The 72089-nt window shown below is 38.2% G+C and overlaps 1 long non-coding RNA gene and 2 other non-coding genes across 3 annotated transcripts in view; 2 read left to right on the top strand and 1 right to left on the bottom strand.

Moving 5' to 3' along the window:
- Window positions 1–17908: 17908 nt before the first annotated feature.
- On the top strand, window positions 17909–18015 carry LOC141635985 (small nucleolar RNA R71). Its single transcript, XR_012540633.1, has one exon. It is a non-coding gene; the product is annotated as a small nucleolar RNA R71 (small nucleolar RNA).
- An 11376-nt stretch (window positions 18016–29391) lies between these two features.
- On the bottom strand, window positions 29392–29497 carry LOC141636346 (small nucleolar RNA R71). The gene has a single exon (XR_012540965.1). It is a non-coding gene; the product is annotated as a small nucleolar RNA R71 (small nucleolar RNA).
- Window positions 29498–70763: 41266 nt separating this feature from the next.
- The window catches only part of LOC141627339 (uncharacterized), a 4237-nt gene continuing 2911 nt past the window's right edge, over window positions 70764–72089 (top strand). The window contains exons 1-2 of the long non-coding RNA XR_012536905.1: window positions 70764–70961; window positions 71535–71692. This is a non-coding gene — a long non-coding RNA (uncharacterized LOC141627339). The remainder of the gene's footprint in view (window positions 70962–71534; window positions 71693–72089) is intronic.

Genomic DNA, 72089 nt, shown 5'->3' on the forward strand with positions numbered 1-72089 from the left:
AAAATATATGTGAAAAAGAAAGTTGTATAATACTCCCATGCTTATCACTACCTTCTTATGGGGAGTCCTTTGTTGATGTGAGCGATGTTTTGCCACGATGGCACAGTTCCACATTTTATTTTGAGTAGTGAAGCGGGATGATTCTCCTATTTGGTTATGGTTGTACTTGCTTGACTTTATCTCCACTTATCCAAATTATTTTTGCCCCTTCATACCCAATAATCTCACCTCACATCATATGTAAGTCCTTAGCGTATGTCTCGGTCCTGATTGGTTGGAATGCATATTTACGGTCGGTAGAAATTGGTTTCAAGTCAGCTGCATGCATTTTCTTAAAGGTCGAGTTAGGTGAGTGTCTCTACTTCCTTCTATCTCTTACTAATATACTCACCCTGTGCTTAATTTGTGTGATGAGCGACTCGTGAGAGTCCGATATATTTGAGTCTTGCAAGCTTGATGGTTCGATAGTTTAAGGTATTGATTTAATTCGTTTGCACTTGCTTATCGCCACTTTGTTTGTTGTTGCATTAAATTGGTTTGGGTGGACAATTTGTAGCTGATGAATTGGTCCCGTTCCATTAGTTTTCTTTAGTTGCATTCATAGTTTGCTTGGGGACAAGCAAAGGTTTTGTTTGGGGAGATTTGATGCGTGTAATTTATATAAGGTTTTTACCTCATATTCACACGCATTTCTATGTTATTTACGCGGCATCTAGCTACAAATGCCTCCGAATAGTCTACTTTGATTTGTCTTGTATTAATTGCAGGTATGAACTGGAAAGGAGCGAAATTGTACCTGAACCTGTCCCAATCTCATGCATTTTGGAAAAGGAGGGATCGGAGCTTGGAATTTGTCACTTGGAGATGCGTGAATGGCTTCGGAAGGTGTTCAAGGAGTCCACCCGTGCTAATATAGCTCGATCGACCAAGTTGTTTCCTTAAACTAGTCGATCGAATGCTTTATCCTGCTGGAGTTCCTCGCTCGAGTTCTTTCTTTACTCGATCGAGATGGCCGTTTGTTGAAGTCCTCGATCGAGTATTTTTGGTACTAAACGACGGTATCATATTTTGCCAAAATTTGATACCGTCGTTTAGTACCAAAATTAAATACCTAAAACAACTAACAAAAGCTAGTGGAAGTGGGGTCGATCTCCACAGGGAGATGAGAAAATGTACGCTATACTAAGCCCGTCTGAGTAACTATTTCTTGGGGGTTTTAAAGGTTTGTACTAATCTACGGAGATTAAAAGAGAAATAAAGTAAAGAGAAATACAGTAGAAAGAAACAACTGGGACAATCGGTTCACCATGATTCTCAAGGAGTCATGTCTAGGGTCTTAGGTCAATGCAAATTCGGTCTGCAGGGTAGTGAAAAGGTCCTTCCGGTCCGCTATTCGCCCTAAAACATTACTAACTTAGCTTCCGCCCTCATTAGAATGCTCTAATGTTCACTGCAGGCCTTACCCCTTCCAATCTTCCAATCTAGGTCAAGATGTACCAAAATTAATCATCTAATTGCGTCGACTCAAGTAGATAAGAACAGTTAAATGCAGTGATTAACAACACAGATCTAATTGAAACTAAACCATAATCACCTATTCATGATCTCCTTAATATCATGGTTCCCCTAAGTCCTAGCAAGGGAATTTAGCTATGCATAATTATTGAATAAACAACAACAATACATAAAATGTAAGAATTAAATATAATTAATAAACTAAGAAGAGAATAAGAAAATCAAGGAATTTAAAGGAATGAGAACAATAAAAAAAAGTAATTAATTAAGAGTAGAGAATACCGATTACAAGGGAAGAGTAAATAGAGAATTAGGTTTTCAAGTGTAAAAATTCTAAGAGAAATAGTAAGGGAGAGATAAAGAGAAGAAGAGAAGAGAAAGTGAAGTCCTCTTATGACTGCCGTCATTCTTATTTATTCCTAATTGCAAAAGGAAATCTCGAAATTAACTCAGAATCCGCCTAAAAGACCGATCTTCTTGATCGAGTGAAGTGAAACCACTCGATCGAGGATAAAACCCAGCAAACCTCTCAATCGAGTAAAACGAGTACTCGATCAAGGACTTCAACAAACGGCCATCTCGATCGAGTAAAGAAAGAGCTCGATCGATGAACTCCAGCAGGATAAAGCATTCGTTCGACTAGTTTAAGTAACCAACTTGGTCGATCGAGCTATATTAGCACGGGTGGACTCCTTGAACACCTTCCGAAGCCATTCACGCATCTCGAAGTGATAAATTCCAAGCTCCGATCCCTCCTTTTCCAAAATGCATGAGATTGGGACAGGTTCAGGCTCGATTTTACTCCTTTCCAGTTCATACCTGCAATTAATACAAGACAAACGAAAGTAGACTATTCGGGGGTATTTGTAGCTAGATGCCACGTAAATAACATAGAAATGCGTGTGAATATGAGGTAAAAACCTTATATAAAATACAGGCATCAAGTTTGCTAGGGTCCCTTCTTCCGTAAAGGAGGTTGGTCATCAGGCGAAGGAAAATTTTCAAAACGGGGTGCTCCACATCGTTTATTTTCATGGCACTAACATCGGTCCGACACATACTACCAACCAAACTCAACCCGATTCAACCACTAATAACTATACCAAAACAACTTAAGAAAGATGCAAAAACTCTTCGCGATCATCTGCTACCCCCCTAAAAGAAACAAGGTTACGTCCCCATAACCATACATACCTGATCAAAAAGGGACAGGTAACGCTCTCTCATGGCCTCCTCTGCCTCCCATGTAGCTTCCTTAACCTCATGATTGGACCAAAGGATCTTAAGCAAGACTGTCTCACCATGTCTAGTCTTCCTAACTTTCCGATCTAGAATATGCTTAGGCACCTCAAGGTAAGACAAGGACTCATCTAGCTCTATGCTCTCTGCCTCTAACACATGTGACGAATCACTCACATACTTGCGCAGCTGAGATACATGAAACACGTTATGTACCCTATCCAAAGAAGAGGGTAAAGCCAAACGATAAGCAACCTCTCCAACCTGGTCTAGGATCTCATATGGTCCTATGAACTTCTGACTCAGCTTGCCTTTCTTCCCAAATCTCATAACCCCACGCATAGGAGACACTTTCAGAAGAACCTTGTCCCCAACCTGAAACTCTATATCCCGGCGATGCAGATCTGCATAACTCTTTTGGCTATCCTGAGCTGCTCTCATCCTCTCGCTGATCATCTTAATCTGTTCAACCATCTCATGTACCATCTCTGGTCCTAAAACCACTACCTCAGCACTGTCGTCCCAACAAATCGAACTCCTACATCTCCTCCCATATAAAGACTCAAATGGTGCCATGCTAATACTAGTGTGATAGTTGTTGTTGTAGGAAAACTCAATCAAATCCAACCTCTGTTCCCAGCTACCACCAAAATCCATCACACAAGCTCGTAATATATCCTCAAGAGTCTTGATCGTTCTCTCTGTCTGACCATCTGTTGCAGGATGAAATGCTGTACTCATCTTCAACGTCGTTCCCAAATATTCCTGCAACTCTTTCCAAAACCTTGAGATAAACCTCGCATCTCTGTCAGATATTATGTCTTTAGGCACCCCATGTAACCTTAGCATATTCTTCCGATAGGCCGTAGCTAATTGTGTTTTAGTCCATGTATCTTTCATTGGCACGAAATGAGTTGACTTGGTCAGTCGATCCACTATAACTCATATCATGTTGTTACCCTGCTGACTCTTTGGCAAACCCACGATAAAATCCATAGAAATGGATTCCCACTTCCACTCAGGTACCTCAAGAGACTGAATCTTACCTTGTGGTCGTCGTTGTTCCCCTTTAACTCTCTGGCATCTCAAACAACGGGCCATGAACTCAGCTGTTTCTTTCTTCATCCCAGGCCACCAGAACGTCTTCTTTAAATCCTTGTACAGCTTGTCAGCATCTGGATGTACCGAATATGGTTTACAATGTGCCTCTATCATGATGGTCTTTTTCAGCTCCACATCATTAGGGACACACCACCTCCCATCAAACCTCAAACTACCATCCGTATGAATAGAGAATCTAGACACTGTCCCTTTCTCTACTCCAGCTCTCCACTCCACCATCTTAGGATCCAATGCCTGTTTACCTCGAATGTCATCATAAAGATCAAGGCTGTACTGTCAAATCTCCCATGGCATCCCCTTTCTGGATCATATGTATCCCAAACTTCCCAACCTCATCTCTCAACCTCATCAAAGATATAGCAGTGCACAAGGAATGTACACTCTTCCTGCTCAAAGCATATGCCACTACATTGGCTTTCCCTTCATGGTAGATGATATCCATGTCATAATCGCCAATCAACTTCATCCACCTCCTCTGTCTCATGTTCAACTCCTTTTGAGTGAAGATGTACTTGAGGCTCTTGTGATCTGAAAATACCTTAAAGGTCGCCCAATAAAGGTAATGTCTCCAAATCTTGAGAGCAAACACAACTGCACCCAACTCCAGATCGTGTGTAGGATAGTTCTCCTCATAAGGCTTCAATTGCCTAGAAGCATAGGCAATCACTTTACCATTCTGCATTAACACACATCCCAACCCATTCTTTGAGGCATCTGTATAAACCTCAAAGTTCTCACTCCCTTCAGGTAATTCTATGATTGGAGCTGTGGTCAAACGCTCCTTTAATGTTTAGAACACCGTCTCACAACTCGCATCCCATCGAAACCTGTTCTCTTTCCTCATCAAAGCCATCATAGGTCTAGCAATCTTAGAGAAATCTTTCACAAACCGTCTGTAATATCCAGCTAGACCCAAAAAACTCCTTATCTTCGCTACGTTCTTTGTTGCTTCCCACTTGGTAACTGCCTCAATCTTTGCAGGATCCACAACTACCCCTTCCTTTGAAATCATATGCCCTAGAAAGGCAACTTTCTCTAACCAGAACTCACACTTAAACAACTTGGCATACAACTCATGCTCCCTCAAAGTCTGCAACACAATCCTGAGATGCTCCTCATGCTCCTCCTTAGTCTTAGAATAGACTAAGATGTCATCGATGAAAACCACCACAAACTTGTCCAAAAACTGACTGAAGACTCTGTTCATCAAATCCATAAACACAGCATGTGTATTAGATAGCCCAAACGGCATTACCACATACTCATAATGGCCATACCTCGACGTGGAAGCTGTCTTTGGTATGTCCTCCTCTCTAATCTTCACCTGATGGTACTCCGATCTCAGATCAATCTTGGAAAAGACTGTTGCACCACTCAACTGATCAAACAGGTCATCTATCCTTGGGAAAGGATACTTGTTCTTCACTGTCACTCGGTTCAGCTCCCTGTAATCTATGCACAACCTCAAACTCCCATCTTTCTTTTTCACGAAAAGAACTGGTGCTCCCCACGGTGATACACTAGGTCTAATGTATCCCTCTATTAGATCATCTAACTGCTTCCTGAGCTCCTCCAACTCCTTAGAACCCATCCGGTACGGTGCCTTAGAGATTGGCCTCGTCCCCGGTTTTAGCTCAACACTGAAATCTATCTCCCTCTTCGGTGGCAACCCCGGAATCTCCTCTGGAAAGACATCTGAAAACTCTCCCACCACTAGTATCTGATCAACTGTCGGACTTTCTATCCGGTCATCTCTCACATGGCATAAGATCATCGGGTACCCCTTCCTCAAATAGGACTTCAAGGTTACAGCTGCAATCAATTTAACTTTGGGTTTGACAACAAACCCACGATAAGACATACTAATGCCCTTAGGACCTCTCAGAGACACTTTCTTTTGATGACAGTCTATCTTAGCTTTGCACTTTCCTAACCAATCCATCCCGACTATCATCTCAAAACCGTCTAAAGAAAACTCTAGTAAATCTACAGGTAGATCAACTTGCCCAACTATCAGAGATATATCCCTAAACAACTTCCCACATGTTACAGACTCTCCCAAAAGTATAAAAACTTTCTCACTTACAGACTCATATTCTCTCAAACCCAACTGTTTAACATGACTCGAAGATACAAACGACTGAGATGCCCCCGAATTAAACAAAACAAAGGTGTAAACACCATTAACAAGAAAAGTACCAGTGATAACATGTGCGTCGTCCTCAGCTGCTTGTTTCTCCATCATAAACAGCTTTCCACTGGTCTTCTGTCCACCCCCTTGGACAGTACTGGCTGGGGTAGTTTGCTTAGCACCCGACCCCTGGTTGTTGTTGGTGTTCGTAGGAGGCTTCTGATAAGAACTACCGCCATTGCGGTTACCTCCCCCGTTGCTGCTCTAACCTCCCCGGTTGTTCCATGACCCAGCTGGTCTGTTGCTCGCAAAACTCTGTGCCAGCCCCTGAGAAAAACTCCCCTGTCCCGGCCTCTGGTAACCCCCGCTCACTGCACTGGTGTACTCATGTCTCTTGTGGCCTACACCACCACAGTTAAAACGGGTCATCCCCCAGCTGGTGCTACTGTTCCATTGGCCACGCCCATAGGAAGCCCTTGTACTAAACCCCGAACCAGATGAATATACTCTAGCCTGAGTGTGGTTGCCCTTCTTGTAGCTAGATTGGCCACCACCCTCGCTCTCAGCCTTTTTTTCTCAGCACCTCTCTCTCGGGTCATCTCTACCAGCCTCTCAGCTCTCCCAGCCCTCTCATAAGCTTCCTTAACATCTGTATAGATCCCCACGGGTAACTTCTCCATTATCTTGGGGGTCAACCCCTTCTCAAACCTCAGAGCTAGGTTCTCATCACTCAACCCCATATCCTCAGCAGACCTAGCCTTCTCATTAAACTGTTTGTAGTACTCAGCCACCGACATCTCAGAGGTCATCTTGAACCCATCAAATTCCTCCCTCAGCTTACTCCTCACATGCTCCGACACAAACTCCCTCTTCATAGCTTTCCTAAACTCTTCCCAAGGAATAGAGGCGACCCCTTCCGCATCATACAGATCTCTAGCATTCACCTTGACCTTATCCCACCACTCTCCTGCTGCCTCCCTCAAGTAGAACGCATCTTGTTCTACCCTCATTTCATCCGGGCAATGCACCAAATCAAGGATGTTTTCCAACTCTCTGTGCCAATTATTCAGAAGGATTGGCTCCCCGGTCCCCTTGTACTCTTTTGGGTTAAACCTCGCTATGTAGAGGCTAATCTTTGAATGATCAATATCCTTGTCCTTCCCCATTCTCTTTAAAGCTTCTGTAAGAGCATCTTGGTGCTCCAACATCTTAACTATGTCATCGGTGGTCATGTTCTCAACTCTAGCATAAAGGGCGTTTCTCTTTGGCGGCATCTTGCAACTATATAAGAAAAGGTAGACATAAACATACATATATACTATAACCCTGAACACGTATATAGCCTGCACAGACCCCACTCAGTCGAGTACCATAACCTACTCGATCGAGTTGAGGCTACTCGATCGAGTGCCCAACATACTCGATCAAGTGCCCCAACTCCAGACCTCAAACAGACCTTCTGATCTCAAACATACTCGACCGAGCTGACCAGCCACTCGATCGAGTGACCCCTACTCGATCGAGTGCCCCTATGTACTCGATCGAGTACCCAAAAATACGATTCTGACCAGAAAAACATCAAATTACCCACTCGATTGAGTCAGGCCCACTCGATCGAGCACCTCACCTACTCGATCGAGTGTCCCCCACTCGATCGAGTCATGGAGACTCGTATACACTACCCGCATGTTAGCTCACTTCCCCAAACTTACTATGCAACCTTTATAACCCCAACATTATAATTATAACTACGCATGCTGATACCGTCGTTTAGTACCAAAATTAAATTTATAATTCCAAACTAAAACTATACCTAGTGATAGTAAGGGTCGAACCACAGAGAGACAAGGTAGATTTTGTTTGCTATTTTTCAGCCTATAAAAGTAACAATTAAGAGGATCGGGAACTTCGGTTCACCATGGCAAATAACAGGTCAGTCAAGCAGCAGAGGTCTCATAATACTGTCTCAGGGAATATAAGCTAGTCTTTCGATCAAAGCTCAAATAACCTAACGGTCTAATAATTCCCTAGAATTTATCAAAGCTTTCACTCAAGAGAAATTCTAAATCTAACGATAAATCAAATTACCAATCTTTCAATCTAGCAAAGAAATCTATCAAAAGATGACAAGACCAATACGGAAGAACTCATGCTACACAACAATCCTAATTTAATACCATGGCTCACCTTATTCCCAATCAAAGGAATTACCTATGCATAATCATAACTACACTAATTGCGAAATTAATAATAAAGAACAAATTTGACATGATGGAATCTAACTAGAACAAAGGAGAGAAATTCAATTGCTGAAATTAATTGATGAAACAAGAATAAAAATAACAAGGAAAAAGAAGAAAGAGGAAGAATTGCATAAAAAGCTTACTAATTAAATTTCAAGGATAAAGTATTCGAATCCAAGGTTTCCGTCTCAAGCTAGATCTGAAAACTATGTTTTTTCCAGAATGAAAAGCATAACCTAAAAGTTGCTGCGTTCTCCTGATAAAAAGATACCGAAAGTTAATTACAAGTTGGGCTTTTAAAAGTCTAACACGGAGAAATAATTATCAGCTCGAAATCAGGTCGATCGACTGGTCAGCACGGTTGATCGACTGAAAACGCGGAACAGTAGCATCTGAAGAGCTCCAGTGGTCGATCGACCTCACAGTCTAGTCGATCGACCGAGAATGCTGTGCAGTGGCTCCTTGTTGCTTCCAATCAACTCTTCACCCCTTGCACGCATTCCAAGGTGAATGAATACGACTCTCCTTCTTCTTGGCTTCCTTGAACTTGCTTCCGGAGGACGAATTTGGCTTGATTTAGCCTACTTCCACGCATTCCTACAATAAATCATAGAAAAATGCAAAGTAAACCGTTTCGGGAGAAATAGCAGCCTTAAGCTAACAATTATGCATAGAAATACGTGCCAAAACCACAGATAAAGTGTATAGAATATGCACGTATCAAATCTCCCCAAACCAAACCTTGCTTGTCCCCAAGCAAGCACTATGACCCGTATAAAAACTAAATGGAAAGGAGTACATCTCAGAGCCAACTACAAGTCAATGCCAAACCGTTTAATGCACATAGTCAACTGCTGCAAAGCTTAAATCAAGTGAACAAATTTATGCATATCATAGAATTAAGTCGGGCGTTCAACCTTGCAAGACTCATACAATCGGACTCTCCCGGATCACTCTTCTCTCAGCAAAGCAAATGGTAAGATAATATGTAAAAGAGAGGGAAGAAAAGTATAGTCTCTCACCTAGACTGCGACCGACAAAACATGTATGCTTGACTAGCATGAATAATGATTCTATTTACCGTACATACGCATAACCACCGTCAAGGACTATCACATGCCGAACTATTGCAACATTTGGATATGTGAGGCTAAGTGGGAAAGAAGGGGCAAAGCAATTATGGAAGAGTGAAGGTAAGAGCCAAGCTAGTACCTAATAAACCATTAGAACCCGTATCCCGTTCTTCCAACTCAATAAAAAAACCATGCCTTTATTGACTAGGCAACACAAAAATCCAAACAAACGCCTCCAAATCATGAGGTAAGCACATGAGGCGTGTTCTTATTTCAACCAAGACCTTACTATTTTCAAGACTCTTTTTTTTTCTCTTCTTTTTTTTTGTCTGTTTCTTTTTTTTTTTTTTTTCATTTTCATTTTTTTTTTTCAAATTCTGAACTGGTGGTCGATCGACCAATGATGGCAGTCGATCGACCACCCTGCACACTCAGCATTCTGCCCAGGTAAACAACTTCCCTTTTTTTTCATTTTTCTGAATTTTTCTTTTCTTCCCCATTTTCAGTGAAATAATTCCTTCACTTCTCAAAAATACCCGCTCCAACATTACAAGAGCGAACCAAAACAAATTTAAATCAACAAATTCCTCTACTACTTCCTAGCTTGGCACAATGGTAGGCTAAGTATGGAATGTAGTTGAGGGCAACTGGCAATTTTGGCTTATAGTGGAGTTAAAGGGGTAAAATGAGAAAGGGGAGGATGCAATAGTTCTCTAAACATGCAATACCGACCACAAACCAATGCGTATAGGCAATAAGCAATCAAAACTCATACACGTGCAAAACATGAAATGAAGGGAGTAACTACTCTCAATCCTAAATTAACCGGTCATAAATGTCACCAGTTATAGGCTCTATATCTCAGAAGGTATAAGTAGTTTGCCAAAAGTAATGAGTCAAGTCTAATTGCCCGAAATGGAATTCCATAACAAAATTTGAGAAATCACTTTTAATTCTTGCTAAGCAACTGTGAAAAGGGCATGGAATGGCATATTCGACTAATAGTGCAAAATCATCATTAATAACTCCAATCCGACTCAACTGTATGCAAAAGTAAACGTGATATTTTTGGTTGTTATGAATTTTTTCAATTTTTTCTTTGTTTTTTTTTTATTTTTTTATTTTTTTGAATGGATGAAAATTAAAAACAAATGCAAACAGAAATGCACTAAACATGTGACTGAAATGCAATAAAGACAAATGCAGATGCAAAACAAAAGGCATATGCAAATACCCTCCCCAAACCAAAACGCACAATGTCCCCATTGTGCTCAGCAGCAAATCACCAGCAGAAAAATGGGAGAATAAAAGCATAAAAAAAATAAATAAAAGGAAGCGAAAAGAGAAAGGAAAATAACTCACAAAATACGACCCCCCCAAACCAGCCAAAAACGGGGAGGTCACCAGTATCTAATCTCCACCCTCGTAGTCAGAGTCACTGTCCTCTCCGGACCCCGAGTCACTCTCCTCCTCAGCAGCAGCAGCGGGAGTGGCCCTCCTAGAACCGGAGGCACCAGTAGTAGTAGTAGGAGGGGGTCTCCTGGCGGGCTGAGGGTAACCACCCGCAGGAGGGACAAAGTAAGAAGGGTGAGCCCAGTCACCCTGTGGAAGCATCCCCCCCGAGCTAGCTCCTCGTAGACCGGGTACAGGGCGATGGCCGTGTCCAACCTGTGCTGGTTGAAACTCCTGCACAAATCCCCCAAAACACGTGACATTGCCCTCTGGTCCATGACCGGAGGGACAACTAAAGGAGTGGGTGGTAGAAAAGTGGATGTACCAGCAGTGGGGGTGGTAGTGGAGGTAGGGGGTGCCTGTGAAGAGGAGGCACGAGCCCTCCTCGAAGAGCTAGCAGTAGCAGTAGCCGCCACCAGAGGAAGCCTGTAACTAGGCAAGGGCGGCCTCGCTGCCCCCTGAACAGTAGTGAGGGGCAGGACAGGAGGGTAGCCAGTGACAGGGATGCGATCACAGATGAAAGAATCAATCTTCCACCGCATCTGTCTATCGACCCAATAGACACCCCTCGCGTAAGAGAGGTCCATGAAACGCAGGTCGGGGTCAATGGGGTCCTCCTGTCGAGGGAAAGTAGAACAAGGCGGTTGGCGATACGTGTCACCAAACCGCCACAGGCAATGGTGGTCAAGGTGCCCTCACTTACAGTCTGAAAGTGAGCGGCAGTCAAGTAGGCAATGTTATAAATACGGGCTATCCGACGCTCAACGTTCAGATAGCCCGCCAAAATTGAAAGCTCAATATTATTCACATTATTAGACTCTTTACGGCCAAAAATGGTGTTACCCATCAGCCGTAGAAAATAACGAAGAGGGGGCAAATGGACGGAAGTGCCCGTCCTTTTTGCCCCGTGAAAGTCACTGATACAAGACCACATGACCCAATGAGTATCAGAGGGGTCCGAGGTTCTGCCCTCGAAGTAAAGACCCAGAAAACCCGCAAAATCAGCAAGTGTCAGAGAGTAATTGACATTAAAAAGTCGAAAGGAAATGCAAGGTTTGGTCGAATCAGCCTCGAAAGCTTTCGTGTCGAAAGCATAAGACGAAAAAAATTCAAGGGTCATTACATAATATGTGAACTCAGCCATGTCCACAAGACCCATCATTCCCGTCCCATTTAGCAGGGACACGACCGACTCGTAACAGCCTAGTTTCTCCAAAGTGTCTTTATGGAGAAACCGGGTGGCTGTGACCTTCCTACTCGAAACAAAGAAGGAAAATTTTGCGCGCTGAATAGGTTTAGCAAAGATAACCTGCGGATAGTCAGGTAGACTATCCATAGTGGCTTCTATCATCAGGGGCGGTCCGCGTGGCCGCTTAGCAGGCCTTTGGCTCGATTGTCCCTCTTGCATTGGCTCCTTTCCTTTTGTCATTTTTTGTACCTGTAATTAACACATTAGCAACAAGAAATCATCTAGCAATGTCCATTTAGGAAACCCGAATCAAAAACGCATCTGTAAGGCAAATTAGGGTTTCGAAAAAATTGGAGAAAACGGCGTAAAACTCATCCTAGCTGCTCATTTGCTTGAAAATTAAAGGGGAAAGGATAGATTAGGCAATTAAAGTATAAAGAAGGCAAGAAATCGTCCCAAAATTTGATTTCCCCAAATCGATTTTTCATCTCACAAGCACAAAACTCAGAAAATTTCGCATAACAATCCACAATAAAATCGAGAATAGAGCATGGGAATGAGATTAAAGACTTACCTTGAAGAAACCTTGAAGATTAAAGAAAGAAAGGGAGAGATTAAGGTGGAAAATGCAGAGAAATCGCGAAAATAGGGAGAGAAATAGGGTTTGCTTAAAAGTTTGTGTTTATGTGAATGAACAAGTGAATGAGCAAAACTCCCCTTTTTCAGTTGTAATCTGATCCCGCAGAGTGGTCGATCGGCCACTTTACTCGGTCGATCGACCAAAATACCTGCACAGTAGCTTCTGGACTCTCCTTGTCAGTCGATCGACTGAATGGACTGGTCGATCGACTGCAAACGCTGGCGTTTAGGCTTTAATTCGTCAAAAATTGTTTGCCATCATAATTTCCCGTCCTTTCTCACAACATCCAGTAAACCATTTACGCACTTTGCATAAAATAAATTCCTACAGAAATTATCAAAGGCGTACAATTTTCCCCAAACCAAGAAATTGCAAAATGCATGAAATTAAACAGAAACTCAAAAGAAAGGCGAATAAAATAAATAAGAACAAACAAAATAAAATTCCTAAATTACAAAATAATTACAATCTGGGTTGCCTCCCAGTTAGTGCTGGTTTAAGAGGTCCCGCACGACCTTTTTACCTCACTTTTCATCATCTGATAGCGGGTCGAAGTACAATACCTCGACTTTCCCAACATATGCATCTGATCCATGATAGTGCTTCACATATTGGCCATTAACCTTGAACCTTTCTCCAGCAGAGGTCTCCAATTCAACTGATCCGAACTTTGTGACAGCTGTGACCGTATAGGGGCTGGTCCACCTGGATTTCAGCTTACCAGGAAATAAGCGGATACGAGCGTTAAAAAGAAGTACCTTATCGCCAATATGGAACTCGCGCTTGATGATTCTCTTGTCGTGCCAGCGCTTTGATTTCTCCTTGTAGATCCTTGCATTGTCATAGCCTAGCAGCCTAAATTCCTCTAGCTCATTCAGCTGTGTCATGCGTTTCTCACGAGAGAGGTTAGGATCCAAATTCAAATCACAAATAGCCTACCAAGACTTACGCTCTAACTCAACAGGTAGATGACATGTCTTACCATAAATCAATCGGTATGGTGACATCCCGATTGGCGTTTTAAACGCAGTTCTATAAGCCCATAAGACATCAGCTAACTTAAGACTCCAATCTTTCCGTTATTTAGAAACAACTTTAGCTAAGACTTCCTTCAATTCTCTGTTAGAAACCTCAACCTGACCACTAGTTTGGGGATGATACCCCAAACCTTTACGATGTTGGACACCGAATTTAGTCAATAAAGCACTAAGTTGTTTCTCTTTAAAATGCATTCCCCCATCGCTAATGATAACCCGAGGGACACCAAAACGAGGGAAAATGATCTTTTTAAACAGTTTAATCACGGCCTTTGCATCGCAATGGGGAGTAGCAATAGCTTCTACCCATTTGGATACATAATCTACAAACGAGGATATATTTATTACCTTGATCGCTCGGAAAGGGTCCTTGATAATCAATGCCCCGGACATCGAAAATCTCAACCTCAAGAATGCCTACCGTGGCATCTCATGTCTCTTGAAATATTCCCGATCTTTGACAAGCATCGCATTCAAAGAACAAAATTGCGACAATCTGCATGTAAAGTAGGCCAATAGAAACCGATTGAGTACCTTAGCTACGGTCCTGGACGGACCGTGATGACCACCATAAGCAGAAGAGTGGCAAGCCTCTAGGATATCCTTCACCTCCCACTGAGGTACGCATCTCCGGATGAGACCGTCTGCGCATTCCTTGAAAACATAAGGATCATCCCAAAAATATTGTCTAGCATCATAGGCAAACCGCTTCTTCTGCTGCCATGAAAGCTCGGGTGGTATCCTACCATCACAAAGAAAGTTAGCAAAATCAGCAAACCACGGAGGTGGATAAGACCCTGAAGTAGTAATTGCTAACAAACTCTCATCGGAAAAGAATCATTAATAGGCAACAAATCCTCCCTTTACTCAGTCACCCTGAGACGAGATAGGTGGTCAGCTACCACATTCTCTGCTCCTTTCTTATCTCTGATCTCCAAATCAAACTCCTGCAAAAGGAGTATCCACCTCAAAAGCCTCGGCTTCGCATCTTTCTTAATAAAGAGAGTCTTCAACGCTGCATGATCAGTATAAACAATAACCTTAGAACCTAACAAATAAGACCGAAATTTGTCTAAGGCAAAAACAACAGCTAGAAACTCTTTCTCAGTGGTAAAATAGTTGACTTGAGCCTCATCCAGAGTTCGGCTCGCATAGTATATGGCATTCAAAGCTTTATTCTTTCGCTGTCCCAGAACTGCACCGATCGCATAATCGCTGGCATCACACATGATCTCAAATGGGAGGTCCCAATCAAGCGGCTGAATGATTGGCGCAGAAACTAGGGCCTCCTTTAACCCATTAAAAGCGACATGGCACTCATCAAGAATTCAAAGACAAAGATCCTTAAGGAACAATTGTGTGAGTGGTTTAGTAATTTTTGAAAAATCCTTAATGAAACGCCGGTAGAAACCAGAGTGACCAAGGAAACTCCTCACTCCTTTAACATTCACGGGAGGAGGTAATTGCTCAATCACCTGCACCTTTGCCTTGTCAACGTGTATACCTTTGTCAGAAATCAGATGCCCTATCACAACTCCCTCATTGACCATAAACTGACACTTTTCCCAGTTTAAAACGAGATTAACATCTATACAACGCTGCATGACTTTATCAAGGTTAGCTAAACAACGATCAAAGTCACTGCCATAAACTGAGAAATCATCCATGAATACTTCCATAATATTCTCTATATAATCAGAAAAAAATCCCCATCATGCACCTCTGAAAGGTAGCAGGGGCGTTACACAATCCGAAAGGCATTCTACGATACGCAAAAACACCTTGTGGACAGGTAAAAGTAGTCTTACTCTGATCGTCCGGATGAATAGGGATCTGAAAGAACCCTGAATATCCGTCTAGAAAACAGAAAAATTTGTTAGAAGCAAGTCTTTCAGTCATTTGGTCAACAAAAGGGAGGGGGAAATGGTCTTTCTTGGTGGCGGCATTCAACTGTCTATAATCAATGCACATCCGCCACCCTGTCACTACTCGAGTTGGTATTAATTCATTTTTATCATTTTTAACCACGGTAGTCCCTCCTTTCTTCGGGACCACCTGAATCAAGGCTAACCCACTTGAGTTGCCAATCGTATAAATAATACCTGCATCAAGTAGTTTCATCACCTCAGCCATAACAACTTCCTCGCATCTTCGGGTTCAACTTGCGTTGACCACTCGTCTATAAGGCTTGTGGCCTTCTTCCAACTCTATCTCAGTGCATACAGACATCGGGGCTGATGCCCTTAATGTCATCCAAAGAGTAACCCAAAGCCTTCCTGTTTTTCTTAAGTACACACATCAAAGCGGACCGGTCATCGTTAAGCTTAGAGCTAACAATAGCCGGATACTTGCTCCGTATCATCTAGAAAAACATACTTAAGATTAGGAGGAAGTGGCTTACGCTCTGGCACCTTTACCTCTACAAAGATAGACAGAATCGGCTTCAAGGGTGTAGCAAGTGTTCACCAAATTATCGTTGGCCGTGGCTTAAAAGCATCTCATCTTCTTCTTCACTGAGCTCGTAGCTCTCCATTGAGGCAACCAAAGCATCTTGCTCCTTAGCATTCTCCACTGTATTACCTGCACACTCATCTAAATGGGTTAGATCAGCTAAGGGATCCTTGGCTAAGGATTCCCTCCAATTACAAGTAACAACCCTGTCAACAATATCAATGGAATAACACGTATCCTCATCGTTGTGTTCGATTGCCTTGTGAGCAAGATCAACTCAATGGTGTCATCCCCTACCTCTAAGGTGATGGTTCCGCGTTTGACATCTATCACAGCTCCAGCTGTATGTAAGAACGGTCTGCCTAAAATAATAGGTATCTGACTGTCCTCTGCAATGTCCAAAACAACGAAATCGACAGGAATAAAGAACTTACCCACTCGAACGGGTACATCCTCTAGAACACCTATAGGTCTCTGAGTCGATCTATTTGCCATTTGAACGGTAATATCGGTCACCTTAAGTCTACCAATGTTTAACCTTTCGCAAACAGAATACGGCATGACACTAACACTGGCCCCTAAGTCACAAAGGGCCTTTCCAATTACGTGGTTACCTATAGTGCAAGGAATTGAAAAACTACCCGGGTCCTTTAATTTAGGTGGCACATTAACTTGTGAAAGAGCATTATATTCCTCCACAAACGCAACATTACCATCATCACGAAAATTTCTCTTACTATTCAAAATATCTTTCATAAATTTAGCGTAAGAGGGTACCTGGGTAATTAAATCAGTAAAAGGAACCGTTACCTCGAGATTCTGGACCATCTCCAGAAACTTACCAAACTTACGCTCCAAATTAGTAGCCTTCGGATGCTCCGGATACACGGATCGCAACACAAGCCGTAGGATCGAACCTTCGCTTAAAGTAAGTTTAAAACCCCACAAATCATCAATGAGTGAAGAATCATGCAAACTAGTTGACGGATTTGCATCCTGCTCTGGAGTATCAGTCGATCGACTGATATGGGTGGTCGATCGACCAAGTAAGCTGGGCGTGAACAGTTCTTGTCTAGAATTAACTTCCTCAGGTATCCCAGTCGATCGACTGAGGATGTTGGTCGATCGATCGATGTCTTTGGTGTGAATAGTTTCGACCGAAATCTGTTTTGTCTGACACTTGATCGATCGGCCGATCGATCGAATTTTGGTCGATCGACCGGAAATCGCATTCAGACTTCGTTTTTGCATCGAAATTTAAACGAGCTTCTTCATCATTTCCGAGTCTTCCTTTGGCTTGTCGGGACTTTCATAAGAAAGGCCACTTCTGAGATTGATGGCATTGATCGTCTCAACCGGCCCTTCACATTTGCTTGAAGAATTAGCAGCTTGCTTAGCCTCCACATTCTCCAATTGTTTCACAAAATTCTTTGAGGACTCAATCCCCGCTGCTTCCATATTCGCCACTTGAACCAAAAGGAGTTGGACCATCTCTCTCAACTTCTCGATCTCATCAGAGTTTTGAACAGGAATTTCGACTTTCTCCTTGGAAGCTTCAGAAATCTCGAGTTTCTCGAGACGGTTAGAAATGGAGGTTATAAGTGTCACAACAGCAGTCATGTCTTCACTTTGCTTTCGTGACTTTCCACGTGAACTTCTAAACTCAGCTTTATGGACTGCCATCTCCTCAATAGTGTTCCAACCTTTACTTTGACCGGTATTATTTTGGAACCTGCCATTAGCAGCTGCATCCAAGATGACCTTGTAATTATCATATAAAGCATTGTAAAATAGATTGCAAAGATACCATTGCTGGAAACCATGATGAGGGACAGCTCGGACCAAACTTTTGAAACGTCCCCATGCTTCACAAAATTCTTCGTCGGCTCCTTGCTGAAAACTCGTGATTTTACCCTTCAGGGCATCAGTCTTTGAAAGCGGGAAGTACTTCTTGTAGAAGGCTAGTGCTAAAGATGTCCAATCAGTGACTCCAGCTGCTACTCTGTCAAGGTAGCGGTACCAATCTCGCGCCGAATCCTTCAAGGAGTACAAGAACATGAACCCCTTTACTTCATCATGAGTTACCCCATCCGGTATAGCTATGGAACAGCAATAGTCTGTGAAAATTTCCATATGCTTCAAGGGATCTTCATCCGCGGACCACAATTCATTCCGTTCCACTAAATCAATATAAGAGGAACGAAACTCGAATTTACCTGGTAGTAGGGGCGAATCGCGCCCTTTGGAAGGTTGTGCTCCTTTGGCTGAAAATTATCATATATCGTAGCCATAATTTCCAAAGTGAGAGTACTCAAGTCTTCCTCTCAAAAACCTGTCTTCTAACTGTGCAAAAGCAAAACTAGAAGCAAAGGTAAGCAACGGCCTGAAGGAACAAAAGTTCCTTGAGACAAGAAAAATAAACTAAAATAAAGCAAACAATTACACCGTCTCCCTCCAACGGCGCCAAAATTTGATACCGTCGTTTAGTACCAAAATTAAATTTATAATTCCAAACTAAAACTATAGCTAGTGATAGTAAGGGTCGAACCACAGAGAGACAAGGTTGATTTTGTTTGCTATTTTTCAGCCTATAAAAGTAACAATTAATTGGGGGTTTTGAATTTGGTTGATTAACTGGCTAATTGCTAAAATGAATATTCTTAACAAGATAAAAAGAGGATCGGGAACTTCGGTTCACCATGGCAAATAACAGGTCACCAAGCAAACGGAGAGGTCTCATAATACGGTCTCAGGGAAGATAAGCTAGTCTTTCGATCAAAGCTCAAATAACCTCACGGTCTAATAATTCCCTAGAATTTATCAAAGCTTTCACTCAAGAGAAATTCTAAATCTAACGATAAATCAAATTACCAATCTTTCAATCTAGCAAAGAAATCTATCAAAAGATGACAAGACCAATACGGAAGAACTCATGCTACACAACAATCCTAATTTAATACCATGGCTCACCTTATTCCCAATCAAAGGAATTACCTACGCATAATCATAACTACATTAATTGCGAAATTAATAATAAAGAACAAATTTGACATGATGGAATCTAACTAGAACAAAGGAGAGAAATTCAATTGCTGAAATTAATTGATGAAACAAGAATCAAAATAACAAGGAAAAAGAAGAAAGAGGAAGAACTGCATAAAAAGCTTACTAATTAAATTTCAAGGACAAAGTATTCGAATCCAACGTTTCCGTCTCAAGCTAGATATGAAAACTAAGTGTTTTCCAGAATGAAAAGCATAACCTAAAAGTTGCTGCGTTCTCCTGATAAAAAGATACCGAAAGTTAATTACAAGTTGGGCTTTTAAAAGTCTAACACGGAGAAATAATTATCAGGTCGAAATCAGGTCGATCGACTGGTCAGCACGGTCGATCGACTGAAAACGCGGAACAGTAGCATCTGAAGAGCTCCAGTGGTCGATCGACCTCACAGTCTAGTCGATCGACCGAGAATGCTGTGCAGTGGCTCCTTGTTGCTTCCAATCAACTCTTCACCCCTTGTACGCATCCCAAGGTGAATGAATACGACTCTCCTTCTTCTTGGCTTCCTTGAAATTGCTTCCGGAGGACGAATTTGGCTTGATTTAGCCTACTTCCACGCATTCCTACAATAAATCATAGAAAAATGCAAAGTAAACCGTTTCGGGAGAAATAGCAGCCTTAAGCTAACAATTATGCATAGAAATACGTGCCAAAACCACAGATAAAGTGTATAGAATATGCACGTATCACATGCATATCTACGCAATTCTTCATATAATCAACAAAACAATCTACTTCATGTTATCAAAATGCCACATTATAAACACCCAACATACTTCTCATTCAATTCACATATAAAACATATCTCTTCAGCTTTTAACCATATTTTCAATTCTCCACATCCAACATCCAACAATTCACGACACATACCATTACATTCACATACAAACCAAAAGACAACACATACGACCTTGACACACATGCCCATGTGACAGGTTCAAAATTGCATGGTGAGTTCGCGACTTTAGGACGTCTCCCAAGCCTTTGCATTAGCTCCTACAACCTTTACCCCGGGTTCATTATAATTAACTCCATATGTTCATTAGATTCATTGGTTTCAGGTTTCAGGATCGACGCTCTGATACCACTTTGTGGCACCCCCATACTTCAAGTGCCTTACCAGGATCACTCAGGTATAAGAATGTCACCATCTCGGTTTCCCGAGGAAATGATCATCAAAAGACGATAAAGAAACAATACTTAAATAGTATAAAGTTTAGGTGATTACAATCCAAAAACCAAAGTAATAAAATACATATACAAGTTCTCAAAACCAAATGTCTAACAACTACTCAAAACTACAGCGGAAGACTCCATATCATCTCGTGGTGACACATCCCAGCTAGCCCATATGTCTCGACTCATAACTGCTCAACAAAAGCTCACCATCCCCGACTGGATCACCACAGTTTTTCAAATCAAAGACGGGGTCAGTACTAATCACACAAATATATATATAATAACAAAAGACAGAAACCAACACTGCTCAATCGTCACATAACCCAAACTCCAAAATCAACTCCTCATCACTGACTACACACTAAAGTGTTTAGCCCTGCCAGAGTACCCATCGCAATAGGTTACTCCACACCGCTAGTGGGGGACCGCAGCCATTCCCACCTAAGCCCCGCTCATCTCCATTGAGCGATAAACCCAAATCCATTAATGTGCACATCCGTTCTGTGGCGGGTTCCACATAAGGCGAATAATGGGCGTAAAGCCACTCCCGCAAGTGACTCCACTCAGCCAGGGACACAACCCGAAGAACACAAACAGATACCATCAATCACAATCACAAACAGTAACCAATTCCGACAACCGTCACAATACAAGTATGATACTATACAACAACCACAACCAACAACCAACACATTATGTGACTAATACTGAGTAGGGAAACCCTACCTGGAATGCAACACAAGCAGGCGCTCTCAACAGTTGTATCAAAATCTCTCTTCTACGAATCCTCTTCCTAACATACAATCATATAATTACTAATAATACATTAACCAACAAAAACCCCCAATCCCCAAATTAGGGTTTAAACAAACTTAACTAATTACCATAAAATTGGTACGTAGATCTTACCCTCGACGCAAGAATCACAACGGTGCAAAGAACAATGAAATCCGACCTCTGAAGCTCCGAGAATTGTCAATAACACGGATGATGCGAAGAACGTAGGTTGAATCTCCTTTTTAAAGTTATTAGGTTTGTAAAAGTGTATTATGAAGGTGACGGAAAGATTTATATATTAATCTGTGTTATTAACAAACCCGTCGAATTATCACCCGTTAACCGAGCTACTCGATCGAGTAACTAACGTACTCGATCGAGTGCCACTTACTCGATCGAGTACCCAGGCTACTCGATCGAGTACCCTACAGACAGATTAATGTTTCTAAAATCAAAACACCCTAACTCGACAGAGTAAGGCCCACTCGATAGAGTACCCAGAGACTCCCCATCTTGTCCCCATAGCTAATACTCATCATCACCTGTCACAATCTGCTCATCATCCCCGAATGGATCACCATAGATTTTACAAAACAACAACGGAGCAATCATACGCCGGTGGGGGACCCAATCATACGAAAGATAATCACTGATCATCAGCCAACTCCAACTCCCAATCATACGCCGGTGGGGGACCGCAACCACATCCACCAAAGTCCTGCTCATCAACGAGCAATAACCCTGTCCCTTAATGTGCACATCCCCTCCAGTGGCGGGTTCCACGGAGGGCGCACTAGGGTGTGAAGCCACTCCCGCAATTGACTCCACCACAGACATCACAACACCAACACCAACACCAACACCATCAGATGATCACAATATCAATTGTACAACAATTACCATATAAATCTCAATTCAATTAAATAGTAAAACTAAGTAGGGAAACCCTACCTTTTCGAAATCCGCTACGCAGCAATCAATCATACAAATGCATAACGAATACCACATCGTCATCTACAACAATGATAATCAACAATCAACACACATATGATGACCAAACGCTAAACCCCCAAATTAAACCAATTTAAGGTTTGTTAACTTATAAGAACAACAATAGATCAACAAGGACAAGACATTTACTACGACGATTGATATGGAATAAGATGCTAGAACCCACAATCGACGATCTTTGTCTTAGAATTGATGAATATGATTAGAGGAGAATGAAACGTAGTTTATGTTTTGGAAGAAATGATTTTAGAAACTGACAAACGACTTATATATAATCTCTAATCATTTAATCCAAACCGCGGAAATAACACCCGTCAGACCGGATCTCGGTCGAGTATAGAGTATACTCGGCCGAGTATTCTCAACTCGGTGTTGGAATATGTGTCCTCCGACAATAATGTGATCACAACTGTTGATCATGATGATCACATCTTTAAATCTCATTCTAAAGAATACAATTGGGAAGTAATATTTTACTGTCAACTGGTCCACACATATCGGTAATGATTGGTTGACTAGAGTTTGACATTACTGTCGTGCGACGGTGGTGATCAGTTGATCCCCTTAGGTCATACCTAAAGGGTAACACTCTTAATTGATCATTTAATTGATCGTATGACGATACGGGTTAATTAAATTACTTAAAATTGACGGAAGATTTTGGAAGTAATATTTACGTGTCTCATTGTAATTTGAAATAAGATACGGTCTAAGTAATCGAATTGTTTTGTTACTTAGATGAAATTATTGTTTAAGGAAACAATTGCATTTGAATGATTAAATTATTATAAATACAAGATGTTGTGATTTATAATTGGTAAAATATTTTGGTACAAGTGATTATGAATTACTAAGTCAATTTTGTATATGACATATTTTTATTAATGCGTTGATTTTTAATATGTTAAAAATACATAACAATTTTACATGACATGTTACATGTGACAAATTGACAAAATAATGTGTAAAATGGATTTTCCATTTTACACTATATGGACCGAAATTAGGGGTGATATTAGGAAAATATTATGTTGATTAAGTAAGTGGTAAACATAATCATTTGCCTAAAACCTAGCCATGCAAACCTAGTGGTTATTGTGAAGAGTACTTTGATCATACATTGGGCATCACCACCTCCCCTTTCTACCCGGTTTTGTGACTTCAAATTTTTACATAATATACACTACCAAAAACATTAGTGTATTTATTATTCATTCACGCATCTAAAAATAAGAGTTTTAGAGAGATAAATTCTTCCTCTTTCTCCTTTTCTCTTAACCGAAATATTGAGAGAACAAAATAATATTTTGGTCAATTTTATACAAAATTAATATTGTTCTAGTAATAATAATATTAATTTTATTAAGTTGTTACTTTGGGTATTAATCCTTGGGAGGGATTCTCTACTTGAATCCTTGTTCATCCATTTAAGGAAGCTTAAGAACAAGTGAGTAGGAGAACTCACTTGTGCCCAAATAATCCGAAATCTTCAATGTAAGATGATGATTTCTTCCCTATTCTTATTATTGTTTGAATGCATAAGATCAATATTTAATTTTATGACTAAATTAAAACTAAAACATATATGAATATGTTAAGTAAAGAGATATAGATTTCTAACAAGTGGTATCAGAGCCTTAGGTTGTTTGCATGCAAATCGGTTATAGTTTTTCCGAGTTATACGATTAACATATAAAACTCATGAATTTGTGTTATTATGATATATCACGAAATAAATTATGCATGTTAAAGCTTCTGATCCTAAAATGTATTTAGGATATTTTGGTTAATTTATGGATTTTTAATGTTCATTTAATATAATAATGGCATTAAAAATGTGATTTTATGATAAAAATGTCATTTTCGGACTAAAATTAGCTAAAATTCGAATTTTCCAGTGGTTTTTGGATATGTTTTCACATATTTTATTTTTAGATGACCTGTAAATTTTCAGAATTTTTGAAGTTTTTATGCTCGAAATATAGATTTTTCATGATAAAAATCGAATTTAAATGAAAAATAGGTTAATATGAGAAATATTTCGAATCTGGTCATATAAATTTAGTATGTTGTCAGGTGCAATTTATACAAGATGTGTGTAAAATAAAAGGCTATTATGAAGTTTTACGCATGATTTATGAATTTTTGATGGAAAATAGCATAAATAGTGACTTTAATTAGTGAATAATTCCTAAAACATACTTCATGACTAAGGAAAAATGTCACATGTTGCATTTTATTACCTACTTCAGATCTAAAATTTAAAAGTTGATAAATATAATTTTTCTCATGTTTTATGATTATATTTGATAAATCCGATAAACCGCAACATTGTTTTTCCCGATAAATTTCGAAATTTTTAACCTAAGTTTTTGAACATTATGAGTGTCATGGTATTTTTTTTTTCCAGAATGTTCATGAGTTTAAATTTCAAATTTCAAATTTATTTGAAATTTTTGTGATTTATTTGAAGTTTATAGCATTTTATTGTAATTTTGAGTCCACTAATGAACAATTTTAGGAAATATAAGTTAATTATAATCAATATGTTAGTGGAGACTAATTTTGAGTCCTAAGTTGGTTAGGGTAATTAACTTATGCATAAATATGATTTTATGTAATTTATTGTGATTTTAAAAGGTTGAATCACGCAAATCCGTAAAAACCGATTAATATACGATATTGGCTCCTTAAAGGCGATTTAGCATAAAATTGGGCATGGTCATACATATTATAATGCTGCATTTTATTTATGATTGACATAATTTTATTTTATGTAATTTTTGAATTATGTAATTTTTACTTAGTATAACCTTAGTTATTAATTGGTATTACCCGAAATGTATGGGAATATCGATTCGGTTGTAATTTATTGTGATCTCGTATCACCGTTTTGTAATTTAATAGATTTATTTTATTTTAATTACAAATGTATAATAGGAAATTATGTAATTTGTTATGTAATTTATTTCTTCCGGAGTTCCTTGAAGACGGTGTCACTCAAGAAGGCGATACATAAAGACGGTGTTACCTCGAGATACGTGACAACACCGAAGTTCAAGGGACCAATGGAGTTGGTTTCCGAATATGTAATAGTTAATTAAATTTTCTATTTTAGGAAAGCCATACTAGGATTTATTTTATGCTTTGCATTTTATTTATATGTTGCATGCATCGCTAAATCGTCATAACTAAAACATGCATCATCTTTTAATCGTGTTTATCGACCGTGTCAATTAGAATTATCGTAGTTCACCGCTTTAGTTCACTTAAAACGTGATAGATAATAAATTGACATGACCTCTCGCTAAAATAATCAATTGAGACATAGTCTGACCAAAAAGTAGAAACCATGAAAACCTATTTCGCGAGGGAGTGCACTCGGCCCTACCGGGGTACATACCTTGTTACGTAGGGGAAGTGGGTGATAAATGTCTATCCACCGAATTTATATTAATGAGGGGTATTTCGGCACACCGTGCCTTAAGTTGATATGAGTTTGGATCATGGACACATTTATTCGAAATTTGGGTTGAACTCAACGAAAGTATTCACGACGATTTCCGGATGTGTTTCGGGCTAGAGATAAATATTAATGTAATTTTATCGACCAAGAGTTCTAAAAGTAGAATCGATTAAGAGGTTAATCCACCAAGTTATGTTAATAAAGGGTATTTCGGCACAACGTGCCCTAAGTTGATATGAATTTGGGTCTTGGAATCATTTATCAAGTTGGGTAGAGGTCACTAGATAAATGCAATGAAACTTGTTTAAATTTAAATTGAATTTTTACGAGTATTATTATTTTGAAAACGACATATGTTTTATTCCTTCTATATTTTATTTTGTAGACCGCTCTTATTTCTCATAACAAATGGCCACTCCAAACACCAACGCCGCACCTCTCACTAATACTTCATGGCTCCGATCCTTCATGGATCGTTGTAAACTTGAAAAGAATAGGTCAAATTTCTCCGATTGGGATGCCCAACTCAAATTAGCCGCCCAAGGTGACGACAAGCTTCGTTACCTTACCGAGGCCTCTCCAGCCGAACCTAATACTAGGTCGACCGCCGCTACTAGGGAAGCATATGAGGCTTACCACAAGGAGTCCGCCGCAATGAAAAATGTGTTGATCTTTGCGATGGAAGCGGATCTCCAAAGGAGAGCCTTTAAGATGGGCACCGCTAATGAAATTTATTCCAAGCTTGTGACAATGTTTTCACAAACTCCGCGGATCGTCTAATATGAGGCGGCCGCGGCATTCTTTGATCTTGACTTCAAAGAGGGCCAAAAGGTTAGCCCTCACGTGCTCAAATTAATGGAGCTAGTCGAGACTTTGAAGATTCAAAAAGTTGAAATCCCCAAAGAACTCATTGTAGATAGGATTCTACACTCCTTATCCAAAGTCAAAGCGTATGTTCAATTCCGGGTGAATTTTAACATGCAAGACAAGGACCCTCTTGAAGAGTTGCACAAGTTACTTGTGCAAGCCGAAAGAGACATGGGGTTAAATGTTAACCCACCTAAGGATGTGCTTAACATAAGCACCAAAAGCAAGGGGAAGTTCAAAAAGAATGGGAAGAAGAGTAAGAAGCAAGCTCCCACTTTCACCAAAGCTAAGACTTATGAAGCTAGCACTTCCAAGATCAAGAAGGGTCCTCTTGATAAATGCCATTATTGTAATAGTGTTGGACATTGGAAAAAAAATTGTTCCAAATACCTTGGTGACATTAAGGCTGGAAAGATCACTCCAGTAGGTAAATGACTATCCTTTCTTTTATGTTTCTAATTCAACTATGGTATTGTGATACAAAGTTGTGATAATGTATCCCCTTTTTATTGTAAATCGGGCCTCCACCAAGCAAGGACAAGGGAAAAGAAAAGCAAGCTTGAGAAACCATCAAGAAGATAGGAGTAGCTTCCATGAAGCTTCGCTTTTTATTGTCTTATTTTAATTATATTTCGGATTTTAGAACCTTTTGATTTCCCTGTTCGACATGGAAATGTATTTTTGATAATGGTTGATGCGTGTCCGAAATATGATATTTTACACCCCATTTTACACGCATTTCAGAGCTCATTTGTGTAGTTTATGCTACTATTTGCCCCAATTCGTCTACTTTCGCATTTTAATGTAATATTGCAGATTTATGCGGAAATGAGTAGATATTGAGCTAAATCCGTCCCCGAGTACCTTGCACTGCATTTGACAACAAGTATTTACTCAAGGAACGAGCTTGGTGCGTATTTCGAGGTCCGAAAGACAAATCCACGAGAATTTAGAAGTCAAGTATCAGCTAAAGCAGTCGATCGACCGCTACCTATGGTCGATCGACCATACCACGACTTCCAGGAGCCACTGTTCAGAGCTTACCAGTCGATCGACCGGCCTCAGTGGTCGATCGACCAAGCCGCCAATCTGCGTGAATTAAAAGATCGAGAATAAGCAAGCCCATAGTAGTTAGGTTTTGGAAATAAGAACTACGTTGCATTCTATATAACGTATGCTAGGTTTTAAGAACAAGCATTCAGTTTTTATCAAGCTTTTAATCTAGTTTTATTATCAGAAATTCTTTAGGGTTCTTTAGTTTATAATCTTTTCCATTCAATAAAAGTTATTTTGGGCATTCGGGTTCTTGGATCTTTATTCTCTGCAAATTCCGTTCGGTATTCTCCTGCTCTTATTCAGTTTCATTGCTTATATTTCGTTAATAGTATAGAATTGCTAGTTAGTTCCCAAATAGATTATCGTTTATTTGTTATTTGTTATTTAACTATTTCAAGCATGAATCCAGTAGTTTTATTCATTAATATTGTTGTTGTTTTTATCAATACCATGAGTAGCTAAATTCATCGTGCTAGGATGTAGGGAATCTGTAGGTTAGGCGGCATTAAAATTAGTATGACCTAAATCGCACACCGGTCGATCGACTGGGTTCCCTAGTCGATCGACTGGCCACGTGAGCTGTGTTTCGTTTTAATTGTTTTAATTGTTACATTTGACAAATCGAATGCATGCAACTAGTTGAATGCTTAGTATATGACCGACCCATTAGATCTAAAGATAGGGAAAGTTGTTAGACTACCAATTAAAATGACTAAACTATGCTAAGATCAAAAGATAGGTAAAGTTTAGATTTTTAGTCACTTTTCAGGACGAGAGTCAGTACTAGTGATATTAGGGACCCGTAGCGAGATCGAAAGATGCTACTTGTTAGGAGTGGACCGAGAGGACCTCTTATTTTTCCCGACTCACGTGATTTATTTTAAACCTACCTAACCGCTGCCGCCGAAACTACAGTGAACCGACCATCTTAGTACCCCTTTTTATTATTTGATTTAATCTATTTCTTTTATTAGCTCGTTTATTTGCCATTAGTTATAGACCAATTCAACTCAAACCCCCCCACACAATTGTTACCTTAAGACTGAAATTAGACAACTAATAATTACACCTGCCTCTCTGTGGTTCGACCCTGCTACCGCTATCTATAGTTGTAGTTAGGAATTATAAATTTATTTTTGGTGCACACAACGACCGGCATCAAATTTTGGCGCCGTTGTCGGGGAGGCAATTGTTCTAATTTTTAGTTGTTTTATTTTAGTCTGTTTCTTAGTTTAAGGGACATTCGTTCCTTAAGCTATTATCATATTCTTTTGTAGTTTCCTCTTATGCGCAGGTCACAGGGTGGTGAATTAGTATCGTTCAATCCTGAGATTGAGAAGACTTTGCGCGAGTTGAGACGATCATCTAGGATATTGCCAACAGAGGAAGAGCTGAATACTCTGTCTAGTTACTACGAGAACGAGCTGTTCGAGGAGGATCCACCTTCATCTCCTATTTCTACTTCATCAGCTGAGACCGTCACATCTCCAGATTTTCTAGAAATGGCTGAAGAAGCGACTATTGCAAGTCACTCTGAGCCGACAGCTGCAAATCTATATAAGGGGTTCGAATTACCGGGAGCTGATAGAGAATTCGAACCGAAGCCTTTTTATATCAACTTGGTTGAGAGAAACCAATTCGGGGGAGCTGCAAATGAAGATGCAGCCAAGCATATGGAGATATTTATTGATTATTGCTGCTCTATACCCCCGCCGACAGGTGTGACCCAGGACCAGGTGAAGGAGACAATGTTTATATTCTCACTCCGCGATGCTGCAAGGGAGTGGTATAGAGACCTGGACCGAGCTGCTAATGGGATCACTGACTGGAATTCGCTGGCCTTAGCGTTTTATAAAAAATATTTCTTTGCCTCGAAGACGAATGCTATTATAGCTCAGATCACAAGCTTTAAACAGGGGCCTGATGAGAACTTTCATGAGGCATGGGTCCGTTTCAAGAAGTCAAAAGAACCATTCCGCATCATGGGTTTGAGAAATGGAGCTTATGCAATCAGTTCTACAATGGGCTTTATGACGATCAGAGAGCTATCTTGGATGCGGCGGCTAGTGGCAGATTCCAGGAGAATATGGGAGAGACTAAGAGGTGGAAAATCAATGATGACTTGGCCACCCATAAGGCTGAGTATGGAAATTCCAGGGGAAATCAAAGAAGAGCTGCTGAATCTCCTTCTGTAGCTGCATTAGAGGCTCTCACGACGAGATTTGATAAGTACGAGTTGGGGGGAGCTTCAAAAGGAGGGATTTACTATGTAAACGTTGTTTCAGACGGTCCTTTCGTCTGCAAAAGATGTGGAGCTGAGGGACATGTTTCACACAACTGTCCTAATCCCTTTGAGTCCTATGCTGCCTTTCAACATTATAGGCAGACAAACACTTACTATGAGCCGAATGTCCATCCGAATCTGAGGTGGAGCAGCCAAAATGTCTTGAATCCGACTCAACCTCCACAAAGAAATAGCAGTAATTATGTGCCCCCTCATAAGCAACAACAGTTCCAAAAGCCCCGTATGTCCTTTTTCAAAGAAACAATGAATCCCAAAATTCTGAGTTTGCCGAATTGAAGAACTTGTTGCTGAAGGAGTCCCAAGCTAGATAGGCCGGGATGAAGATGTTGGAGAGCCAAATTGCCCAATTGGCTAGCAAGAATACAACTCGAGCTCCGGGACATTTACCGACTCAAACTGATCAAAAGGAGACCTTTAATGCAATTACCTTGAGGAGTGGGTCTACCCTTGATGGGCCCGCTATGGTCGAGGACATTGCTGAAAAAGATGAGGCGGAACCGAGTCAGAAGAAAGCTGGAACGAACAGTGGAAAGAAAAAGACGATCAACAGGTATGTCAGTCGATCGACTGACATACCCAGTCGATCGATTGGTCCGCGACAACCAGAAGCTACTGTTCCTGTAGAAGTCAGTCGATCGACTGACCAACCTGGTCGATCGACTGATAGCGCTGCTGAAAGTGATTCTTTTCGTCCTCCAATGCCTAATAACTTGAGGGATCACTTGTTTCGGGGTACGATTGCCCCGAAAATATTGAGTCAAGACCCGAATGCTGATGGGTCCATTCCGGTTCCGAAATACGACCCTTTGTCGATTAATGGTTCACATTTGAGACGGTCTGAAGAAGGGTCAAGCTACAACAAGGAGAAGGTTGTGGACTTTCAGCCTAAGTCCACCGATGCTGGCATGAGAGATTTAGAAGAGAGGGCTAACTTACTTCTTACAGCCCCTTATCCAGAGAGATTGGTGCCGACGAAGGAACAGGTATCGTTTAATAAGTTTGAAAATGTTATTCGTAGCTTAAATGTACAAGTTCCTTTTCTTGAGTTAGTCAATCAAGTGCCTGCTTATATGAAATTCATGAAGCAACTCTTATCAAAAAAGAAGTCACTTGAAACTGTGCACACTGTCGCACTCACTGAGGAGTCATGCTCTTATTTGACCCACATTGCGCCACATAAGCTAGAAGACCCGGGTAGTTTTTCAGTTCCATGTAGTATTGGCACCTTTTCTATTGAGAAGGCCTTGTGTGACCTAGGAGCCAGTATTAGTGTAATGCCCTTAAGTCTTGCTAGGAAGCTCAAATTGACTACGTTTGCAGTGACCAACATGACAATACAGATGGCTGACCGATCTGCGGTCCAGCCAATAGGAGTCTTAGAGGACATTCCTGTGCAAATAGGAAAGTTTTTCTTCCCTGTCGACTTCGTTGTACTAGATATGCCCGAGGATGCTCACATTCCTATAATATTGGGTAGACCATTTCTGCACACTGCTGGTGCAGTTATAGATGTTGGTTCGGGGACTTTGACCTTTAAGGTAGGAAAGCACTCTATTGTGTTTGCCCAGACAGCTAAGAAGAAAGACCCCATGTGGCCAATAACTTGTAATACGGTTTCTGAAAAGAAATCTTATTTTATACTTCCTGATATGCCTATCTCTACCCCTACTCCTGTTGTGACACCTCCGCCCCAGACTGGGAGCAAAGTGGAGGAAGATTCTTCTGTTTTAGATATTGCAGGAGCTGGTTTGGGGAAGGAAGAGCCGTATGTCGCTCCAGCTGTGAAGGAGCCAATAGTTCAAAGAGGCGGTCTAGGATGCCTTAGCTATGGCACGAATGAGGAGCCCGAAGATGAGCCAGTCAAAGCAACGGAGTCTGATCTGGATTCTGACGAGTCCGAAGAGGTCTATAAATGGGAAGATGTCCGACATGTTGATCCGTTGAGTTCTACGGATGCTGGAGCTGAGAAGAGTGAAGCTGAGAAGATGAGCACTATTGAGGCTACCTCTTGTAGCCAGAAGCCGACCAAGTGGGCCATTCCGTGGCCGTTCTTGATCAACTATTAGTTGATCGCATGCTTTTTCAAACTTTCATTTTATTGCTTTTTAAGACTTTTTATTATTTTCGTGTGCGCGAGACTTCGCTCTTTTACGTTTGCTTAGGATTTTAAACACTTTAGTCGGTTACTTTGGGTTTTGCGCAATTTTGGGCGCGTTATTATGTGCTTTTACATGTATATAGACCATATTAGCTTAAGTTAGTGAGCTAATTCAAAGAAATCAAAAGGTTGCAAAGAGCTATTCCAATCGATCGATCGTCTCGATGGTCGATCGACCGTCGCACAGCCCAGAGCTTCATTCTCGACATCCTGGTCGATCGATCGGGTGAGGTGGTCGATCGACCGCCCGTAGCTTTAATTGTACCTGCTGATCATTCCCCTGCTGTGTTTGGTCGATTTTCGGAGATAAGGGAGTATTCCTTTCACTTTATTCTCCGCTTAATTTCTGATTTCTTCTGTTTTTTCTCATTTTGCACATAATTTTACCATCCCAATCTTGCTTTCTCGGAATTACGCGTGATATTGTTTGTCTTTTCAGGTACTTATTGGTAGCACTGCTGGCTACTGAAACCTCCTAGCTTACGCTGGTTTGGGGAGGTTTCCTTTTGCAGCGCTTAAAGTCTTGTGAGTTTCCGAGTCCTTTATTTATGTCAATTTTAATTTTTATCTCGCAAAATCCCAATTTCCTTTGCTTCTTTATACATGATTTTGCACAATGGGGACATTGTGCGATTTGGTTTGGGGAAGGGTTTTGCGTTGCATTTCATTTGCTTGCATTCACGTTTACATTTTTTGTCTTGCATTGTTGTTTATTTTCCTTTATATATACAGAAAATTCAAAAAATTCAAAAAAATGCACGTTTATTTTAGCATATAGGTTGAGTCGGAACGGTAATATTTCAATGATGACATTGCATTTGCATCTGTTTTATCGCTTAAGCCTTGCCAATTGACATGTTATTAGTAGAATCAATTGCAGAGTCTACGAGTTTTCGTTAATTTATTTGCTGGACTTGAAACTTGACTTTGATTTTTGGCAAACTACATCATTTTCTGAGTTGTTAGAGCTTATAACTGGTGTCATCTATGACCAGTTTATCTAGGATGTGAGTGTTACTCCTTATGAGACATGTTTCATTAATTTGCATAAATATGAACTTAATCTGCTTAATACCTGTGTGCATTCGGTTTGTGGTTTGTTGACACATGTGGTAGAGGTCCCCTTTTTCTCATTTTGCCCATAAGCTCCACACTGCCAAAAACAGCCTTTTTGTCCCATTGCTACATCCTACATTTAGCCTGCCCTTGTCAAGCTAGTAGTTTACGTTCTTGGGGTTGTTACTTCGTTTTTGGTGGCATATGCTCATTTTGAGATGAAGTTGGGAAGTTGGAAAAAGGAAAGAGAGAAAAAAAAAGAGAAAAGAAAAATGATTCGAAAAAAAAAAAGAGTATTGTACTGTAGACGTGGTCGATCGACTGCTCTACTTGGTCGATCAACCGATGCCCGAGAAGAAAAGAAATCAATTCGCATGATTCAAGTCTTTATTCAAATGGCAATTTTTTCTCCCATGTTTCATTTGTATCTTATGGGGAGTTGATTATTTCGTAGATTGTGAGTTTTGTGCTTGCTATAGCACCGTGTGGATTGAAGTTTGAGCAAGAAGTGGATATTGTCATATGGTTTTGTTACGGTACTAGCTTCATCACCTGTACCCCCACATTCCCATAAATGTTTTGCCTTTCCTGCCCATTACCTCACATATCTCTTATTTACCTCGGCATGTGTCATGGTCATTTGTTCGGTTGGGATGCATATGTACGGTTGTAGAGATTATTTTCATATTATATTGCAGGCATGTTCTTGTAGGTCGTACTTAGGTGAGTGTCACTACAAAATAAATTCTTTCTATCTTATACATTATTTCACCTCGTCCTTATTTGAGTGATTTGAGCGACCCGTGAGAGTCCATATTGATAAGTCTCTATCGTTGACGGTTCAGCAGTTTTTGACGACTATATAACTCGTTTGCATGATTCACATTACTAATTGATTGTTAGTTAATGCATTAAACTGGTTTAGGCTTTACAGTTTGCAATTCGCTCTGAGATTGAACTCGTTCCATTAGGTTTTTAGGATCGAGTCTAGTTCTTGCTTGGGGACAAGCAAGGGTTTGGTTTAGGGAAGTTTGATGCGTGTCCTAAATATGATGTTTTACACCCCATTTTACACGCATTTCAGAGCTCATTTGTGTAGTTTATGCTACTATTTGCCCCATTTCGTCTACTTTCGCATTTTTATGTAATATTGCAGATTTATGCAGAAATGAGTAGATATTGAGCTAAATCCGTCCCCGAGTACCTTGCACTGCATTTGACGTAAAGTATTTACTCAAGGAACGAGCTTGGTGCGCATTTCGAGGTCCGAAAGACAAATCCACGAGAATTTAGAAGTCAAGTATCAGCTAAAGCAGTCGATCGACCGCTACCTATGGTCGATCGACCATACCACGACTTCCAGGAGCCACTGTTCAGAGCTTACCAGTCGATCGACCGGCCTCAGTGGTCGATCGACCAAGCCGCTAATCTGCGTGAATTAAAAGATCGAGAATAAGCAAGCCCATAGTAGTTAGGTTTTGGAAATAAGAACTACGTTGTATTCTATATAACGTATGCTAGGTTTTAAGAACAAGCATTCAGTTTTTATCACGCTTTTAATCTAGTTTTATTATCAGATATTCTTTAGGGTTCTTTAGTTTATAATCTTTTCCATTCAATAAAAGTTATTTTGGGCATTCGGGTTCTTGGATCTTTATTCTCTGCAAATTCCGTTCGGTATTCTCCTTCTCTTATTCAGTTTCGTTGCTTATATTTCGTTAATAGTATAGAATTGCTAGTTAGTTCCCCGAAGCCGATTATCGTTTATTTGTTATTTGTTATTTAACTATTTCAAGCATGAATCCAGTAGTTTTATTCATTAATATTGTTGTTGTTTTTATCAATACCATGAGTAGCTAAATTTATCGTGCTAGGATGTAGGGAATCTGTAGGTTAGGTGGCATTTAAATTAGTATGACCTAAATCGCATGCCGGTCGATCGACTGGGTTCCCTAGTCGATCGACTGGCCACGTGAGCTGTGTTTAATTTTAATTGTTTTAATTGTTACATTTGACGAATCGAATGCATGCGACTAGTTGAATTCTTAGTATATGACCGACCCATTAGATCGAAAGATAGGGAAAGTTGTTAGACTACCAATTAAAATGACTAAACTATGCTAAGATCGAAAGATAGGTAAAGTTTAGATTTTTAGTCAATTTTTAGGACGAGAGTCAGTACTAGTGATATTAGGGACCCGTAGCGAGATCGAAAGATGCTACTTTTTAGGAGTGGACCGAGAGGACCTCTTATTTTTCCCGACTCACGTGATTTGTTTTAGACCTACCTAACCACTGCCACCGAAACTACATTGAACCGACCATCTTAGTACCCCTTTTTATTATTTGATTTAATCTATTTATTTTATTAGCTCGTTTATTTGTCATTAGTTATAGACCATGTGGAGTCTATTGATCGAATACGAAAGAGGGGGGGGGGGTGAATTGAGTATTAAAAACGATGACCGTTTTTTCGAAATATATGATATAAATTAATTACTTGATTTTATTGATTAAAATCAACTAATTAAATTATTAACAATAAATGCAAAATCGAAATAACAATAATAAAGATAGAGAGAAAGAGAGACACACAGGATTTTGAAGTGGTTCAGTTTCACAAGTCGAAACCTATGTCCACTATTCTCGATTAATAATTTTTAGTACCTTTCTCCTGATTACAAAAATTATCAATCCACTCGTATAATCAACTATATGATTATAACTCAGATTGAGTATAGCTAAATACTCTAGGTTGCTCTTACGTTAATAAGAAAAATACAACGACAAATACTAATCTCACGTTATGCAAGTGAGTATACTATCCTTGTGTATTTAATATCCTATAACGATTTTTCTTTGAGTGATTGACAAATTTGATGCGTAATTTTTGTATAAGCAAATTTGGAAAATAAGAATTAAATCTCAAATGATTTTTGCTTAAAATATTTTTCTCTCTTGAAATTTGTAGATGTGTGTGTCAACAATTAATGTTGAATGAATGAGAGTATTTATAGTAGAGTGAATTAGGGTTTGGAATGTTCTGGAATTAGGGCATAGGAATGTTCTGGAAATATAAAACTTGAAGAACAAGTAAGGAGCAAAGGAATGGAGTTTGGCCTCCTAGGGTTCGGCCTCCTAGGGTTCGACCACCTAGGGTTTCGGCCTCCCTAGGGTTCGGCCGGCCCAAGGCCTCCTTCGGTCCATTCTTGCTTCTATAGCCCGCAACAAATCGAGATAGAATTTAGTTAAACCCCTAGGTTGCATGACGATATAAATATCGTGTTACAAACCAATAGTTTATTTAACTTAAATTCTAATTAATTAATTCCAATTAAAATAAATACTCTCTTATTTTTATAAACCAATAAAAATATATTTTCCAAAAATTAACGAATCATTTTTGTCTAGTAATGAAGTTATGTCTATTAGGTCATAACTTCACTAACCTTTAAATCAAACAAAGTAAAACCATTACCGGATGACGACCTATACTATCTAATCTTCAGTAGATCTTCAGTAAACGAATCGTCTCTTCACAAGTCTCTCATCTTGAGTCTCGTGGTTGATTTCTAATCTCGATCTCGCTTGAAAACATCGATCAAGTATATTTGAAGTTGTACCTCCTTGGTCCAAACTTCAAGCTTGCGTCATTGTAATTGTTCCTTTCTAAATAAATATTTAAGCACACAATTACACGCATATGTTTATATATTAAGTCCACATACAAATCATTACTGTCATTATCAAAACAATTAATTAGGACTAAAGGTCCAATAAATTCCCCCTTTTTGATGATGACAAGTCTCCTATGATTTGTGTCTAAGTCTAGTTCCCCCTCAACATAATACTTCCCAAAATATAGAACAGTTGAGCGCAGAGACTAATGATCTCTTCAAACTTATAACTATAGAACGCCATGAGAGAATTAACTTTAAGACGGTCGCAAATCATAAAAACAATTCCCCCTCTTGGCATCATTGAAACGATAAGAACAAACATAAAACGACCAGAATAATATATTATGAGACAAGAATTAATCATGAAAAACATATTATATTAAACGCAATCTAGTTCTTAATTAGCATAATAATAATATAAACTTGCAATCACAAAAGGAATAATGCAGAATTAAAAAAGCTAATATCCATAAGAATGGATTTTTATTGTGAGCAAAGGAATTAAAAAGATAAGGCTAGGTTGAATGGATTAGGGCAAGATGGTCAAGGGTAGCGTCGGCTTGGCGGGTTGGACCTAGGTCGGGTGCGGTATTCCAAGTCCTCGAGTCGCGCTTGACAATGGTCTAGGAGTGCAGCTTGGGCAGTCAATCGAGTATCAAAGTTACCAATCCTCAAAGTCATTGCTTTAATTGCTTCATATATAGTTTGCATCTCAGACCTCATCTCCTTCCCAGATTGCAAAAGATCATCACCAAACTTAACCAAACTAGCCATACCTTCCTTTATTTGAGTAGACTCGGAGTGAGTTCGTACGGCGGCTTTAAAAACACATTCGAGGCGTGTATCAAACCGTGACAACACGGTATTTAGACGAGCCGGGCTAATTTCACTTGGTCCACTAGTATCAACTCTCCTTTCCTTTTTAATTAGGTCAAACAATTCTTCCAATTTCTTGTCTTGTTCATTAATCCGTCCAAGAATAGAAGTAAAGTTTGAATCCATCTTTGAAACCGACATATCAAAACTCACATTGCTGGTGTAATCATCCATATACTGTGCGTAAAGAACTCGTGAAGAACCATCTTGAAGTTTATAGTTTTCAGTCTTTGAACTTACCTCAATTTCCGAAACCGTCTTTCCCTTACCCTTAAACAATTTTCGTCGCTTGGTGAGGTTGGCGGGTTGGTCGACGAAGGACCGTGGGGAGCGAGGGGGTTCGGCCGGTGAGGTGGAGCGAGTTCGAGGCGGTGATTGGCTTACCTTCTTTCTAATAACAACATGTTTCTTTGATTGAAAACGGGTTGTAGGTTGATTAGTCATTATTAAAATTGAAGATAGTAGTAAAAGATAATTAGAGTTTAGAGGATTAGAATTGATGAGAATTATGGAGCGATTGAAGGGGTATATATAGCATAAGGAATTTGAGTTTAGGTAAGAAAAGGATTCCTAAAAGATAGAAAATAATATCAATTTCCTTATTTCTTTAATGCCTTTCCTTTTTTTTCGGCATCTTCCTTTTTTTTCTTTTTTTTTTTCTCGTGCCCTTTTTTCACGACACTTTTTTTTTTTCTCGTGCGTTTTTTTTTTCCGCACTTCTTTTTTTTTGGCATTATATCCTATTAGATGTAAGATTAGGAAAGAAAATCTTGTGATGGAGTTTAGGCAGGATTTGTGTAGGAATATAATAAGATAGAAGTATCTTTATTATATTAAGGCAGTTTATTGTAGATTTTGTCGATTTTTGTAAGAAAATGTGATTATGCAGAATATAAAATACTACCATACACATAAGCAAGATATAACACGTAAAATAAATATTATTTAACATAATTAAACTTGCAACAAAAATATACGGACACAATCGTACAATCTTATCTTCCTAGCTCATTCAGTTCCCCTGACATAATTGTGACGGATTTAATTATCACTAATTAAACCAATCTCAAGTCTCAATAACTCAAAGCGTTTTCTAGCTAATGCCTTAGTCAAGATATCAGCCCATTGCCTTTCAGTACTACAAAATTCAAGTGAAATGTTGCCTTTCTCTACATGATCCCGTAGAAAATGGTGTCGAATATCTATATGTTTGGTCCTCGAGTGCTGGGCAGGGTTTTTAGAAATTACTATAGCACTCGTATTGTCACACATAATAGGCATACGGCCTACATTTATACCATAATCACATAGGTGTTGCTTTAACCAAAGTAATTGAGAACATACCAGTCACGCAGATACATACTTGGCTTCAGCAGTAGACATTGCAACTGAATTTTGCTTCTTTGATCCTCATGTGATAATACAAGGTCCAACAAACGTTGCATACCCAGAAGTGCTTTTCCTATCTAAAGAACATCCTGCATAATCTGCATCTGAATATCCTACTAGATCGAAATTAGACTCAAGTGGATACCATAAGTATAAATTAGATGTACCAATTAAATATCTCAAAATACGTTTAACTGCAATCATATGTGATTCTTTAGGGCACGATTGAAATCGAGCACAGACACATACGCTAAACATTACATCATGACGACTTGCAGTTAAATATAAAAGTGAACCAATCATACCTCGATATGTAGTCTCATCGACACACTTACCATGTTCATCTATAGTCATCTTCTTTTCAGGTACCATAGGTGTATCGTATGATTTTGCATTTTCCATACCGAACTTTCGGATTAGTTCCTTGATATATTTTTGTTGGTGTATCTTTATACCATCCTTTGTTTGTTGAATTTGTAAGCCTAGAAAGTACTTCAGTTCTCCCATCATGCTCATTTCAAACTCAGAAGTCATTAGATCAGAAAAATACTTGCACAATTTTTCATTAGTAGAACCGAATATAATATCGTCTACATAAATTTGTACAACAAGTAAATTAGAACCCTCGGATTTAAGGAACAGGGTTTTATCGACAGATCCTCTTGTAAAATTATTTTGTAACAAAAACTTGGATAATCTGTCATACCATGCCCTTGGAGCTTGTTTCAAACCATATAAAGCTTTGTCTAATTTATAGACGTGGTTTTGAAACTTGCTATCTAAAAATCCAGGAGGTTGTTCTACATAGACTTCTTCCTCCAAATAACCATTAAGAAATGCTGTCTTAACGTCCATTTGGAACAGTTTCATTCCTTTATGAGCAGCAAAGGCAATAATGAGACGTATAGACTCAAGTCTTGCTACAGGTGCAAAGGTCTCGTCATAATCGATCCCTTCCTGTTGATTGTAGCCTTGGACAACTAGTCGTGCCTTGTTTCTTGTAATAAGTCCTGTATCGTCCAATTTGTTTCTAAACACCCATCTAGTACCAATAACAGTTCGATCACTAGGTCGTGGCACTAAGTGCCCTACCTTATTGCGTTCGAATTGTTGAAGCTCATCTTGCATAGCGGTTATCCAATCAGGTTCAGCAAGAGCTTCTTTAATATTGGTAGGTTCAATAGTTGATAGAAACGAAAAGAACGAGCAGAAATTATTCAAGGACCTTCTAGTTTTAATGCCTTGCTCTAGATCCCCTAGGATTTTGTCCAAAGGGTGGGAACTTTGATGTTTCCATTTTTTGAGAACTCTAGGCTCATTATCATTTGATGGACTAGCATCATCTGCAGACGAAGAATCATTATTTGTTCCCCCTGAGTTGGACTCGGGATTTTCTTTTGAAGCATCACTCACTTAATTAGAAATATCATGATTTGGATCGGAAGTTACAACCTCATTAGGTATAACTTCAGGATCTCTTTCTTTATCCAAGGAAGGGTCGATAGTATCATTAACTATGGACTCATCACTTCTCTTAGGATTGTTTGCAGAATTTTCTAGTTTATCATTGATACCTTGAATATCTTCATCTTCATTTAAAGACTCATTTCTTGCTAGAAAGAAATCGGGCTCATCTGGATCCTCTTCTTCCTGTTCAGCTTTATCAAACACATTATCTTCGTCAAAGCGAACATGAACACTTTCTTCTATACGCAAGGTTCTTTTATTGAACACTTTGTAAGCTTTACTATGATCCGAATATCCCAGAAGAACAGCTTCATCACTTCGGGGTTCAAATTTTCCTAAATTTTCTTTTCCATTATTGTGAACAAAGCATTTGCTCCCGAAGCAACGGAGATGTGATATATTGGGTTTTCTCTCTCTTAAAAGTTCATAGGGAGTCTTTTTCAAAATGGGTCGAATCATAGCTCTATTATGCACATAGCATGCGGTACTAACAGCTTCTGCCCAAAAGCTTCTAGGAAGGCCACTACACAAAAGTATAGTACGAGCCATATCCTCTAGGGTTCGATTCATACGTTCCACGACACCATTTTGTTGTGGGGTACGTGGTGCGGAGAAGTTATGCCCCACACCATTTTCCCTACAATATTCTATAAATAATTGATTATCAAATTCCGTGCCGTGATCCGTCCGAATCGAAATAAGCTTATTATCAAATCTATTTTGGGCAAGCTTCATTAATACCACAAATTCATCGAAAGTTTCATCTTTAGAGGAAAGAAAGATTGGCCAGACATACCTTGAGTAATCATCAACTAGAACAAATACATACTTTGATCCACCACGGCTTCTAACTCTCATAGGTCCACATAAATCCATGTGTACCATCTCAAGTGGTCGTTTAGTGCTAACTATTCTCTTAGGTTTAAAAGAGGATCTAACATGTTTGCAGCGGGCACATGAGTCACACATTGTCTCTTGCTCGAATTTAATTGAGGGCAAGCCTTCAACTAAATCCATGGACTTAAGTTTCTTTAAAATAGTTGGACTAATGTGTGCAAACCTCTTGTGCCACAGGTAAGACTCATCGGAAGTTACTTTCATACACGCAAAGGAATTTGTATTGACAAAATTTAAGTCAATCATATACACATTCCTCATACGGTGACCCTCAAGTAAAACATTACTAGTACCTTCAATTATGATACGACAAACATCGGCATGAAAAACAACTCTATTTCCTTTGTCACATAATTGAGAAATACTAAGTAAATTATGTTTAAGACCACTTACCAGATATACTTTATCGATTGAATGAGAGGTTGAAATTCCAATTTTTCCTACTCCAATAATCATACCCTTCTTGTTATCTCCAAAGGTAACCTTGCCACCAAAGAAGGGCTCTAGTGAAAGAAAAAGATTTCTGTCTCCTGTCATGTGTCTCGAGCATCCACTGTCGAGATACCATAGATTATTTTCTTTCACTTCTACCTGCAAATGAATCAAATACAACTTTTAGGTACCCAAGCTAAGTTGGGTCCTTTATGGTTAGTAATTCTATATATTTGATCCTTTCTAACCCATACTTGTCTTATTATTCTTTTGGCTTTAACATTGGGTTGTCTTAGTCTTTGTCTAACAATCGGAACATAAGGTACTCTAGGTTTTGTTCTATCGAAAGTGGCTTTAGGTCTAGTACCTTCATGAGACGCTTTAGGTTTAGGGTTATGAACTTTAGGCTTGAATGTATGCTTTCGATTCTCATTTATTTTGTTTGATTTTGAAGGAACAGATGAGTAATCGAAAGCCATATCATAAGTCCATCTAAACTCATTATTGCGTTCTTCATTGTCGTTAGGTTCATCTATAGTAGAGACATCATCTTCCACTATGAAATCATAAGTCTTAACAGTTTCAACATTCTTTTTCTTATCCCAAGCAAGTTTGACACAATTGACTTGTATATGTCCAGTAGAGCCACACTAGTTGCAAATCAATTATTCTGGAAGATTAACGTATTTTCTTTTTCTGAAATCATTTTCAGAAGGATTGGATTTGCATTTATCATGGTCTCTACGGCTATAGCATTCATGACCAAGTCCCATCTTCATGTTATTGTCAGATTGTTCAGTAAGGAAGTTTAGAACCTTTGTGCTTCCTTCCCACTTATCATGAACTTTTCGAGCATGTAAAAGTAATTCTTTCAAGGACTCAATTTCTTTTCCACATTTTGAATGATCTACATTTGAATCCTTGGAAGAGCTACCTTTCTCAAAGTCTTCACGAAATTTATCAAAACGTTCATTCAAGATACGTTTCTCTTTTTCATGTTGTACCTTGAGTTGAGACATACTTTTGCTAGTTTCATCCAATTGCTTAGAGAGAAATACAATTTCTCTCTTGTGTTCGGAAACCACACTATCTTTGCCATTAAGCTCATCTTTTAAAATCTCATTGACTTTCTTCAACTCGGAAGTTATAGCATCACTAGCTCAACTTTAGCTTGAAGATGCTTAATGTTGAGTTTCACTACGAAGTTATGGCATCACTAGCCGTAACTTTAGCTTGAAGATTCTTAATGTTAAGTTTAAGCTCTGAAGTTGTGGCATCACTAGCCTTAACTTTTAATTCAAGAGCGTTCTTCTCAGCATTTGTCATATCTGAAGTTGTAGCTGGAGTAGCCATAACTTTAGATTTGAGCTTTTTGGCGTTGGCTTTCGGGTTGGTTTTCCTCAAAGAATATCTAAAATCTGTTCCTTAAGGTCTCTTAACTCTAGACTTTGTTCATGACAATGATCAAGGGAATGTTCACAACACTTAATTAAATTATCCTTAGAAAGTTTCTTAACACGCTTTTTAAGTTCAAGATAATTTACCTCTTCATCCTCTCGAATCAATCAATTTCCAACAAGACACTTCTCAAATTTGAAGCATTGCTTTCATTGTCGCTTTCGGAGAATAGGTCAAGACGATGCTACTTAGACAGACGTTGGCGCTTCTTCTTCATCTTCGGATTCGCCATCTTCGAGTCCAAGTCTCCCAACAAAAGATGCCATCATAACTTGCTTGAATTCTCTCTTTGTTTTGTCACGTTGGTTTTTGTCTTTAATTTTCTTCCATGTAAGGCAATCTTTGATCATATGATTATCATCACCACACTTGAAGCATCCACGATTAGAGAAAGACCCTTTTGACTCAAACGATTTCTTAGGGGTTTGCATTGATTTGTTGTTTGTCTTATTTTGATTTTGAAAGAAGGGCTTTTTCCTAAGACATTTAACAAACAATACAGTTTCATCTTCAATATCTGAAGAATCATTAACTTTGCTAGACTCAGCTTGTAAGGCCATCTTTTTGCTTGTGCCAACTTCCTCCTCATCCTGATTCAGAGTAATCTCGTGAGCCATTAAGGTTCCGAGTAGCTCCTGATAGGATAATGAAGTTAGGTCCTTACATTCTTCTATGATGATACTTTATGTCTCCATCTCATGAGACATACTTATGAGTATTTTTCTAGCAATTTCCTCGAAGTCAAAAGTTCTTCCTAAATTTTTTAGCTCATTGATGATGCTAGAAAAGCGAGAGGACATGCTATCAACTGACTCGTTTTGCTCTATGGCAAACAGCTCGTATTTTCGCATTAGTAATGCCATACGTTGCTTTTTGACAACAGTGGTTCCCTCAAAGGCTAATTCTAGACCATCCCATATTTCCTTGCGGATGAACCGGTTGAGAAACGATCGAATCGAGTGGCAATCATACCGTTTTGCAATAAGCTTATTGCTTTTGAATTCTTCTCAACCTTTTTATAATCCGCCTCAATATAGTCTTCTTCTTTCTTTTCGACGGTAGTGCCATTATTGGTTGCAAGTAAGATCTTATTCGGACCATTCTTGATAATCAACCAACACTCCCAAATGTTTCCCTTAATGAAGTGGGTCATCATATTTTTCCATAAACCATAGTTCTTCCCATTGAATATAGGACACTTTAGGTGTTTGGAATTCATTTGATAAAAAATAAATGCAAATGGAAAAGACGATAAATAGACTACAAAAAAACGATCAACTCTAGTTGTTAGGCTATCAAGAGCACGAGGCTCTGATACCAATTGTGGAGTCTATTGATCGAATACGAAAGAGGGGGTTGAATTGAGTATTAAAAACGATGAACGCTTTTTCGAAATATATGATATAAATTAATTACTTGATTTTATTGATTAAAATCAACTAATTAAATTATTAACAATAAATGCAAAATCGAAATAACAATAATAAAGAGAGAGAGAAAGAGAGACATACAGGATTTTGAAGTGGTTCAGTTTCACAAGTCGAAACCTACGTCCACTATTCTCGATTAATAATTTTTAGTACCTTTCTCCGGATTACAAAAATTATCAATCCACTCGTATAATCAACTATATGATTATAACTCAGATTGAGTATCGCTAAATACTCTAGGTTGCTCTTACGTTAATAAGAAAAATACAACGACAAATACTAAACTCACGTTATGCGAGTGAGTATACTATCCTTGTGTATTTAATATCCTATAACGATTTTTCTTTGAGTGATTGACAAATTTGATGCGTAATTTTTGTATAAGCAAATTTGGAAAATAAGAATTAAAGCTCAAATGATTTTTGCTTAAAATATTTTTCTCTCTTGAAATTTGTAGATGTGTGTGTCAACAATTAATGTTGAATGAATGAGAGTATTTATAGTAGAATGAATTAGGGTTCGGAATGTTCTGGAATTAGGGCATAGGAATGTTCTGGAAATATAAAACTTGAAGAACAAGTAAGGAGCAAAGGAATGGAGTTTGGCCTCCTAGGGTTCGGCCTCCTAGGGTTCGACCACCTAGGGTTTCGGCCTCCCTAGGGTTCGGCCGGCCCAAGGCCACCTTCGGTCCATTCTTGCTTCTATAGCCCGCAACAAATCGAGATAGAATTTAGTTAAACCCCTAGGTTGCATGACGATATAAATATCGTGTTACAAACCAATAGTTTATTTAACTTAAATTCTAATTAATTAATTCCAATTAAAATAAATACTCTCTTATTTTAATAAACCATTAAAAATATATTTTCCAAAAATTAACGAATCATTTTTGTCTAGTAATGAAGTTATGTCTATTAGGTCATAACTTCACTAACCTTTAAATCAAACAAAGTAAAACCATTACCGGATGACGACCTATACTATCTAATCTTCAGTAGATCTTCAGTAAACGAATCGTCTCTTCACAAGTCTCTCATCTTGAGTCTCGTGGTTGATTTTCAATCTTGATCTCGATTGAAAACATCGATCGAGTATATTTGAAGTTGTACCTCCTTGGTCCAAACTTCAAGCTTGCGTCATTGTAATTGTTCCTTTCTAAATAAAGACTTAAGCACACAATTACACGCATATGTTTATATATTAAGTCCACATACAAATCATTACTGTCATTATCAAAACAATTAATTAGGACTAAAGGTTAAACAGACCAATTCAACTCAAAACCCCCCACACAATTGTTACCTTAAGACTGAAATTAGACAACTAATAATTACATCTGCCTCTCTATGGTTCGACCCTGCTACCGCTATCTATAGTTGTAGTTAGGAATTATAAATTTATTTTTGATGCACACAACGACGGGCATCAATGGTTGTATTTTGGATAATGGTGGCTTGGTTTGCAACCCAAGTCACCCGTTTTATCGTATTTTATCCTTGTTCTAAAATTCGTCTTTATCCGCTTGCTCATAGAAACATATGATCATTTAAAGTGATCTACTAAACAACAATAATGATGGGATTCATTATATGTCCACAAGCTTAAGGCTTGTGTATGATCAATTATAAAGTGATATTGAGTTGATGAACTCTCTTAAAGGAATGTCAATCACCAAGTACAATCGTCAAATTTAAAACAATTAGTCAACCTATGAGATAGTCCTCCTTATACTTCAAAATCATTATTTGTGTCTCATAAGCTATCTTTGAATCTCTAGTGTATTCATTCTAAAGATAGAGTGGGAGAAAATTAAGACACAAAGAACATAAAGCAAAATTTGTGTACTTGTGTAAATGAGATCTACGCAAGAAAGAATGATTTGTATACCTATACAGATAGTATACCCGAATAGATAAGATCTATTGTCTCGAATAGATGATATCTACATGAGAAAAGAGACCAAGTGAAGTAATCAAAAGAATATGTTCTCAAGATAACTACACGAGGAGACCAAAAGAAAGTTTTGGAATGAGAATGACTAATTTAACGTCTTAACAATAAGTTTTGACTAAGTTTATGAACAAAATTTGACCAATAGTTTCAATATTGATATTTACTTAAGAGCCTAAATGGAACAAAGTTGCATCCTCGAAAATAAATGAGATTTATGACTAAAAGTTGCAAATGTTTATATGCCGATATCCACAAGAGCTGAGTTAAGTATTAACCACGCTAATGTCATTACTTAACCTCATTATGAAAATGAAATGGTTAAACCTCCTTTCGAAAAGGGTATGTATCACAAGGTTGTAATCGTCTGGTGTTTACACACTTACGATATGCATCACAAGGTTGTAATATGGTATTGACTACCCGAATGTGATGTCGACATTTGTCGTTTGAGTTATTATTAACTCACCTTATACTTTGTTACATCCAAACGGGTTGTAGAGACAATTGAATCCCGTTAAAGTGAACACAGATTAGCATTGTATTCGCCCATAGTTACTTACATGAGGTGACGTCTCGAAGTGACTAGAGTGTGATGCGATTGATGGCAAGTTCAAGCGCGATGGAGTCATATGAGAATGACTAGTCGATCACATAGGCAGACTGTTAGGAACACGTTATTGTGCCTTATGACCGCTTATAGAGTTCTGGCAAATTTATATAGCCTGGTCGTGGCGAGAGCTACTATAGTATTCTAATGAGTCGATTCTTTTGACTAAAGACTATTCGCCTAAGATGGCACAGTTTCAGATTAACTTTTATTTGTGTTACTACGACCTTCGTAAATGGGGTCAAATGGGCATATTTTGGGTTATGATGGTTGTGGCTAGTCGAAGGGAATGAGTGCGATAAGAATTGTCCACCCCTATTCAGGGTTATAACAATATCTCAGGGCCGCTCGAGGAGTAATGAACTGGAAATGCGTGGCCACGATCGGAAGATATCTATGGTAGATAAATCCGGTCAATCAGTTATTCTCCATATTGAGGAAACCACTCTCGATGTGATCACTTGCAAGTACGACCTGAAAGACACCTTGCATTGAGTGGGAGATAGAAATAGGACAAGAGAATTGGTGACGCACACTTGTCGAGGACAAGTGGGAGATTGTTGGAATATGTGTCCTCCGACAATAATGCGATCACAACTGTTGATCATGATGATCACATGTTTAAATCTCATTCTAAATAATACAATTGGGAAGTAATATTTAACTGTCAACTGGTCCACACATATCGGTAATGATTGGCTGACTAGAGTTTGACATTACTGTCGTGCGACGGTGGTGATCAGTTGATCCCCTTAGGTTATACCTAAAGGGTAACACTCTTAATTGATCATTTAATTGATCGTATGACGATACGGGTTAATTAAATTACTTAAAATTGACGGACGATTTTGAAAGTAATATTTACGTGTCTCATTGTAATTTGATTAAATAAGATACGGTCTAAGTAATCGAATTGTTTTGTTACTTAGATGAAATTATTGTTTAAGGAAACAATTGCATTTGAATGAATAAATTATTATAAATACAAGATGTTGTGATTTATAATTGGTAAAATATTTTGGTACAAGTGATTATGAATTACTAAGTCAATTTTGTATATGACGTATTTTTATTAATGCGTTGATTTTTAATATGTTAAAAATACATAACAATTTTACATGACATGTTACATGTGACAAATTGACAAAATAATGTGTAAAATGGATTTTCCATTTTACACTATATGGACCGAAATTAGGGCTGATATTAGGAAAATATTATGTTGATTAAGTAAGTGGTAAACATAATCATTTGCCTAAAACCTAGCCATGCAAACCTAGTGGTTATTGTGAAGACCACTTTGATCATGCATTGGGCATCACTACCTCCCCCTTCTACCCGGTTTTGTGAGAGGAAAAACCATGGGTTTTTCCTTCAAATTTTTACCTAATATACAATACCAAAATCATTAGTGTATTTATTATTCATTCACAAATCTAAAAATAAGAGTTTTAGAGAGATAAATTCTTCCTCTTTCTCCTTTTCTCTTAACCGAAATATTGAGAGAACAAAATAATATTTTGGTCAATTTTATACAAAATTAATATTGTTCTAGTAATAATAATATTAATTTTATTAAGTTGTTACTTTGGGTATTAATCCTTGGGAGGGATTCTCTACTTGAATCCTTGTTCATCCATTTAAGGAAGCTCAAGAACAAGTGAGTAGGAGAACTCACTTGTGCCCAAATAATCCGAAATCTTCAATGTAAGATGATGATTTCTTCCTTATTCTTATTATTGTTTGCATGCATAAGATCAATATTTATTTTTATGACTAAATTAAAACTAAAACATATATGAATATGTTAAGTAAAGAGATATAGATTTCTAACACTCGGTCGAGTATTCATGGGCAAAGAGCTGTCCAGAAACACACGACACACTTACTCGGCCGAGTAAGCCATATTCGGCCGAGTGCCAGACTTAGGAAAAGTTGTGGTATTACAATAGGTACTTAAATTAAAAGGCTTACAAACAGAGTTCATACATCTATTAAGAGGGAGTAGGAGGCCTGACTTCAAAAAACAAATCGTTATTAAATCAAGTTGGATATCGAGCTAGGTGCAAAAAAGATGATGTACTTCTTAGTATGTTATATGTCACACATTGAAAAATAATGTAGATGTGGGGAACATACTACGTATAAATAGTAGAAAAGATGGGGTCATCCTATTATAAATATTAGAATTGTCCCACATCGAAAGATTAACATAAGTGGTGCTGATCCTATTATTATAAATACTAGAATTATCCCACATCGAAAGATTAACATAATGTGGGGTGATCCTATGATTATAAATATGAGTCATCCTTGGAGCATAAAAATCAACCCAAAATCTTTTGAGTCTCTTAAGTATTGTTTTAGGTAGCTCTTATAAGAGTTTGTATTATTACCTCCACAATAGTGAATTTTATTTGTATTATACTTTTGATTTTAGTGGTTTCACAAATATATAATTATATATAGTTATATCATCTCCTTTTCTACTCAAATTTAGTAGTTTAGCAATAATTTATTTATTTTTTATTTTTTAACCTGAATTTTTAAATAACAAATATATATCAGCAGTATATATTTATTATATTAGAGATTTTAAAAGTAACGTTACATAATGTTAATTTTTTAAGTTTTAACATTTTTTTCGTCTAGAGAGTCCAACCTTTAAAAACTACCTAATATTTATAAGGAAAAAAATGTTAATTTTATACGTAAAAAAAATTTTGGACTTTAAATAAGATTAGTTTGTTAGAAATAAGATAAAATTGCACAAATGTTACCTATATACAAGCGAAAAACTTTAGACTCTAGATAAGATTAGTTTGTTAGTATTTGCTTATTATTAATCGGATTGGATGTTGAACGTACGAATATTAACATATAGTATTTGCTCATATTATTAAATATAACTACTATTAGATATATTGAGTAGCAATTGTCCGTATTTTTGTAATTGGGTTGGATGTCGAGCTAGGTGTGAAAAAGATGCTGTATTTCTTAGTATGTTATTTGTCCCACATTGAAAAATAATGGAGGTGTTGTGAATATACTACGTCCAAATAGTAGAATTGTCTCACATTGAAATATTAGCATAAGGTAGTAGAGCGATCTTATGATTATAAATAGAAGTCATCCTTGAAACTTGGGAATCAACCCAAAATCTTTTGAGTATCTTAACTATTGTGAAAGAGAGCTCTTAGGAGTTTCTATTATTAATGGTTAAAATTGAAATTTAACAAACTATAATTTTGTTGTCACTAAATTGTAGGTTTCCTTATGTGGCCAAAAAGATAGACGGGTTTATCTTTTACGCCTTTACGGTGGAATGATCATAGTAGTATACATTACACGTGCTTTGTGAAAGAAAGAACATAAAAATGAACTTTGTGTATCAGTAATTAGAAGATTTATTACTATTATGTAAGACGGTCTTATTAATTGAACAAAAAAATTTAAAATGACTAATTTAAAAGCATGACATGTGTAAGTAAATTGTCCATATTTGAAGGGTAGGTAGGTATATGGTTCAAACAAAATATATACTCCCTCCGTCCCAGTCAATAGTTTACATTTACTTTATTCCCCCTCACAAAATACAGCAAATGTAAACAATTCATTAATTTCACACATGTCTTTATATTAATCATAAGGGCTATCAAAGCGCCCCGATTCCCTTATAGTTATGATGATTAGTACTTAATAAATTTTGATAGAATTCGAGATAACAAAGCTTTATAGGCTACTTAATGCTTAGAATCAAGTATGTATCAAGAGACCTTAAGGGATTAGGATATTTCATTTTTTTTAGAATTATGTGACTCCGGGTTTTGAATTTCGAAACACCTATTCGATGATGTTCTATCATTAATCCGTACAAAGTAAGGGCTTTCAAATTAGTATATATATATATATATATATATATATATATATATATATATATATATATATATATATATATATATATATATATATATATATATATATATATATATATATATATATATATATATATATATATATATATATATATATATATATATATATATATATATATATATATGCCTCACCAAATGTTTTCATTAGGCTAATCTTATGGACAAATTATCAATTATTCATTGGGCTGAAAGTTTAAGGTCATTCCTAATCTTTTCATTTGGTCCAAATATTTTCTCTCTCTAAAAAAAGCACACAAACACTTCTTTCGTTTTCTCTGTTTGCTCGTCTGACATTCACCAAAGTAAATTACAAAATATTCACGCAAATTTCCAAAAAAATATCGCGTTTCCAAAAATTGCGTTTCCAAAAAATCGAATTGGTTAATCAATTGCAGCGGTTTCCGTTGAAGTTGTGCGTAGATTCAGCAATTTCAAACAACATTTCAATTAGTTTTCAGGTAATTTAATAATTTTCATCAAAATTGAGCATATTCATATAATTTTGTTTATTCACTAATAAATCGATGATAAAAGGCTCGATTTTGATCAAAATTGAGCGATTTCGTTAACCTCGCGATTTCCTGCTAATTATTACATTTTTTCTGATGATTTTGCAACTCTGATTGTTATGGATATTGTAGATATCATAATGCTTGATGATAATAGTGCTATTAAAATAGTTATTTCGTTTTTTTTTTTTTGTGATTGTGATCTATGTCTTCCACTATTCTCATTTAAATATGTATTTGTTTATTTGACTTGTGTTTTGAGAAATTTGACCAAAAAGAGTCTTGTTCATAAGTAATTACCAGTCAAAGACCTTTGATAGTTTAAGATATTCTATTGTATTATAGTAATTTATTGTTCTCTATCTATCATGGTTGTCCATTTTGTTATTAAATTTGATGCATCTCTGTTGGATTATTTCTAACTTGGGCTATTTGGGTGTATGTTCGAGTGCAATTTTGTTGTCGAGTCAAGTTGCTTGAATCGTGCTTGGTTAGTAGAGAGTATATATGAATTATGAACATGGTTAATCGAAACGAGTCTTACAAATACATAATTAATGAAGCAGATGTTTAGCATCTTGTACATTATAGTAGGAGTCTTTCTAGTATGTGGTTGACAGTGTATTGATGTTCAATGTTCCCTCTGATTTACTGGATGCTCAGTATATGTTACCAATTAGAGCTATCAAGTTGTAAATAGACGGGTTTCGTTCATCTATGAATGACGGAGTACTACATTAATGTACCACCATATCTTTAGGTTTAAGATTTTTTTTTTTCCTGTTTGAATAAGCTCACACCTGATTTTGTGAAACTTAGACATGATTTTGTGAACCTTATAATAAACGCTCTGTCGCGGTGAAAGGCTAATTATATGATGCATATATGTTTGTTTAGTTGTGTATCTAGGACCTGATTTTGTGAAAGTTAAATATAATTTTGTGAACCTTGTAATTATCTCTCCGTTACGGTGATAGGTTAATCATATGATGCATATATGTTTGTTTAGTTGTGAATCTAGGACCTGATTTTGTGAAAATTAGACATGATTTTGTGAACCTTGTAATAATCGCTCCGTTACGGTGAGAGGTTAATCATATGATGCATATACGACTCACCCGAACTAATTAAATAATTAAAACCCATCACAAAACAAACACACACCACCCTATACACAGTTTATAAACCGTGACCAACACCCCTCATAAACCCACCAAACCCGACACCACAAGCCACCACAGCCACCACCTGACCTACCTACCTCCTCCCTACACCACGGACCACCCAACCATCCCCCAACCACCAGCTTAACCGTCACCAGCTACCCTAAAAAAGCACGCCCTAATCCACTCGACACCAACAACACTCACCTGACACCCCCATAAAACCAGTCCCAAAACCACCACCTTCACCCCCACCTATAACCACTAATCAACTCACCAATCTACCCTCGACAAAAGCCACCCCAAACCACCCCAACCCAGACCTCCTACAACCACTAAAAACACTCTTGAAAACCGCCTGCCCAAACACGTCCTCCTCCCCTATTTTCGCCACCATCCCCGCAAACCGCCACCTGCCACCACACCACCACCACCACCAAAAGGACCGAACACCTTCCCCCGTCACAAACCCTCCATACCCAGGTCAAGATGAGGTCAATTAAGGGTTCAATTACCTATTCCAATCACCCACAACCAAACCCGTATAACCCCCTGACCACCCACCTTTAATCACCCTAAACACCCCCTATCACGGTCAATGACGGTCAACAAAGGTCAGGTCAGAAACTTTGCAGTCCAATGTCGCTATAGGTCTAATTCCCGAGTCATATGGTGGTCTATAGAAGTCATACTATCGATCTAAAGATGCTTGCATGAAAAGAATATAAAACGATTTAAGATGAATAATTACCTCGAATTGATTTATGTTCATTCCCTCTTCTTCCGTCTCCTAAAGCTCCTTCTTTTAATTTATGAATTATTTCCTCAGATTTAAGGTGGTATTTATAGTGTAATATTTAGAGAATACGAGGCCAATTAGGAAACTATGTAACTTACCTTATTCTAATTAGTATAGGAATTGTCATTATAATTATATTAAAATTATTATCATATACTATTAATCCTACCATAACTATGATTTCCTAATATAATACTTACTAATTTATTATTGCCATAACTTTATTATTATTATTATAATTATAATTACCTTTATATATTATTATTTCCTTATTATATTATTATAAATTTCCTGATGCAAATCCCGATTATACTCATACCAATTTAATAAATTTCGGCCCATATAATAATAGCACACGGCTTCTTTGGGATACTAGTTATTTGGAGGGGGCATTTCCCTTCAAGTATCTTGGTGTCCCCTTACACTCATCCAGACTGACTAGGGAAATGTACTTCTCTCTGCTTGAAAAAATAAAGACCAAGATTAATCATCACTAATCAGTAATCTCTCCTATCTTTGGAAAGATTCAGCTCATCAACACTGTCATATTTGGTATTGAGAGCTTTTGGTGTGCAAGTTTTATGCTGCCTAAGGGGGTCATCCATGAGATTGACAAAATGTGTAGACGATTTCTTTGGGGATACCAGGGTGCACACAAACTGGTTTTCTTTGCGTGGAAAAAAGTCTGTAGCAGCAGGGCACAAGGAGGATTTGATATTAGAGAAATTTTGAGTTGGAACAAAACTTTGTTGCTGAGAATGTTTTGGAAGATTTCTACTGCATCCCCTTCCATCTGGGTGCAGTGGTGCCAACATTACCATCTGCAGGGTTTGGACTGTTGGAGTGTGATGCCAACACATTCTACTTCCACCGTTTGGAAAGCTATCTTTGCTGCACGTGTTGAATTTGTTGGCCAGGCTGGTTCAATTGCAGATGCTAAAGCTTCACTACAGGAATAGAGTAGGACTGGTAAGCTGCAATTGTACCAGATTTATGCGGTTTTCCATGGGAGACACTCTAATCTCCAATGGGCTAAACCTACTTTGGATGGAGTGGTTATGCCTAGACATGCCATGCTTGTGAGAATGGCAGTGCAAAAGGGACTGGCCACTACTGATAATTTGAATAGAAGGGGTTTGCACTTTGTCAACAGATGCTACCAATGTCTGGCTGCTGCTGAGGACCATCCACACTTGTTCTTCTCATGTTCCTTTTCTAGGGCCGTGTACCAAAATATTCTGCTCTGGCTTGGGGTCACGAGGAGACCTTTATGTTTGCATCAGGAGCTACTTAAACTGTCCAGATACCGTGGTAAGGGTTGGAGGAAAAAAAGAGCTCGGTGTAGTCTTGCTGCCACGGTTTACTTTCTATGGCATGAAAGGAACTAGTGAATCTTCAGAGGGGTTTCTCGCACAATTGAACAAGTTGTCTATCAAATTAAATATTATGTTTCTATTCGATTGTATGCTAATATTAATAGTAGTGTATTAGAGGAGGTACTAGAGCATATGATTAGTTAGAATGGTCACTTTGCTCTCCTAGTGGTTCTACTTTGTATGAAATTCTCTTTTCCTAATGAGAAGCTGATTTCTACAAAAAAAAAATAATAGCACACGGCCCAAAGCACAAATATTAGCCAAACCCAATTCCCGACATGAATTATTAACGTCTTATTTGTAATTGTTATTAGAAATGTCATTTAATCACTCATTAAATTACATAAATTATTCTTATAAATTATTATTAAAATACGGAGTATTACAGTCTCCCCCTCTTAAAATGAACTTCGTCCCGAAGTTCGCCCACAACTACCACGACATCACTTATAAACATCCTTACAACTAAGCATCATCCAACACCATCATCCATTTACGATTATCATCCATACCAATCGCATCACAAGGTATCACAACAACAATTCAAAATATTCGTAGTATTACATTAATTCCTTCCCCCTAAAAATTAACTTCGTCCTCAAAGTTCGGAATAGCAAACAATAGGAACTAACAGTTCATTGTTGTAACGCCACAAAAAAGTAAAACACACATTGTAACATAAACAATTATTATTTTCAACACGAATTAGTGGTTAAATGAATACAAAAATATTTGATTTACTTCCGAGTAGCAAAACCACAACTTAAACTAACTTTATTTAAACTTTTGGCGAATACGTTGCAAAAATAAGTATTAAACTATCACAAAAGCTACGCATAAATGTTTAGTTACTTTTTTTTAATTCATATGATCCTCCTACGTCTATTCCCAAGACGAGCCCATTTGTGCTTCCTAGGTTTAGGATCAGGCGTATACTTTTGTTCAACATAAATCACATCATCTTCCATCTCATAGTCTGAGGCTCTCTGCTGCCGAGGTTGAAGTCTATCATTATCATCATCATAAGGTCCAGTCCACATAATATCTACCACTTCCTCCTCCTCCTTATCGTCGTCGCTAATCTTTATCACCTAACAAGCTTCACTCTTCTTTTCTCCAAGGAACATACATGACTCTCCCTCCTCATCACTAGTCCCATTGGTTTGACTAAATTGTTCAGGTCCAAGGTTGATTCTATGGTTATCTGCCCAACATACATATACTAGGTATCTTAATCTGCTTAAAACGACATCACAGGTGAGATGTAGAGGATAGATAGATCCATAATAATGACTATGATTCACATGCATCTTGTAGTTATCATACTCAGTCATGTAATTTGCTCTTACTTTCCCTAAAGGTCCAGAGAAAGGTAAAGTGGTAACCAAAGTGTAGGCTCTAAGATGAGTGTCAGTTAGGTACTTTGAATTCACTAGAGCTCCATAAACATCTATTTGAGATTCCAAGGCTTTGCAATGCTCATTCAAATCCTAGTTTGGTTACATGAATAGGTCCTCTGGGCGCAAAGAAGGATTCATCCTAAGGAATATAAGGGAATCAAGTTAGGTTACGGAATTCATATGCTAGTGTTTGTGCTATATAGGATGCATATGGTTACTAGATGTATGCTTGGTATGCATGGAAATGCTATAAATATGCCAATTATTGGTTTGGTATGACAGTCACTTAATCTAATGAGGTACTACCCACCCTTACTTCACCATTTATTTATTATTCGTTCATTTTAATTTCTATCATTCATTTTAATTTCTATCAACAACATCTAACTTAAACATAGAGGCATTATTAGGTTAGGGAAACATGTTTCGCATATCACTAGACATATTATTCTACTCCACATAATTGACAATATCAAAATAGAGAAAGTTAATGAACCGTGAGAAAAAGAATCAAGTCAAAAATTCAAAGGGGCAATTTATAATGCATTTTACAAGCTACTTGGTCGAAACAGAAAATTTACATCAACTTGTCAGAAACTTAGGTCAACTTGTAAAAATCACTATTAATTATCAAAATATTTTCTTAAAACGTGGCTTACCAATTTAGAAAGATACATGAGTCTATTAAACAGTGGCGTTGGAATTATAACAAATAATTACGTAGTTTTTAAATGGAAAATCTTACAAAAACATGGCGCGAAAACATCATTGTACAGGAATATTTCGACTACTGTCCACTAAAATATTTATTTCTCCTAAACCGTATATTATTTATACATGAAACTACTGGCATATGAAAGCTAACTCACAAGGCTATTACACATAAAAATATCGAAAATTAATTTCAGACAGACAGTAAATGGCAGCCAAAACAATCAAGTGATAAAATTTCGAGAAATCAACCAAAATCACAACAATTAATACTTCACATGTTTAATCATGTTAACCCGTTCCACATACATGCCAACGTATTTTCCCCATATCCTCATACTTATAACAATGCTTAAACAAATTATGTCACACCCCTCCTCCGTAAAATAAGGTTACGCCCCCGAAACCGCACCCATTAATGACAACAATATGCAACCAAGACAGACAAAATTCCTAAGAGAAATCTACTATATTCATTTTAAATTACCCCACACTCTCAAGTATTCTCTCATGGTTACCGGTTCAAAACTGGAAGGGCCGGAAGTCTGGTGTGAGGGGCCATACTCATCCTAAGCCTTAAGTGGGCTCCTAACAGTTTCCACCCGGGTTCATTTTATTAGACACATCCTATGTTCAATATTGTTTATTGGTTAGGCCTGAGGATCGTTTTGCTCTGATACCACTTTGAAACACCCCCATTTATTCGGGAGCCTTTAGCTAGACATTCCCAAATAAATAGGACTGTTACCATCTCGGTTTCCCGAGGTAGTAGATAACAAAGTCAAACTCACCAAAGTACTTTAAATAAAAACTATAATGATTACATAAGTTTTACTATTTTAATCAACTAAAACTTAATATAAAAATATATACAACTCGCAGCGGAAATTAAATAAGTGAAATAAATATATATGCGATCTAGACTTAATCTACGGTTCCAAGTTTGGCTCTCATCCCAATGCTCCCAAGTCAGCTAATCTTTGGTACCTGTCAAATCTGCCCCCCATAAAACGGTTCACCCAGGTGTTCACGAATACACAGTCAACCGCGAGGATGAGTAGGAATAAATACTAACAACAAAAACATACGATAAATAATCCAATTTCCTTTTTACATTGCACAACCCCCTGACAACGTGATCCTTCCTTTTACTTACTCATTACACAAACCATCCCGCCAATCCCTGGCCGGGGCAGCCTCAACCCGAGGGTGAGTAAACATAAACTACATTACCAAAGGTAATGTCTGCCTCAACATATAGTTGAGTAATATCCACCAGATTGCCCGCACCAACTGGGCCCGCCGAGTAAATACGATAAAATATCGTCTGCCAGAATAAATCTGTTCAACCACTCCACATTACTATAAGTAATGTCTGCCAGAATAAATCTGTTACTACTACAACAATACTCCACCATAATTTAACCAACATATACAACATAATTCTCCCTTCCAACAGTTGCGATATTATTAACCACCATATGAAATATAAATCTTCCTTCCAATAATTACGATTACATCAACCAACACGATTCACATACGATCAATTCACTTTATTAATACAAACCATCCAACAAACATTATCGAGTAAAAGTTGAGTAGGATTTATCCCTACCTCGAAAGCAAGCACTCCAATTACGCAATCCAATAATTAAAGCGAACAAATCCGATTATAAACTCTTCACAATTTCCGTCACCTATATAATAATAACAATTACAAGAATTATAATTACTAACTTTATTTATTTATTTATTCCTTTTATTTAATTATTCAAAGTAATTATTTATTATAATTATAAAAGGTTTATGATAACTAAAAACCCGATTCAATTACGAACCCGACTCACCCGAACTAATTAAACAATTAAAACCCGTCACAAAACAAACACACACCACCCTATACACGGTTTATAAACCGTGACCAACACCCCTCATATAACCCACCAAACCCGACACCACAAGCCACCACCCGACCTACCTACCTCCTCCCTACACCACAGACCATCCAACCATCCCCCAACCACCAGCTTAACCGTCACCAGCCACCCTCGAAAACCGCTAGCCCAAACACGTCCTCCTCCCCGTTTTTCGCCACCACCGCTTGAAACCGCCAACTGCCACCATACCACCACCACCAAAAGGACCGACCACCTTTCCCCGTCACAACCCCTCCATACCCAGGTCAAGACGAGGTCAATTAAGGGTTCAATTACCCATTTCAATCACCCACAACCAAACCCGTATAACCCCCTTACTAGCCACCTTTAGTCGCCCTAAACACCCCCCCATCACGGTCAATGACGGTCAACAAAGGTCAGGTCAGAAACTTTGCAGTCCAATGTTGCTACAGTTCCAATTCTCGAGTCCTATGGTGGTCTATAGAAGTCATACTATCAATCTAAAGATGCTTGCATGAAAAGAATATAAACCGATTTAAGATGAATAATTACCTCGAGTTGATTAATTGATTTATGTTAATTCCCTCTTCTTCCGTCTTCTAAAGCTCCTTCTTTTCATTTATGAATTATTTTCTCAGATTTAAGGTGGTATTTATAGTGTAAGATTAGAGAATACGAGGCCAATTAGGAAACTATGTAACTTACCTTATTCTAATTAGTACAGGAATTGTCATTACAATTATATTATTATTATTATTATTATCATATACTATTAATCCTACCATAACTATGATTTCCTCATATAATACTTACTAATTTATTATTGCCATAACTTTATTATTATTATTATTATAATTATAATTACCTTTATATATTATTATTTCCTTATTATATAAATTTTCCGATACAAATCCCGATTATACTCATACTAATTTAATAAATTTCGGCCCATATAATAATAGCACACGGCCCAAAGCACAAATATTAGCCAAACCCAATTCCCGACTTGAATTATTAACGTCTTATTTGTAATTGTTAATAGAAATGTCATTTAATCACTCATTAAATTACATAAATTATTCTTATAAATTATTAATAAAATACGGAGTATTACATTCGGTTGCTCAGACAGACCTTAGTTAAGCAAATAGAATAAATTGTCTCCTTGTGGATACGATCCCGACTTCCTCTACTGCATTAGTTTAAGCCAGTTGGTTTATCTTTGATAGGTGTGCGATTTAGCCTGTCAAATTTTGGCGCCGTTGCCGGGGAGTCAACATTTCTCTATTTGTTTATTTAGCTTGTCTTGTCTCAGGGGATATTAGTTTCTTGAGACCGTCCTCATTCATTTGTTTAGTGGTTCCTTTATGCCCAGGTCTCACAGGTCTGAACTCGTACCATACGATTCTGAACCAAAAAAGACATTTCGAGCTAGACGAAATTTTTGGAAGGAAGTCCGCTAAGTAGAAGACTTGAGTACGCTTGAAGCCGCTTACGCTAGTTTTATTGCAGAAAATCAGTCTTTTCAAGAAGACACTTCTACTTCTGCAGCTGCTACAATCATGCCTGCATTAGCAAATCACTCAGAGCCTACCCTTTCATCCATTCCTAAGGGATTCAAACTCTCTACAACTGATAGCGGGACTTTTGAGATAAAGCCTACCTACATTAACTTGGTAGAGAGAAATCTATTTGGAGGGGGAGCCATGGAAGACCCTGCTAAACATATGGAAAGATTCGTTACTTACTACTGCTCCATACCCTTGACTGCAGGGGTGACCCAGGACCAAGAAAAATAAGTGCTCTTCACATTCTCTCTGCGAGACGGTTCTGCAGAGTTACTGCGTGATTTAGACATGGAAGATCAGGGGGTCACCGACTGGAACAGTTTAACTCTTGCCTTCTACAAGAGATATTTTCCGCCCCAGAAGACGAATGTCTTGAGAAATCAAATTACTTGCTTCAAACAAGGCCGAACTGGAGACTTAAACGAGGGATGGATTTGTTTTAAGAGATTGGTTCGTTCAATTCCTCACCATGGGTTTGAGAAGTGGTTTCTCTGCAACCAGTTCTACAATTTACTATATGATGACCATCGGACATTACTTGATTCCTTTGCTAACGGGAGATTTCAGGACAATACAAATGATAATAATGTCTGGAAACTAATTGACCAAATAGATACCCATACTACTAAATATGGGAACCTCAGAGGTTGTACGAGAGGAGGAAGTTCATCTGATAGAGTTGTTGCAGCTCAGCTAGAGACATTAATTGCTCAGATTGCCGAACTTAAGACAACCCAGTCTTTGGGAAACCAGCAGACAGTTCATGCCATGACCCAGCAGGAAACACCTTGTGAACGATGTGGTATTGCAGGACATGGTGCAGTTGAGTGCATGGGACCCTTGGAGAAGGTTCACGCCTTCCAGTCCTTCAAACAAGGTACACCATACTCTAATTTCTACAATGAGAGGACTAGAGAGCATCCTAATTTCTCCTATCGAAGTCAAAATGTTCTTAACCCAACTCCACCACCGCTACCAAATCCGAATCATACATATACTATTCCTCAGAATCTGGGAAATCAACCACAAGGTGGTTATCAGAGGAACAATCAAGGAGGTCAACAACATCCGAACAATGACCTATCTGACATTAAGGCCATGCTTCAACAACATATGGCAGCCTCACAAATGCAAGAGGCATTTATCACTCAGTTGATGGTGCATAACAATATGTTGGATAATCAGATTGCCCAACTATCCACTTCAAGTAGACAACCAGGTACATTGCCGTCTCAGCCTGAGAAGCCACATGACACGGCTAATGCGATTCATCTTCGAAGCGGTCTTACCTATGATGGACCCGTGATGCCTAAGAGTGTTGAAGAGGTCATAATTGAGGGGTTAGATGTGGATGCGGAAGAAAAAGCAGGGAACGAAGCCGCTGTAACACCTGAAAAAAGTCGATCGACTAAAATTTGTGGTCGAACGACTAAAATTGCTGAACAGAAAATTGGCGAGACTTAAAATAGTCGATCGACTGAAAAAAGTGGTTGATCGATTGAAAAAAGTGGTTGATCGATTGGAAAAAGTGGTCGATCTACTGATTTAGTTGGTGGATCGACTTTTTCGCCAGACAAGGTTGCTGATCCGTCATCTATTGCTATTGGAACGCCTGCTACTGCTGATAAGGCGTCTATTTCTGACAAAGGGAAGAGTAATGTTTCTGACTCGCCAATCGTTATCAAGGTTCCTTTTCCAGGGCGCCTAAAGAACACAAAAGTCGAGCGACAATTCGGTAAATTCTTGGAGGTCATCAAAAATCTTCTGGTAACTGTACCTTTTACCGAACTAATTACCCAGGTACCCTCATATGCTAAGTATATGAAGGACATCTTGACCCGTAAGAAGAGCTTTAAGGAGGTAGAGACCATTGCTTTTACAGAAGAGTGCAGTGCACTCCTATAAAGCAAGTCTCCACCAAAATTGAAGGATCATGGTAGTTTTTTAATTCTCTGTACAATAGGCACTCATGTAATAGATAAAGCTTTATATGATTTGGGTGCCAGTGTCAGTGTCATGCCTTATTCGGTTTGCGAGAAACTGAATATGGGGCATCTTAAAGTTACCAATGTTACCCTACAAATGGCTAACAGAATAGTTAAGCGACCTCTAGGTGTATTAGAGGATGTCCCTCTTAAGATAGGCAAATTCTTTATACCTATCGATTTCATTGTATTAGATATGGCCGAGGACACTCAGATCCCCATAATCCTGGTTAGGCCATTTCTGCATACTGCGGGAGCCATTAGTGATGTCAAACAGGGACGTTTGACTCTCGAGGTAGGGGATGATATGGTTACTTTTAATTTGGCTAGCACGCTGGCTAAGCCTATGATAGAGGATACATGTTATGCTGTAGACATTGTAGATGAATCTATGTTTGATTATTGGACAGGATCCCTCCTTGGGGACCCGTTAGAAGCTTTGATAGCTCTTGAGGATTTTGTAGAAGATGAGCAGGTTGATTACAAGACAATGAAAGCTGCTCTGAAAGGTAGGGAGTTCACTATTGAGAAAGGTGAGACGGTAAATGCGATAATGGAAACCTCTTATGCTGTTAAGGTAAAGAAACCGGAGCTCAAACCACTCCCCTCCCACCTTAAGTATGTCTTTCTCGATGACCATGAACAATATCCAGTAATTGTTAGTTCCAAGCTTGATGATAGCCAACTCGCCGATTTGTTGGGTGTTCTGAGAAAGAATAAGAAGGCTTTGGGATACAGTTTAGATAACTTGATAGGTATTAGTCCAGATTTCTGTATGCACCGGATCAACCTGGAGGAAGGTCATAAGCCTCATGCACAGGGTTTACGCAGGTTGAATCAAAACATGCAGGATGTGGTAAGGAAAGAGGTAATGAAACTTCTTGATGCAGGTATAATTTATTCTATCTATGACTCTAAGTGGGTGAGCCCATTTCATGTAGTTCCGAAAAAAAGGAGGGACTAAGGTGATGAAAAATGATAAGAATGAATTAATACCGACGAGAACTGTGACTGGTTGGCGGATGTGCATAGATTATAGACAATTAAATATCGCAACTAAAAAAGATCGTTTCCCCCTTCCCTTTATTGACAAGATGTTAGAGAGATTAGCTTCCCATAAGTTTTTTTGTTATCTAGATGGATACTCAGGTTTCTTTCAGATCCCTATCCATCCGGATGATCAAGCGAAAACGTCTTTTACCTGTCCCTATAGTGTTTATTCATATCGCAGGATGCCATTTGGTTTGTTTAATGGCCCAGCTACCTTTCAAAGGTGCATGATGGGGATATTTTCCGAGTATATAGAGTCTATTATGGAGGTTTTTATGGACGATTTCAGCGTATATGGGTCTGATTTCTCTTCTTTTTTATCTAACCGTGATAAGATTTTGCAGAGATGTATTGAGGTTAATCTGGTGTTGAACTGGGAAAAGTTCCATTTTATGGTCAACGAGGGAGTTGTCCTTGGTCACTTAGTTTCTGATAAGGGTATACAGGTTGACAGAGCTAAAGTACAAGTGATTGAGCAATTACCACCTCTTGTTAACGTCAATGGAGTTAGGAGTTTCCTCGGTCACGCTGGCTTTTATCGACAGTTCATCAAGGACTTTTCTAAAATTGCTAAACCATTTACACGATTGCTAATTAAAGATGTTCCTTTTGAATTTTCTGATGAGTGTTTTTCTACTTTTAACAGGTTAAAGCAGGCCTTGATCACAGCACCGTTTATTCAAGCTCCAGATTGGGAGCTGCCATTCGAGAGAATGTGTGATCCCAGCGATTATGTAGTTGGCGCGGTGTTATCCCAAAGGAAAGACAAGGCTTTGAGTGCTATTTACTTTGCTAGACAAACATTGGATGAGACTCAGGTTAATTATGCTATTACTGAGAAGGAGATGCTGCCTATAGTATATGCACTAGAGAAGTTTAGGTCCTATCTGCTCGTGTCCAAGGTGATTGTTTTTACCGATCATACGGCTTTGAGGCAGCTTCTTGTTAAGAAGGACGCCAAGCCGCGACTATTGAGATGGATACTCCTAATTCAGGAGTTTAATTTGGAGATTCGAGATAAGAAAGGCTCTGAAAACCTTGTTGCTGACCATTTATCTCGACCAGAGCTGCAAAATAAGGGAGATATTCTTCCTATTAATGACTCCTTTCCCGATGATATTTTATTAGCTATTTCTAATGCTGAAACTCCTTGGTATGTTGATTATAATAATTTTATTGTAGGTAATTTATTACCTCCTGATATGTCATATCAGCAGAGGAAGCGGTTCCTTCACGATGTGAAGCAGTATTTCTGGGATGACCCTTATCTGTTCAAGGAATGTGTTGATGGTCTTTATAGGCGGTGTATACCGTATTGGGAGACCAAAGCTATCCTAGAAGCATGTTATTCTTCCTCTTATGACGGTCACCACGGTCCCTATAGGACCGTGTGATCCGAAAATGGTTAGCTCGATTTAGGAGAAATACTATAATTTTTATTGCTGATATTTTAATTAGGAGTTTAATAAAGGTTTCCTAAAAACCATAGAACTAGTTTATTTCCTAATTAGATTATTACTAGTTTATTTATTTCCTAATTTCAGAATAATAGAATAAGGTAATTGTGTAAGTCGTGTTTTAGGAAAATATTAACTTGTGAAGCAAGGAAGCACTAGGTCGTTTATTTTCTAGTATAAATAAGAGGTCGTTGTATGTTATTTTTGATAGATTGAGAATTAATAATAAAAAAAAAAACAGAACTTTGCTTTGCTGCGTGCAATTGTGAATTTCGGATCGACGCGTTTGTTCCAAGCTTTGTTATTGTTTGACGCGTTTTCAGACTCTAACTCGATTGATAGCAATAGGTCTTGCGATTCAATCACTATTGTTCGATCTATAGGTCTAGATCGCGCAAATATCCCATTGTTTCGATTTCAAGACAGATTTCGAAGCAAATATCTCTTTTTAATTATTGTTCGTTATTCTATTAAACCGCTTCCGCTCAATTTTCGTATCATAAGTGGTATCAGAGCTTCGGCTCTTGATTTTCCTAAATCTAGACGGTCCTAGGCGTGTCAAAGCCAAGTTGTTAGTTGAATTTCTGATTGCGATTGGAGTTCAAGGGTTAAACTCGTACAGGTAGTTCGAGGGTTAATCGGTTTTGATCCAAAAAGGTTCTAGTAACTTGCTACTCAAGGCGTGAAGGTTGCAAAAAAAAAAAAAAAAAAAAAAAAAGTTACTTTTCACGACCCGGTACTGTTCATCCGCGAAAAAAAAAACTGAAAAAAAGGGGCAAAAAGAAGAAGACATGTCGGGAGTATTCTCAAGTCAAAGCACCTACGAGGAGAAGGTTAAGTTTGATCCCACATCACCTCCTATCTTTGATGAATATGATCATGAGGAGGCCTGGTACTTTATTGAGATAAAGGACTTGTTGAATTTTAGGATGGCTGATTTTCAAATAGGGGAGCATGATAAAAGTGTTGAGAAGTTGTCCTTTCAAGTTGAATCTGTTATCAAAACGATTCATAACAATCAGGCTGATAGAGAATTTTCAAGACTTGTGCATGGAGGGAGGAGGGGTGGTAGGCACATGCAGTTATGGCACAAGAGGATGCTGAAATTAAGAGGAATGAACGAGATGAGGCTTGGCGTCGAAGGTGTGTTCGTTTTTGATCCTGGCGGATTAAGTTACATGAATTGAGGACAATTCCTTTCAAAGGGGGAGGGGATGATCCGAAAATGGTTAGCTCGATTTAGGAGAAATACTATAATTTTTATTGCTGATATTTTAATTAGGAGTTTAATAAAGGTTTCCTAAAAACCATAGAACTAGTTTATTTCCTAATTAGATTATTACTAGTTTATTTATTTCCTAATTTCAGAATAATAGAATAAGGTAATTGTGTAAGTCGTGTTTTAGGAAAATATTAACTTGTGAAGCAAGGAAGCACTAGGTCGTTTATTTTCTAGTATAAATAAGAGGTCGTTGTATGTTATTTTTGATAGATTGAGAATTAATAATAAAAAAAAAAACAGAACTTTGCTTTGCTGCGTGCAATTGTGAATTTCGGATCGACGCGTTTGTTCCAAGCTTTGTTATTGTTTGACGCGTTTTCAGACTCTAACTCGATTGATAGCAATAGGTCTTGTGATTCAATCACTATTGTTCGATCTATAGGTCTAGATCGCGCAAATATCCCATTGTTTCGATGTCAAGACAGATTTCGAAGCAAATATCTCTTTTTAATTATTGTTCGTTATTCTATTAAACCGCTTCCGCTTCCGCTCTGATACCAAATGATACGAAAATTGATGCAGAGATTAGACGAAATAAACAGTCTCCACGACTGTTCAGTCAGAAGGCAATTTCCCCAGCTGTTTACTCAGTTACTTGGCGCCCAAGGAAGAGGTGTCGAGACTTCTTTCCTAAAAGAAGTCATATCTTAGTTGAATTAGTATAAGTTATTTATTTCCTATTTGTGTTAGAAGTTCTACTTTCCTAATTAGTAGCTTATTCGGTTTTAGGAAAGTTTACTAGTTTCCTAAATTCAGTTTTCCTATTATGTTTTAGGGAAGTATTTCCTATATCTTTAAGGAGTGTGTAATAAGGCAATTAGAATTGCCATAGAAGTCTTAATCTACATGAGTAGATCTAGGGGATCGATTTAAGAAAGCTTGTTTCCTTAAACGGTTTAGGAGTCTTTTTAGTTAGTATAAATAGGAGTCATTGTATTCTTATTTTCAGCAGATTATGATATATTGAATTAAGAAAATTGAAGCTGTTGCTTTATTGTGTTTGCAAGTTTTGTAAACCCTAGGTTCGACGCGTTTCGTTCCAAATTGTTATTGTTTGACGCGTTTTCAAGCATTAACCCGAGTTATAATCAATAGGTCTTGATTATAGTTCACCATTGGTTGAGTTATAGGTCTAGCTCAAGCAAATATCCCATTGGTTCGATTTATTCACATATTTCGAAACAAATATCCCTTGTTCTTTATTTCGTTTACAAAAATCAAAACCTCAAAAATTACCAGATTTCCGAGTTCTTAATCAGACAGATCTCAAAACTGTTCAAATAAGATTAAATTCGACAATCAGACAGTCTTCAGCACTGTCCAGTTTCGTTAATTCCGCTGCAACTCTAACGAATTTTATTCTTTGAAACCGCTTCCGCGCAAATTTCGTATCATTTGGTATCAGAGCTTCGGCTCTTGGTTTCCTTAAATTAAGACGGTCTTATGGGGATGATCGAGATGGAAGGCTACAAAGATTTATTCTTTCACGAAGAAATTCAAATGGAAGGTAACTACTTCTTAAATCTGGATTTACCATCGTTCTTTGATGATTATGATGAGCCGTTGTTGCATAAGGGTGGAGAACGTGCTGTTTACGACGTTGGTTCTTCAATTGATTTCAATCGGCCTCCAAAATTTGATGTTTATGGTGATGGGGATACAGTTGTTTCTTTGGTCAAGGAGCCTTGTCATTTGTTTGCTTCTAGCCAGGAATTCGAATTATTTGAGAAGCCAATCGAGAGTACAATTAGTTCTAACGAGTTTCAGATTCGGCAAGTTTATTATTTGGCTGATTTTCAAGTACAAAAGGATGCTGCAACTTTGAGGGATCTCTCTTGTTTACAATGCTTGTTCGTCAATGGGTTTTGTAGTAGTCTATCAAGGCATGTGCACGGAGGGAGGAGGGGTGGAAGGCACAAACTAAAAAGGCACGAGAGGAGTTTGGAAGCAAACAAGATAGATGAGCCTGAAGTTTTTATCAAAGATGATGAGTTAAAAGATGATTCAAGTTTATTACTATTTCTTATAAATGAATTTGCATCCAGGTTTGTGAAGTTCATATTTGATCCCGGAGGATGAAAGCGTCATGAATTGAGTACAATTCCTTTCAAAGGGGGAGGGAATGATACGAAATTGATGCAGAGATTAGACGAAATAAACAGTCTCCACGACTGTTCAGTCAGAAGGCAATTTCCCCAGCTGTTTACTCGGTTACTTGGCGCCCAAGGAAGAGGTGTCGAGACTTCTTTCCTAAAAGAAGTCATATCTTAGTTGAATTAGTATAAGTTATTTATTTCCTATTTGTGTTAGAAGTTCTACTTTCCTAATTAGTAGCTTATTCGGTTTTAGGAAAGTTTACTAGTTTCCTAAATTCAGTTTTCCTATTATGTTTTAGGGAAGTATTTCCTATATCTTTAAGGAGTGTGTAATAAGGCAATTAGAATTGCCATAGAAGTCTTAATCTACATGAGTAGATCTAGGGGATCGATTTAAGAAAGCTTGTTTCCTTAAACGGTTTAGGAGTCTTTTTAGTTAGTATAAATAGGAGTCATTGTATTCTTATTTTCAGCAGATTATGATATATTGAATTAAGAAAATTGAAGCTGTTGCTTTATTGTGTTTGCAAGTTTTGTAAACCCTAGGTTCGACGCGTTTCGTTCCAAATTGTTATTGTTTGACGCGTTTTCAAGCATTAACCCGAGTTATAATCAATAGGTCTTGATTATAGTTCACCATTGGTTGAGTTATAGGTCTAGCTCAAGCAAATATCCCATTGGTTCGATTTATTCACATATTTCGAAACAAATATCCCTTGTTCTTTATTTCGTTTACAAAAATCAAAACCTCAAAAATTACCAGATTTCCGAGTTCTTAATCGACAGATCTCAAAACTGTTCAAATCGAGTTAAATTCGACAATCGGGATACTTGAAGACTGTCCCGTTTAGTTAATTCATTTGCAACTCTAACGAATTTTATTCTTTTGAGTAATTTTCGTATCACCGTGGCTAAGGTACATCAGTCTGGTTTTTATTGGCCATCCATGTTTAAAGATGCTAAAGATTTTGGTGTAGCGTGTGATGCGTGTCAGCGGACGGGAAACATCTCAAGGAGACATGAGATGCCTTAAGTTGGCATTTTAGAGGTCGGGATTTTCGATGTCTGGGGCATTGATTATCAAGGTCCATTTCCGTCCAGCAAGGGTAACAGGTATATTCTAGTAGCTGTTGATTACGTGTCGAAGTGGGTAGAGGCTATTGCTTCGGTCCATTGTGATGCAAAGACTGTCATCCAACTTTTCAAAAAGGTGATTTTCCCTCGTTTTGGTGTCCCTAGGGTTATCATTAGTGATGGAGGTATGCATTTTAAAGAGAAACAACTTACTACTTTACTGTCTAAATATGGTGTTGAGCATCGTAGGGGCTTGGGGTATCATCCTCAAACAAGTGGTCAAGTAGAGGTCTCTAATCGGGAGCTAAAAGAAATTTTTGCAAAAGTCGTTTCTAAATCACAAAAAGGTTGGAGTATGAAATTAGATGACACTTTTTGGGCATATAGGACTGCTTTTAAGACACCAATTGGTGCATCACCGTATCAATTAGTCTATGGTAAGTCTTGTCATTTTTCTGTAGAGTTGGCGCATAGGGCATGGTGAGCAATTTGTGAATTGAATTTTGATGCTAACTTATGTGGTGAGAAATGCTTATTGCAGCTAGATGAGCTAGAGGTGCTTAGGCTCAATGCCTATGACAGTGCCCGCATCTACAAGGAGAAAACCAAGAGATGACACGATAAGAAGATCCTACCGCGTGAGTTTCAGGTTGGGGAGCAAGTACTGCTATTCAACTCCCGACTTCGTCTATTTCCTGGTAAGCTGAAGTCCAGGTGGAGCTGCCCCTACACGGTAACAAAAGTTTCCAAATTCGGGTCGGTTGAGCTAAAGAACTCCGCGGGAGAGAAATTTAAGGTAAATGGCCACCAAGTGAAGCATTATTACGGTGCTAATGAATTTGTTAGAGTGGTCGAATTGCTGTATTTCGACCCAATTTCTGAACCAGAAGACGGAAGTAACAAAGGTCGAGCGGGACCTTAAAAACCAGCGCTGACCGGGAGGCAACCCAGATTGTATACATTCTTGTAATTTTGTTTTGAACTTTTTAATTTTCGTATGTGTGTGTGTTTTTATTGCTTTCTAGTTCAAGTTCCATCAACAAGTGTTGTTGTAGTTTGTGCGTGCGACTTTGCCTATAGTGGACGGTAAAAAAATGCAGAAAAACACGCTGCTGATTAGGTAAGAAAAGTCGATCGACTTAACTATGTAGTCGATCGACCAAAATCAGAAGAAGATCAAGCAAAAAAAAAGTCAATCGACTGAAAAATTAGTCGATCGACTAATTTAATAGCAGCGTGTTTTAAATTTATAGGAGGAAGGTTATTCACTTATTATTTTATTCATCCAAACACAAAGGCAAAAAGAAAGAAAAAAATAGAGGAGCCGTCCGAAGCAATAGCAGCGACAACACCAACATCATCACTTTCATTCCTTTCTTCTTCATTTTACTTACTTGTTTTTTGTGTTAATCCCTTCTATTTTCCGTCTATTCTTCGCACAAGTAAGTTTCCCTTTCATGAATGTTTCATTTCCCCCTTTTTTTTCGCTGTTTTCTACCCAATTTCGAATGGATTAAATCGAAATTAGGGTTCTATAATTTGGGGGTTTTTTGATTCTTTTGATTAATTCATGTCTTTCTTGCTTAATAACCCTATTTGCCATTGTTAACTTTCGATATGAGGGTTTATAATTTGGGATTTTTCTGATTTTTGTGATCTAACCTTGTCTATTTGGTTAGTATACCCTTTTCGATTGTTCAATTTGAAAAAAAAAACGGTCAAGGGTGGTCTTTTAGAACGATTTCTGGAACAAATTTTCAGCGCGATTTTCAGTCGCAGACTGTGTGGTTTAGGGTTGCGACTTGCGCGACTTTGGATGGGTTTTCCCAACTATACGCTATAAACCTTTTAGTCTGTTTTGTGCAACTTTTTGGCAGTTTATCATTTTTCACAGCACAAATTGTTAATGCTATGGCCACTGTTTTGCTACGGTCCTTGTTTTGCAGAAACTTTTGTCACAGCTTTTGTTATTTATCGCATATCTAATTCGTGGTCCCTATCTCCATAAATTTCAGAAATGATGGAAGGCAAAAGAAGACGGACTGCAGGACATTCATCGCAATGTGAGCCAATTCCACAGGTTTCTGGCAGTCCCATACCGTCACAAATGGGTACCGCACTCATTCCTTTTACTTCTATTCCTTCTGTTGAAGGTTTGCCCGATTACCCCGAGGTAATCTTTTCTTCTCTTGAGCAAAAGCATCGCTTTAGTGCTTTATTAGAACACCCCATTGTTCCAACCCGTTTTCTAGACCGTGACAGTCTAGTGACATTGGGTATTTACAAACCAGTTGTGGAAAGGTTTAATGGAACCGGCATGTCAAGTTTGGTGGGTATGAGGGAGTATACCTACTAGCTACCCACCCTTGAATTCTTTAGTAGTTTCAAAATTAATGCAGGGGACTATGAAGATGACGCGAACTCTAATTGCGTCAGTTTTCGTCTGTTCAACTCTGATTTTCACATGACCTTAGCTAAGTTTGGAGGTCTTTTAGGCCTACATAGCGAGGGGCGACATACTGCCCCTCAGAAGTTAGTTAAACCCATGTGGGGTGCCTTAGCTGACCATT

The sequence above is a fragment of the Silene latifolia genome, chromosome Y (assembly GCF_048544455.1).
Source record: "Silene latifolia isolate original U9 population chromosome Y, ASM4854445v1, whole genome shotgun sequence".
Lineage (NCBI taxonomy): Eukaryota > Viridiplantae > Streptophyta > Magnoliopsida > Caryophyllales > Caryophyllaceae > Silene > Silene latifolia.